Source organism: Bos taurus, chromosome 15, assembly GCF_002263795.3.
Source record: "Bos taurus isolate L1 Dominette 01449 registration number 42190680 breed Hereford chromosome 15, ARS-UCD2.0, whole genome shotgun sequence".
NCBI classification, from domain to species: Eukaryota; Metazoa; Chordata; class Mammalia; order Artiodactyla; family Bovidae; genus Bos; species Bos taurus.
The window spans coordinates 48617413-48680145 of NC_037342.1; the positions used below are offsets into that span (position 1 = coordinate 48617413).

Consider the following 62733-nt stretch of genomic DNA (forward strand, 5'->3'; position numbering starts at 1 on the left):
ACACCAACTCTTCTTAACATTTTTTATTATATATTCTGCAGTGCTTTCTATCTGGACCATCTGTAACAGCACCTGGCCAATGTCAAAATCCCACATCGATTTGGTGCTGGAACCATCCGCAATGGGTGGATATCTCAGGGACAGCCTTTCATGGTTTTCTCTTATCTCTGTAATACAGACCTTCTTCATCTTCTATACGTTTGTCCGAGATCATGTTTTTGTGTTCTTCCTCCAATAACACCATGATCTGTATTATTTGGAGGCATAACATCAATTTAATCAGTTTGAATTGAAGAAGAAAGCTGCTAGCTATCAATTTTAATATCGGTAATGAATGTGTGGAGAAAGACAATTTATAACCCTTAAGTGAGGGATTTGTTAGCCAGCAGTCAAACCACAGGAGACCCAGCAGATTTTAGTTTTGTCATCTTGGGTTCACCCACACCTATTATTCCTGAAAGCATTACCACAACTTGCAGACACCTCCTTACTCTTCTCTTTCCTAAAAGGCTAAATAAGAGACATTTATATACACCAGTTTTATTCATATAGAGTTCCTTTTATACTGTTTTCATTAACAAAAAAATGTCTAAAGTCTAATTAAATATAGACATGCTCCTTTGCCAATGAATTCAGTTTTTAAATGTTTTTAATTAAATGTAATCAAAACAAATGTTTTTAATTTTTCTTAAATAAATATTTTAAATATTTGACTCTTCCTTTCAATGAAGGAATTCTGGAAAGAAAAATATGAACCTATAATGTTCTTTTATTACATGTGTGCATGCATGTTAACAGTTGTATCCTACTCTTTGAGATATTATGGACTGTAACCCACCAATCCCCTCTGTATGTGAAGTTCTACAGGCAAGAATATGGGAGTGGGTTGCCATGCCCTCCTCCAGGAGATCTTACCCACCCAAGGAATAAACCCCCATCTCCTGCATTGCAGGCAGATGCTTTACTGCTGAACCAACAGGGAAGCCCAATCAATCTCTCTGTGCCTCTAAATCCATCAATAAATCTGTCTATCCATCTACATCCTATTGGCTCTGCTACTTTGGAGAATCTTCACTAATCCAATGGTTTAAAAGAACTCAATTAGAAATTAAAAGTTATGATAAGGTTCTGATAAATCGCTATAACTCTTATTTTATGAATTGATGTACTCAGTTGTTAAGTCATGTCCAACTGTTTGTGACCCCAAGGATCGTAACCCACCAGTCTTAGACTCTGTCCATGGGATTTCTCCAGCAAAAATACTGGAATGGGTTCATAACTCCCAGAAGAATAGAATATTGGATCAGAGAATGGTAATATTTTTATTTGTGTGCAAGGCTGACACACATGATGCCAAATTTATACTTTAGTTGTAATGGGCACAATTTTTAATTTGAAAAGTCTTAAAGAGTATATTAATAAAAGTAATGGCCTTTGTCATAAGTGATATTAACAAGGTTATAAGATATAAGTTTCATATGAAAAGTGTTTTGTATCATATAATTGTTATATAATACTGGATTATATTATATATTATTTATTATATATATATAATATATATATTATAAATATATAATATATTATATATATATAATATATATTATAAATATATAATATATTATATATTATTATATATATATATATAAATATATATAATATAATTCTTGTTACTGGAAAAAATAACTGGAAAGTAAAAAATAATAATTAGTAATAGAGAATAAAAACATGTTACATTAAGATCCAATTCTGTGTACGATAAAATAAAACACAAAATTCTGTCCTGAAAATTACAAACATTGTTGAGAGACAGTAGATAAGAACTAAAGCAACAGAGACCTATGTCACCTATATATATCTTGGAATATTGTTAAGATGTCAGTTCCTTTCAATTTATCCTATAAGAATCCTAACACATATTTTGCCAATAATTCAGAAACTGATTCTATATTTTATAAGGAAACTCAAGGTGATAGATCCAAAGTAATCTTTAAAAAAGTGTAAGTTTTGAGTTATTCCAATATCTTCAATTAGTACTCAATATAAAACCATAATAATCAAGACATTTTGGGATCATCATTGATATAAGGTTAGATTAGTGATTCAGAATGGAATTCTTGGAAGAATATCCACATCTATATGATCAGCTGATAGTCTACAAAGTTGATAAGAAAAGGCAAACATAAACTAAGCAGTAGAAAATGAATGTCTTCCTCTGCAGTGGTGGGGATAGTATTGGTATGTATTTAGCTAAACCTTTATCATTTGTCATTTTATGATCATTTATTATTTATCTAAACCTTTGTCACTTATCATTTTTAACAACTAAAGAATATAGAAACATGGGTAAACGTGTTACTTAATTGAAATAAAGCCTTGTTTTTACTTTATTCACAGCTACCATTACCATATGATCTGGCTAATTTAGCCTCTTCAACTCTTAATGAAATAGATAATCTGGAATCCTTGCATCATTTTTTTTGTGAACCCAGACATAAGAAATTAACAGTGAAGGAGTGAAAGACTGAAGGGGTGAATATGTTCCTTAAAAGGAGTTAAACATAGAATTAGAAATGGAAGGCAGAGGGGTGGTGTTGGGGCACCAGAGGTAACTCAGCAGAGGCTACAGAGAAACTGAGGAAATTTTCATTATTTCTCAATTCACTGAGAACTAATTTTTCTGAGAACCTGGGTTCATGCCTTATGTTAATGTTCTTTTCTAATTGAAAGCATCAGTTGTTAAATATTATGTAATTAGAGTCAGGAAATTCTCAAAACAACACATTAGAGGCATGTTCGTAATTCTGTAAATATAAACTCAGGTAATCTCTCAGAGATTCTCCTCTAAAGTTTCTGTAAATCAGTAATCTCCTGATAAAATAATCCTATATTGAAAGTCAACAGGTAGGATGGTAATGCAGGAAGAAGTTGTGATTCATGATGCTAAATCTCAAGTAAAAGAATGGAGAGATAAATTTAATGTAGAATCCCTGTATCTGTTTTCATATTTAGAATAGACTAGTCATTAAAGTAAGCTGTTGAATACCCATAGGTTTGCTCCCCAGTGACTAATTTTTTGATCAAGCTTTACATCACTGACTATAATAGCAGTCAAATTTTCTTTCTTAGATTATCAGACAAAAAGGATAATCAGAATTAGAATAGGAGTCCTTTGAGAACAAACACTGTGTCTGACTTTTTCAAGAGGAAGGAGCAACATTTGAGCATGATCAGACAAGTAGAGAGAGTTGGGTATCAGGTGGGAAGTACATGAGTGAGTAAAGGTTGATGAGATGGGGTGATTATTATTTTAAAAACTGGTATTGAAAAGTTATGGAGATAAACTTGAGAGCAGTGAGACTCACTTGACAATTGTTGGAGCTGGTTCTGCTCTTACCAGATGCCTGAAGCATGCAGTCAGCTTCACATCACTGTCACCTATGGTTTAGAATTCGTAATTCTTCCTATTATTTTCCATTATGAGTCCTGAAATGCCCCTTGTTTCTGTCTGCACCTTCTGTAACAGCACCCAGTCAGTGTCAGGAACTCTAAGTCATATGGTGCTGGGCCATCTGCAATGGATGGATATCAGTGAGATAAATCTTTCATGCCTTTCTGTTGTTTGTGCATTACAGACGTTCTTCATCTTTTATAAGTCTATGTGAGATCATGCTTTTGTGTTCATTCTCTAACAAAACTCAAAATAAGATCCGTATTATTCTGGAGCATAGCCTCAATTTATTCAGCTTAAATAGAAGAAAGTTGCCAGCCACCAATTTTAATGTTTCCTGATGGATTTGTGGAGGAGTTATGAACACAAAATGGGGATTTATTAGATACTAGCTAAACCACAAGGGGTCCTGCAAGTTTTGATGATTCCCACTTGGGTTCATCCATACTAATATCCCTGAAATCCTTAGTACAGTTTCCTTGTTCCTTTGTTTTGTTTTTCCACAGGCTAAATATGGAAATAATTATGTACACCAATTTTTTTTAAAGACCGAGTTCCCCTTCTTCTGTTCTCATTGACAAATAAGTCAAAAGTCTACTTAAATGTAAATATGCTCCTGTGCCAATAAATTCTATTAAATAAATATCCCATGATCCTTCCTTTCAATGAGGCAATTCTGATATGTTATATCTGCTATTAAAACTGGGGTATTGAACACCCCTACTATTTTTGTGTTGCTATTTATTTTTCCTTTAAGTAACATTAATGTTTGCTTCATATATTTGACACACTAATGTTTATAATAAATTTGCATATGAATTCAACCTTTAAATATTGCATGATATCTTTGCTTTCTGTGACAACTTTTTTTTTTTTTTTTTGCAACATCATGGGGCGTGCAGAATCCTAGCGTCCTGACCTGACCCACAGCAGTGAAAACACTGAGTCCTAAACCCTGACCTGCCAGGGAATTCCCAGTGACAGTTTAATTAAAAGCCTATTTGACTAAAAAAACTACATCCACTACTCCCTCTTTGGCTTACCATTGGCTTGAAATTTCTTCTTCTATTTCTTCACTTTCAGCCTCTACGTGTGTTTTAAGTCTTAAATCCTATGGCATTCTTATAGACAACATATACTTTAATTTTCATTTAGTTACTTATATTTTTTACATATGACTCATTATCCTTTAAAAGTTTTTATTATTACTATTATTCATTCTCTCACTGGATTTTTTCATGTCTTTTGCTGTTGTTGTTCAGTCGCTCAGTCGTGTCCTACTCTTTGCGACCACATGGGCTGCAGAACGCCAGGCTTCCCTGTCCTTCACCATCTTCCAGAGCTTGCTCAAACTCATGTCCATGGAGTCAGTGCTGCCATCCAACCATCTCATCCTCTGTTGTCTCCTACTCCTCTTGGCTTCAATCTTTCCCAGCATCAGGGTCTTTTCTAATGAACCGGCTCTTTGCATCTGGTGGCCAAAGTACTGGAGCTTCAGCTTCAGCATCAGTTCTTCCAATGAATATTCAGGACTGATTTCCTTTAGAATTTACTAGTTCGATCTTCTTGCTGTCCAAGGGATGCACTAGAGTCTTATCCAACTCCACAGTTCAAAAGTATCAATTGTACAAAAGTAAGTGCCAAAGCACTTAGTCTTCTTTATGGTCCAACTCTCACATGGCAATGGCAACCCACACCAGTACTCTTGCCTGGAAAATCCCATGGGTGGAAAAGCCTGGTAGGCTATAGTCCATGGGGTCGCTAAGAGTTGGACACAACTGAGTGACTTCACTTTCACTTTCTCACATCCATACATTACTCTTGGAAAAACCATAGCTTCGACTATACATATGTTTGTCAGCAGAGTAATGTCTCTGCTTTTTAACACACTGTTTAAGTTTGTCATAGCTTTTCTTCCAAGAAGCAAGCATCTTTTAATTTCATGGCTGCAGAAACATCTTCAGTGATTTTGGAGCCCAAGAAAATAAAGTCTGTCACTCAACATAATTCATGTTTGCAAAATTTTACTAAACTCAGATACATTGTGACTCAAATTTATTTCTGCATTATTTAACAAGATACCATTCCAATTTTTTTTTCTACCTCTGAATCTTTAATATTGTGCTCTCTTCATTTTATTGTAATGGGATGTTTTCTTGGGTAACTCCTTTCTTGAACTGTGCATCAGTCTAAAATTAGAGACCAGATTCTTTCCCTGTGTACTTGATTTTTCTTAGAAATTGTTATGAGTCCTCAGTGTTAAAGTTTGATTGAAGAAAATTTAAACCTGATCACTACTGGTACAGCATCCTGGGTGAAGATTAAAATGCATGGACAGAGGAATAGCAAAGAGTGAAGAAATATTTGAAGTATTTGTTTAGCAGTCAATTTCTCACATGGCAGGTTTGATTGAGGGGCATAGTTTATTTTAAGATGATATACTGATTCATTGAAAGCACCATCTTTGTTTACATTAATAATATTGGAATAAGCCCTCTAGTATGCTGATTTTGTGTAAGATAACATTACATGTTACTTTAAAGTCTCCAGATTAGTTACTCTTTAATACCATTGATAAACACCAGAGAAATGTTTAAACTGTTTGTCATACAATGCCATTTTTACTGAAGTTCTAATAAGTCTGATGCATTGTTAATAAAAGTGTAAATAAGACACAAATATTGTCCTCTAGATACTTGCAGTAGGTGATTTCTAAATGCAGTGGAATTTATTTGTCTATGTTTTCAATTCTATAACTTAAACGTTCAAATATGGGAAAAGCTCAAACTGGAAAAAGTATTAAAATGTGTGCCTTCTGAAGTGTGTGTTTTATTTAAGTACTGATGATAATTTTATTTCCTTAAAAATATTACTTCTGAATAAGCCTAATTTATTTTCATCAGTCCTATTTTGTGCTATATTTCTTCCTCAAAAAGTTCAATGTTTACAGACTTTAGTTTATATCATATAGTTTTTATGTTGATCATATGTGGTATTATTGATTTTATATATATATATATATATATATCTCAGTATTTCAGAAAAAGTACCTGGATGTTCATTGGAAGGACTGATGCTGAAGCTGAAGCTCCAATACTTTGGCTAGCTGATACAAAGAGCCAACTCATTGGAAAAGACCCTGATGCTGGGAAAGATTGAGGGCAAGAGGAGAAGGGTATAACAGAGGATGAGATGGTTGGATGGCATCACCGACTCAATGGACATGAATTAGAGCAAACTCCAGGAGACACTGAAGGACTGAGAAGCCTGGCATGCTGCAGTTCATGGGACTGCAAAAGGTCAGACATGACTTAGCAGCTGAACAACAGGAACAACAAAACAAAAGTAGATGCTATTAAAAATTGTCAAAATATAGATTCAGAAACAAATATTAGAAAACAAGATATGACCAAAAGACAACTATGGGTTGTATTAACAGTTTGAAAATATGAATATGTGACATGGTCCTTGGGAGTTACCTAGAATAAGTGTCTTCTGCAATTCACTTATTTATGTAGGTCTAGAGAAAAGCTCTAGATTTCAAGGGACAAGCCAAGAACAGAAGAATAAATAAAACAATTTGAAATCACAATTCAAGAGAATTTTATTCTTTGTAAGAATAATAAACCAAATTTCATAAGTATTTGATGATTTGTTAAATATCTCAATTATAAGCATCTGAGAATTAACATTTTTTCAAGTGTAGACATTTTATATTTGGCTTTTAGCACATGAATGTTGCTATTTAAACTAACACAAATTCTCTTTAGAAGGATCCACTAGTGATCAAGATGTTTGGCGAATACAAATATTGTTAGTACATGGTCACAGATGTGTTTGGTCTTCACTCTATAGATGATTGGGTTGAGAAAAGGTGGAACTAACAGGTAAAGGTTAGACAAAAGGATATGAATGTATGGTGGTTTATGAGAACCAAACCTATGTGTGAAGAAAGAGAAGAAGCCAAGGATCAGAACTGTAGGAAGACAGAAATGTGGGCAATGCATGCATTAAAGGCTTTGAATCTCGCCTCCTTCTGGGGCAGTTGAAAGACAGTGATAAAGATTTGAACATAGGACAGAATAATAAAAATTATGTCAAATCCTAAGATAGAGAAGGCAACAAATAGACCGTATATCTTGTTGATCCATATATCTTCAGTAGGCAGCTTCACAATGGCCATGTGTTCACCATAAGTGTGGAGATGACCGTGGTTTGGTAGAATTTAAGATGACATTTACTAAGTACCAGCCATGGTGCTACAAGTAAGGCCGCCCTGAGTGTCACCCCAACTCCAATGTGAGTCAGAAGTTGTCCTGAGAAGACAGGGACATGTCTCAAGTGGTTACAGATGGCGACATAGTGATCCAGGGCCATCGCCAGCAAGACACCTGATTCAACACCCTGAAAGGAGTGAATAAGCCACATTTGCAGAAGATATGCTTCAAAAGAAATCTCTGTCAAATGAAGCCAAAAGATGCCTAATATTTTGGGGAGAATACAGGTGCTAAGTGCAATGTCTGTGGCCCCCAACATGGCCAAAAATATGTACATAGGTTTACACAGGCTGTTTTTATGTTTGATTATCATTATGATTAGGGAATTCCCAATCACAGCTACAAGGTACATGACACACAATGGAATCCCAATCCAACACTGCACTGACTCCAAACCAGGAATCCCGATGAGTGTTAATATAGAAGGCATGAAGACTGAGCCATTGGATATGAGCATGTTGATTTGATTAGTAGAATCAAGGAGTGGTATGTTGTGTCATCTTCCGATTCCTGTCAAGAGTTTATAAGTCAAAGAAGAAATTCATTTATTTTAGCTAAATATACTTTAGATTTGGGTGATACCACTTTATCCTTTTTCTATTATTGAAATATACCTGACAGATAACATTTTGTAAGTTTAATGTGCATGATACAGTGACTTGATACACTCATATATTGGAATATGATTTCCACTGTAGTGTAGGTAGCATCTCTACCATGTCATATAATTATATTTTCTTTTTTATGGTGATAATAAATAAGAAATAGATTCTTAGCATGTGTGATGTTTATAGTATAATAATGTCTATAAAACTATACCATGCATTAGATCTTCAGATGTTATTTATCTACTTATTTATCTGCATGTTTGTAACCTGAAACAATATGCCCACGGTTCTCTGAGCACTCATTCCCAGGTAACCACCATTTTACTCTTTGAGTTCATTTGTTTAAAGACTTTGCATATAAATCTTATGATGTAGTATTTGTCTCTCTTTGTCTGACTTATCTGACTTAACATAATATCTCTAATGTCTATTATTATCGTAACAAATGGCAGGAGTTTCTTCTTCTTGATAGCTAGACAAATTAATTATCCAGGAAATGCAAATCAAAATTACCATGAGATATCACTTTGCTACAGATCTTCCATCAATAGACAACAGAGAACAAGTGTTGATGAAGATATGGAGAATAGGGAACATTTGCTCACTGTTAGTGGGAACATAAATTTTTCAACCTATAGAAAACAATTTTGAAGTTCATAAAAAATTCAGAAAGGGTATACTGTATGATCCAATATTTCCACATTTGTTTGTATGTCCAAAGGAAGTAAAAATATGATAGTGAAGAGACATATGTAGACCCAGCTCATCTATGTTTATTGTAGTATTACTTTCAATAGTCAAGAGGTGGAAACAACCTTAGTACCCATGAATGAATAAATGATAAAGAAGATAAACAAGATGAAATATGCAACTATTGTTTCCAGTCTAACTACGGCTCTCTAACCTATCTGCTGCTTAGAGACTGGGATTCAAATTTAGCATATACCATTTATTTATATATACACACACACACACATATATATATATATATATATTGCATGTTATATATGAATATATGAGATCTTTAAGAATTTTAAAATATTTTATCTTCCTTCAGTTCAGTTCAGTTCAGTCGCTCAGTCGTGTCTGACTCTTTGCAACCCCATGAATTGCAGCACGCCAGGCCTCCCTGTCCATCACCAACTCCCGGAGTTCACTCAGACTCATGTCCATAGAGTCAGTGATGCCATCCAGCCATTTCATCCTCTGTCGCCCCCTTCTCCTCCTGCCCCTAATCCCTCCCAGCATCAGAGTCTTTATCTTCCTTACCTTATCTAATTGATATTTTTCTAGAGCTAAGTCTCTGTCACAGCAAAATTGGCATTTTAAGTCAGATAGATTTTTGTGTTGTGGATTTCTGTTTTGTGGAAGTTTAAGCAGTATCCCTAGCTCCTACCCACAAGATGTTGATTGCTTTCTCTTGTCATAATGACCAGATATATACCATACATTCCCAAGTATCCCCTAGATATGGAAGGTGGGGCATACCACTCCTGGTTGCTAACCATTATTCTAGACTCTTACATTGGGGAAAATAGCCGTTAACTGAATAAGAATGAATATTTATGTACCTTTAATCAAAATGGGCAGAATAAATCTGGCTATTAAGGTAAATTATTTTTCAGTAAGTAGTAGCCAGATAAAGGAGATGAAGAAGGGCACTCCAAAAAAGAAAGAATTAGTACAAAATTACATAAATGAGACATACGGTGAAATTGTGAATCAATAGTTTTCACTGAAAAATTGTGTCCTAAGCAAAAATGATGACTGTGGAAGATATTGAAAAGGGAAGAATATAAAACATAAAGGTACTATTTTAAATCAAATAATTTCAAAATCTAAGGTGGCAAAACAGCCCTTCTGCCTTTTAAAAATTCAATAAGATAGCCAGTTGACAAATAGCTTCCTTTTTTGAATTCATAGGCTGTGGAAACCACATTACCTCATGTGCAGCATAAACCCTGAAACACTAGTGTTACTTATGACTCCAGTTCTACTTAGCCTGATTACAAGAACCTAAACTTTTAAAGTATTTGGGGGGTTCTCTAACATCAAACCAGTTAGACTTGTTTATTTTGCTTGTAAATTGTATTTTAATCAGAGTTTGATGAATCCCTCCATAGAGTATCCTTTAGTTACTGTTCAAGACTGTTAATTCTTCGTCGTGAAGTCAGCTCAGTCATGTCTGACTCTTCGTGACCCCATGGACTGTAGCCCACCAAGCTCCTCCATCCATGGAATTTTTTAGGCAAGAGTTTGTCTTTAAATCAGATACAATCAGTTTGGACCAGTAGGTTCTCAGACTCTGATGCATAATTTAATATAGGCACCCCATGAAAGAAAATAGAGAAAAAGATACATTTGTCATCAATGAGAATAATATACTTACATATTTATTCATGTTATTTCTTCTGTATAAGACTGGATGACTTTTCAAAAAAATGCAAAAAGAGCAAGAAAAGATCATTCAAATGCACATATTTTTGGCAAGCCTGGGTCAAAGTTTCTTGGTTTGCCTATATTTATTCACCTGAAATATTAAAAATGGTTGTATTCTCAAAATAGTTGCAATTCTGAAATACATATTAGTACATAAGGAGGAATCTCTAGGATTTAAGAAAATCAGCAGCAGAAATAATAGGGACAGGAGGACTCATTCTTGATAACTACTGAATATGGGGAAATGAGTATGTGGGTAACTTGGGCAAATTGAGGCTAATTTCTTGGTTTACAGTGGTCATAACCCCCATGATAATGAAATTAGTCCAATTTGGGCTCATTAATTCTTAATGAGGAGAAGGCAATGGCATCCCACTCCAGTACTCTTGCCTGGAAAATCCCACGGACGGAGGAGCCTGGTGGGCTGCAGTCCATGGGTTTGCTAAGAGTCGGACATGACTGAGCGACTTCACTTTCACTTTCATGCATTGGAGAAGGAAATGGCAACCCACTCCAGTGTTCTTGCCTGGAGAATCCCAGGGACAGGAGCCTGGTGGGCTGCTGTCTATGGGGTCCCACAGAGTCGGATATGACTGAAGTGACTTAGCAGCAGCAATTCTTAATGAAATATACATAATTTGGAAGATGAATCATTTTTTAAGCTCAAGGATAAGAGATTAGATTAGTAAGAAAATAAACAATGAAAGAACAGGTTTCTCAAAGGAGACAAATACAGACCTAGTTACTTTATATCAGCAAGTTCTATCAGTTAACAGGATACTGAACTATCAACAATATTGAATATTAGCAAACATACTAGAAATGCAGGGACAGCCATGATTTATGCTGATAAACATCAAGTGAAAAAATGAAGTCAGCTAGGCCATTTCATGACAGGAACCCTGTATCAGCTGACATTGTTAGAATAGACTCAGTCAGTGAATAGAATTAGCTAGTTTGATTTTGGCATGTTTGATCCCCAGTGCTTAGTTCAGTGACTCTCTGATCCATAGATGGCTGACTCCTTCTAATAAGGGCAAAGTTTTTTGTTTTTTTTTTTTTAGAAAAGATCAGAATGAGAATAGGACTCCTTTAAGTATGAACATATTATCTGACTTATTCAAAGATAAGAAGCTGGCATGTGAGCATCAGATGACAGCATAGACAATAGGATGGCAGGTGGATGTACATAAGTGAGTACAGGACTGATGGGATGGAGTGATTATTATTGAAAAAGTTGGCAATTAATATAGTGGTAAACTTAGGAATTCATTACTTGTAAGTAGGACTTACTTGTCAGTTGCTGTGGGGAGCCATGGCTGCTCTTGCCTGATATCTGAAAAGTAATACCAGTTCTTCATATAACTATTTCTCATTGCTAATCAACTCATTCCTTCTCCTGAACTTGCAGTCTCATTCCTTTACATTCTGGCCTACAATGCCTCTTCTTTTCATCTGCACCCTCTGTAAGAGCACCTAATCAATGTCAGGAACTCTAATCCATGTGGTGCTGGGGCCATCTGCAATGAGTTCACCTCTCTGGGACAATCTTTCATACTTTTCTGTTGTTTCTGCAATACAGATACTCTTCATCTTTTATCAGGTTGTCTGAGATCATATTTCTGTGTTCATTCTCCAACAAAACCCAAAACAAAGTTTGTGTTATTCTGGGGCATGGCATCAATTTATCAAGCTTGACCAGAAGAAGAAAGTTTTAGTCACCAATTTTAATGTTTCCTAAGTGTACATCATGAGAAACGCTGGGCTGGAAGAAGCACAATCTGGAATCAAGATTGCCAGGAGAAATATCAATAACCTCAGATATGCAGATGATACCACCCTTATGGCATAAAGTGAAGAGGAACTAAAGAGCCTCTTGATGAAAGTGAAAGATGAGAGTGAAAAACTTGGCTTACAGCTCAACATTCAGAAAACGAAATTCATGGCATCTGGTCCCATCACTTCATGGGAAATAGATGGGGAAACAGTGGAAACAGTGTCAGACTTTATTTTTGGGGGCTCCAAAATCACTGCAGATGGTGATTGCAGCCATGAAATTAAAAGACGCTTACTCCTTGGAAGGAAACTTATGAACAATCTAGATAGCATATTAAAAAGCAGAGACATTACTTTGCCAACAAAGGTCCGTCTAGTCAAGGCTATGGTTTTTCCAGTGGTCATGTATGGATGTGAGAGTTGGACTGTGAAAAAAGCTAAGCACCGAAGAATTGATGCTTTTGAACTGTAGCATTGGAGAAGACTCTTGAGAGTCCCTTGGACTGCAAGGAGATCCAATCAGTCCATTCTAAAGGAGATCAGTCCTGGGTGTTCAGTGGAAAGACTGATACTAAAGCTAAAACTCCAGTACTTTGGCCACCTCATGCGAAGAGTTGACTCATTGGAAAAGACCCTGAGGCTGGGAGGGATTGGGGGCAGGAAGAGAAGGGGAAGACAGAGCATGAGATGGCTGGATGGCATCACCGACTCGATGGACATGAGTTTGAGGGAACTCCGGGAGTTGGTGATGGACAGGGAGGCCTGGCGTGCTGCAATTCATGGGGTCGCAAAGAGTCGGACACGACTGAGTGACTGAACTGAACTGAACTGAATGGATTTGTGGAGAAGGAGGAGTTATGAACATGAAATAAGGGACTTACTAGCCACTAGCTAAACTACAAGAGGTCCAGGAGTTTTTAATTATACCCGCTTGGGTTATCTACATGTAATATCCCTGAAGTCTTTACTAAAACTTGCTTATACCTCCTTATTCTTCCTTTTCCTTTTTTGCACAGGCTAAGTACAGAGATTATACACAGCATTTTTTTTGAGGCTGAGTTCCATTTCTGTTGCCCTCATTTGCAAATAAGTCTAAAAGTCTATTTAAATATAAACATGTTCTACCCCAATGGATTCTACTTAAGTAAGTATTCTGTGACATTTCCTTTCAATGAGGCAAATTCTGATATGAATTGCAAGTCCCATCCACTACTTAAAATGGGGTATCAAAGTCTCCTACTATATTTGTACTGCTGTCTAAGTCTCCCTTTAGTTTGCTTCATATATTTGGGTTGTCTAGTACATGTAATGCATTTTCAAGATGAATTCAGTCTTCTAATATTATGTGATGTTTTGCTTCCCTGGTGGCTCAGGTGGTAAAGAATCTGCCTGCAATGCAGGAAGCCCAGATTCAATCCTTGGATTGGGAAGAGCCCCTGGAGAAGGGAATTGCAACCCGCTCCAGTATTCTTGCCTGCAGAATTCCCATGGACAGAGGAGCCTGAAGGGTTTCAAAGACTCAGACACAACCGAGCAACTAACACTAACTAACTTGCTTTTTGTGACTTTTTTTTTTTTTTTGGTCTTCCTGCAAGATTTTCAGAATCTTCATTCCTCTACCAGAATCAAACCCAGGTCCGTGGTAGTGAAAGTGCAGAGTCCTAAACATTGTACCACCAGGGAAATCTCAGTGATAGTTTTAATTAAAAGCCTGTTTTAACTAATAAAATTATGCCCACTCTTGCCTCCTTTTGTTTACCACTGGCATGAAATTTCTTCCTCTATGCCTTCACTTTCAGCTTATGTGTGTTCTTAAATCTTAAATCCTATGACAATACAGTAGAAAACATATAGTCAATTTTTGCTGTTTATTTAGTCATGTATCTGTTATGTATGTCTGATTATCCATTAATACATTTTTTATTCCTTCTTGCATGGTATATTTTCATGTCTTCCTTCATATAGTTCATGTTACAAAATTTTATTAAACCCAAATACATTATGGTTCATTTCCATTTATGTGTTAATTAATAAGAAGTCATTCCAAATTTTATTCTACCTACACATCTTTAATAATATGCTCTCTTCTTTTTATTAAAATGGACTTTTTTTTTGGATTATTTCTTTTGAGAATTAAACATCAGTCTAAAATTAGAGACCAGATATCTCTCCCTGTGTACTAGGTTTTTCTTAAAAACTCTTAGTCCTCAGTCTTAAAGGTTGATTGAAGAAAATTTAAACCAGATCTCTACAGGGACAAAATTCTGAGAATATGAAGTTGTGTGGGCAGAGGAATAGCACAGACTGAAAAAAACATCTGAAGGCAAAAACCACTACAATATTGTAAAGTAACTAGCCTCCAATTAAAATAAATTAAATTAAAAAAATCTGGTCTTTGTTTTAGAAGTCAGTTTATCACATGACAGCTTTGATTGATGGCCATACTTTATTTTAAGATGATATACTGATTCATTCAAGCACCATCATTGTTTGCCATGTTGTACCGTGCTAAATTGTTTCAGTCTTGTCTGACTCTTTGCAACCCCATGGACTGTAGCCCACAGGATTTCTCTGTCCATGGGATTCTTCAGGCAAGAATACTGGAGCAGGTTGTCATGCCCTTCTCCAAGGAATCTTCCCTACCCAAGGACTGAACCCTCAGCTCTAAGTCTCTTGCATTGGCAGGTGGATTCTTTACCACTAGTGCCATCAGGGAAGCCAACCATCATTGTTTACATTAATAATATTGGAATAAACTCTCTAGTACACTGATTCTCTGTAAGATGGTGCTACATGTTGCTTTAAAGCCTCCAGGTTAGTTGCTCTTGAATACCATTGATAAACACCAGAGAAATATTTAAATTTGTCATTATACAATTCCATTTTTACTGAAGTTCTAGAAAGTCTCAGGAATTATCCTATGTATTATCAGTGTTAGTTACTCAGTCATTTCCAATTCTTTGTGACCCCATGGACTAAAACCTGTTAATCTCCTCTGTCCCTGAAATTCTCCAGGCAAGAATACTAGAGTGAGCAATTCCATTCTCTAGCAGATCTTTTCAACCCAGGGATGGAATCTTGGTCTCCTGCATTGCAGATAGATTCTTCACCAGCTGAGCCACCAGGGAAGCCCATGTATCATTAATACAAGTGTAAATTAGACACAGTTACTTTCCTATAGACACTTGCAGTAGTTGATTTTTAAATGCAGTGGAATTTATTTGTTGATATTTTCAGTTCTATAGTAAACATTCAAATATAGGTAAAACTCAAACTGGGTAAGAGTATTAAAATATATTCCTCTGGAAGGGTGTGTTCTAATTAACTATGGATGCTGTTTTGTTCTTAATCTATACAGTTAGCAAAACAGACTGGGAGCTCAATGCAGCTCAGATCATGAACTCCTAATTGTAAAATTCAGACTTAAATTGAAGAAAGTAGGGAAAAAACAGTAGGCCATTCAGGTATGACCAAAATAAAATTCCTTCTGATTATAGAGTGGAAGTGAGAAAGCAATTCAAGAAATTAGATCTCATAGACAGAGTGCCTGAAGAACTATAGACGGAGGTTCATAACATTGTATGGGAGGCAGTGATCAAAACCATCTCCAAGAAAAAGAACTGCAAGGCAAATGGCTCTCTGAGGAGGACTTACTAATAGCTGAGAAAAGAAGAGAAGCCAAAGGCAAAGGAGAAAAGGAAAGATAAAGCTATCTGAATTCAGAGTTCCAAATAATACCAAAGAGGGATAAGAAAGCCTTCTTAAGTGATCAATGCAAAGAAATAGAGGAAAACAATAGAATGGGAAAGACTAGAAATCTCTTCAAGAAAATTAGAGATACCCAGCAAACATTCCATGCAAAGATGGGCAGAATAAACGACAGAAATGATATGGACCTAACAGAAGAAGAAGATATTAAGAAGAGGAGGCAGGAATACACAGAAGAACTATATAAATGAGATAATGACCCAAAAAACCATGACTCACCTACAGTCAGATATCCTAGAGTCTGAAGTCAAGTGGGCCTTAGAAAGGATCACTACAAACAAAGCTAGTGGAGGTGGTGGAATCCCAGTTGAGCTAGGATTCAAATCTTAAAAGATGATGCAGTTAAAGTGCTGCACTCAATATGCCAGCAAATTTGGAAAACTCAGCAGTGACCATGGGACTGGAAAAGATCAGTTTTCATTCCAATCCCAAAGAAAGGCAAAGCCAAAGAATGTTCAAACACAATTGCACTCATTTCACACGCTAGCAAAGCAATTCTCAAAGTTCTCTAAGCTAGGCTTCAACAGAACATGAACCAAGAATTTCCAGATGTTCAAGCTGGATTTAGAAAAGGCAGAGGAACCAAAGATCAACTTGCCAATATCCTCTGGATCATAGAAAAAGCAAGAAAATTCCAGAAAAACACCTACTTTTGCTTCATTGTCAATGTTAAAGCCATTGACTGTGTGGATCACAACAAACGGTACAAAATTGTTAAGGATACAGGAATACCAGACCACCTGACCTGCCTTCTGAAATTTCTGTATGCAGGTCAAGAAGCAACTATTAGAATCAGACATGGAACAATGGACTGGTTCCAACAAGGAAAGGAATACATCAAGGCTGTATGGTGTCACCCTGCTTATTTAACTTATATGCAGAGTACATCATGTGAAATTCCAGGCTGGGTGAAGCACAATCTGGAATTACGATTGCCTGGAGAAATATCAATAACCTCATATATACAGATGATACCACCTTTATGGCAGAAAGCAAAGAGGAACTAAAGAGCCTCTTGGTGAAAGTGAAAAAGGAGAGTGAAAATATTGGCTTAAAACTCAACATTCAAAAAATGAAGATCATGTCACCTGGTCCCATCATTTCATGGCAAATAGATGGGGAAACATTGGAAACAGTTTTATATTTTATTTTCTTGGACTCCAAAATCACTGCTGATGGTGACTGAAGCCGTGTAAAAGATACTTGCTCTTTGGAGGAAAAGCTATGACAAACTACACAATGTATTAAAAAGCAGAAACATTACTGTGCAAAGATCCATATAGTCAAAGCTATGGGTTTTCATTTGTCATGTATCGATGTGAGAGTTGGATCATAAAGAAGACTAAGCACTGAAGAATTGATGCTTTTGAACTGTGGTGTTGGAGAAGACTCTTGAGAGTCCCTTGGACTACAAGGAGATCCAATCAGTCCATTCTAAAGGAGATCAGCCCTGGGTGTTCATTGGAAGGACTGATGCTGAAGCTGAAACTCCAATACTTTGGCCAGCTCATGCGAAGTGTTGACTCATTAGAAAAGACTCTGATGCTGGGAAGGATTGGGGGCAGGAGAGAAGGGGAAGACAGAGGATGAGATGGCTGGATGGCATCACCAACTTGATGGACATGAGTTTGAGTGATCTCTGGGAGTTGGTGATGGAAAGGGAGGCCTGGCGTGCTGCAATTCATGGGGTAGCAAAGAGTTGGACATGACTGAGCGACTGAACTGAACTGAACCTATCCCTTCTCCAGAGGATCTTCCCGACCCAGGAATCTAACTAGGGTCTCCTGCATTGCAGGCAGATTCTTTACCAACTGAGTTAGGAGGGAAGCCCCAAGTGAAAGTGAAAGTCACTCAGTCATGTCCAATTCTTTGTGACCCCATGGACTATATAGTCCATGGAATTCTCCAGGGCAGAATACTGGAGTGGGTAGCCTTTCCCTTCTCCAGGGAATCTTACCAACCCAGGGACTGAACCCAGGTCTCCTGCATTGGCGGCAGATTCTTTACCAGCTGAGCCACAAGAGAAGCCCAGTCTAAAATCATAAGAATAATGGCAACCATTTAAAATATGAACCTAAATGAATTTTACTTCTTCTAAGAGTAGTAAGCTAATGTTTTCAGTATTTTAAGATTTGAAAATATCCCCTTCAATATGACCATCTGGGATTTAAAGTATTTTTTTGAACATAGAAGTTTGTACAATATCTATCTTTTATCATATTGAAATTTCTACTTAGAACTAACCTAAATTCTCTTTAGAAAGATCCACTGTGACCAAGATATTTGGGGTATACAAATATTGTTAATACATGGTCACAGATTTGTTTGTTCTTCACTCCATAGATGATTGGGTTGATAAAAGGTGGAACTACAGGTAAAGCTTAGATAAAAGGATATGAACATATGGCAGTATGTAAAAACCAAACCTGTGTGTGAAGAAAGAAAAGGCAAGGAGATAGAGCTGTAGGAAGACACAAACGCGGGTGGTGAATATATTAAAGGCTTTGAATCTTGCCTACTTCAGGAAAAATTGAAAGATAGTGATAAAGATTTGAGTAAAAAACAACATAAAGATTATGTTAAATCCTAAGACACAGAAGGCAACAAATAGACTATGCATCTTTTTGATCCTTACATCTTCTGTAACCAGCTTCACAATGGCCATGTGCTCACAATAAGCATGGGAGATGACTGCTGTTCAGTAGAATTTGTCAATATTTGATAAGCTCTGTGCATGGTGGTATAAGAATAGTAGCCCTGAGTGCCACCCCAACTCTAATGTGAGTCAAGGATTGTTGGGAGAAGACATTGGCATGTCTCAAGGAGTTACAGATAGCCACATAGTGATCTAGGGCCATCACCAGTAAGACACCTGATTTGGTTCCCTGGAATGAATGAAGAAGCCACATTTGTAGAAGACAGGCTTCAAAAGAAATTTCTGTCAACTAAAACCAGATGATGCCTAACACTGGGGAGAATAAAGTGCTAAGTGCATGCCTGTGGCTCCCCACATGGTTAATATATATATATATATATATATATATATATATAGAGAGAGAGAGAGAGAGAGAGAGAGAGAGTCTGTTTTTATATTTGTTTATCACTGTAATTAGGAAATTCCAATCACAGCCACAAGGTACATAACACAGAATGAATCCCGATCTAACAGTGCACTGACTCCAGACCAAGAATCCCAATGAGTGTTAGTACAGAGGGCATTCAGACTGAGCCATTGGATATGAAATATGAGCATAATAACTTGATTAGTAGATGTAAGAAGTGATATGGTACTTAGCAGCAGGAGCAGCATGGTGTGTCATCTTTTAATTCCTGTCAAAAAGTAATGAATTAAAGAGAAGAAGAAATTCATTTATTTTAGCTGAACATACTTTAGATTAGGGTTATACTTCCCTTGTAGCTCAGTCTTTAAAGAGTCTGCCTACAATGTGGGAGACCTGGGTTCGATCCCTGGTTCAGGAAGATCCCCTGGAGAAGGAAATGGCAACTCACTCCAATATTCTTGCCTGGAGAGTCCCATGGACAGAAGAGCCTGGTGGGCTGCAGTCCTCGGGGTCGCTAAGAGTCGGATACGACTGAGCGACTTCACTTTCACTTTTCACTTTCATGCATTGGAGAAGGAAATGGCAACCCACTCCAGTGTTCTTGCCTGGAGAATCCCAGGGATGGGGGAGCCTGGTGGGCTGCCGTCTATGGGGTCGCACAGAGTCGGACAGGACTGAAGTGACTTAGCAGCAGCAGCAAATCCAAACTACAAACACCTCACAAATATTCTCCCTCTATGAATTCTCTGACATTCCCTCACTGAGCTCAAGTCCTCCACTGATAGAGAACTCTGTTTTCTGAGATAGCCTGCCACGTGGCAAGAACTCCAAATATCACATAGGCTATCTTTACATTGAATACCAAAATGCCTCCTTCTTAATTTTTCATAAAAATCCAGAATCAATCTTCCAAAAAATACCATCAACCATGGATCATGATGATTTATTGAATGGAATCTGAAATTAGTCAAGAGAGTTTAAATCCTGGATGCCACTACTTACTTTGCACAATCTACAGCCAGTTATAGAACTTAACTTCAAATTGTCTCCATTTTTTTGTTGCTAAAACAATGCTCACAGATTGAAATACATTCTAATGTGATTAGAAGGAATCAATGACTTAGTTCATGTAAATAATTTGTAAAATATATAGGAGAATGTATTTTTCTGTCACTAAATGCCAAATGCTAATCCATAGAAGTTCATCCTCTCTTTCCCATAACTTTAGATACCTGATGAGCATGTCACATGAATGACTTCAAGGGCCTCATTCCCCGTGAATCTTTCCTGGCCTAAATGGGTATTATTTGCTAACCTGTTAACAAATAAGCTTTTCATCCATTTATCTGCCCAGAATATTCTCTAGAGGCCCTCCCAGTTGTCAACCTCATTAAAATGTAACACCCATTATGTCATTAACTGATTTAGAAACCTTCTGGAAATCAGGAGACTCAGTCTTCCTAGGTTTGAACACTCAACTGAACTGTAAGATTCTACAGATATTTTAAAATCATCTTGGCATTTTATTGGATCACATGGTATTTGTGTTCTCCATTTCCCAATACTCAGTGCAGAGTTTCAAGCCCAGAGACTTACCAATTATCACCTGTGGTAATACCCATAGAAGTAATAAAGTCGGAAACTTTTTGCTGCTTCAGCTAGTAAAGATGAATACTTCATAGTACATGGTGCACCTGGACAATTCATCTTCACAAATTCCTGGTGAGTTCTTAGGTTCACCTGTGAAAAGGGTGAAAAAAAGAAAAGCATCTTATGGTTCAGAATATACAAGATTCATTTTCAGTGTTTGTGTCTCTAAAAAAGAAATTCTTAAACTTTGCTTTCACTTTGGAACTGGGAACCAAAATGATCCCCCTTTTAAAATTTTCTAAAAGAAGACAGTGCCCCAGGAGAGGACAAAACAAGTCAATGGTACTTATTTATAAAAATAATATACCAATATAGGAACATAAAAACATCTTGAGATATACAGACTACTCAGTATAGACCTGCTGACTGAGAAAAAAGGAATATTTCTGTAATTTAATTCCAATCTGAGAAACACTCATTTTTAAGTTTTGGGCCCATGAAAAGGGATGACTTGGGAAATTCACCTCAGAACCCTCAATCATCTGTTATTTTCTGAGAATCTTCCATGTGAATTTGTTGAAACAAGTAGTTCCTGTATCCAAACCAGCCCTCATCCAATTGCCTCAGTTATGTTCAGAATTATCATGAAATGTTGATATACATTTTCAAGGATTTTAATATCATTTGCAATATCTATAGTAACTTCCCACTGGGATATATTGTTCATGGCAGGTATTTATTTAGTTGAGTTAAGGCACAAAGAGTGTGCCTTGGATAAAGGATTTTAAGACTTATTAGCTAGAAGATAAAGGGGGAAATCTCCCGTTCTCTATTTCATACAAGGAAAAGTCTCACAAGACTGTATTGTTTGTGTTTACCTGGAGGCCAGTGTGATTTTTCTTGAAGTCACACTGGATTTGTTCTGTGTAGTTGGGTCTGGCCCTGTTTCATAGTCCTGTTCTGTTTCCATTGACAAATGCTCTGACCCCATCTTATCCATAATCCGTCCTTGAAATAGTGTAGCATTGAGGACATTTACATGTGAGGCTAGCTCACCCTGCATTAGGAGAGCTGGTTGTGTGCATCTTTTCCCAGCTGGGCCCATGGTGATTCAGGTCAGCTGATTGATACCAGTGAACAGGAAAAAAACAATGTGTATCAGAGTGTCAACCACCCACCAAAGTAACAGAGTTGCCCTTAGAAATAACTACATTCAAAGGCTTTTGCCACTTTAACAAGAATTTAAAATTTTAATTTTTACTCAAATATTTTAAAATAAGATTTTACTTCTCATTACTTATTTTGGTGGAAATATGTCCCTTTGTCCTTAGTATTTTTACAAAAGTGGGTTAGAGGTGTAAACATTTAGACATGAGGCCTTTCTAAGTATTAAATTTGTTTTTATGTGAAAGTAAGTGATCTGAATCTTTGTGGTTTTCCCTCTTACCGCAGCACTGTATAGGGATATGCATTGAAAAAGCAGTTGGTCTCAGGGGTTGAACAAATAGACAAAGCAATTAATAAATGACAAATGTTACATGGGAATCTGACTTTAATAGAAAAGGATTAGTATACCAAAAATAACGTGAAGGTAGGAAAAACAGCAGTGGGAAGCACAGTGCATCAGTGAGAGAGGAGGCATGCAGAGGATGGGTAGTGTGTGCAGTAAACGGTCACGTTAATGTTAACAAGTCAGTCTGTCAAGTCTTTCCTTAAAAGTTTCCTCCTCCTACAGGTAAAGGCCCTAAAAGAATCCAGGAATTCTAATACTATCAGAAGATAATGCAGAAGTTAATGGCAACTGTTTAAGAACAATGCAAGCCCTGACTTAAACATCATTGTATATTACCCTCTAACAGCTCAGGAGACACTATCTCAGGAACGATTCCACAGAAGATCATAGTTTTGTGACTTACTTAAGTTTTCAGAGTTAATGGAGTCAAGATGGACTGGCTGAGTTCATCTCAAATAGTCTTGTCAAAGTCCATTTAGGCTCTTATTGTGAGAAATTGTTTGATTATAATGTTTCTGTATGCAGATGAATGATAGTTGTTCGCCTCTGGATTTGGCTGAAAACAGCAAATTTGAAACCATAAAATATCAAGCATCAAGAGTCAAATGATTTCACTTACTCTGACATAAAAACTGTTCTGGAACAGTTGCATTATGGTTCTTTGCTATGATAGGATGGACATTTTAAGGCTGATATTAGTGTTTATTTCATATACAAGAGAGTGTAGAATTAGTGCCTTCCTGATGTCTCCTGATGTCTCCTCATATTTTGTCTTTTGGAGAATTCTAATATAGTCTTTGGGCAATTTTAGAAATTATACATAGAAATGGAGATGGAAGACCAAATGTTATCTGAATTTTTATTGACGTATAACTCACATATAACACTACGGTGTACAATTTAGTGATTTGATATTTAAATGCATTGTGAAATGACCTCCATGATAAATCTAGTAATCATCTGTCCCTATATAAAATTATTAAAGTGCTATTGATTATATTCCTTACACTGTATGTTACATCCCATAACTTTATTCATTTATAACTGGATGTTTCTATTTCATAATTCCCTTTAGCTATTTCATCCAGCCCCCTAATCCATCTCCTCTGGCAACCACCAGTTTATTCTCTGTATCTATGAGTGAGTCTGTTGTTGTTTTTCTCTTTTTTTTTTTAATTTAATTTTATTTTTAAACTTTACATTATTGTATTAGTTTTGCCCAACATCGAAATGAATCCGCCACAGGTTGTTTTGTTATGTTTGTACATTTCTGATGCTTTTTTGATTCCACATATGAATGAAATTATACAGCAGATATCTTTCTCTCTTACTGCATTTCATCTAGCATAATATTCTCTGGGTCCAGCCATGTTGTCACAATTAGCAAGACTGCATTTGTTTTTCATCTGTATCTTTATACTGTTTAAGTGTAAGGATATAGCTTAGTATGAAAGCAAAATGGACCTGCTCACTAAATCCCAAAAGAGGCTGATTTTCCCATCAAACCAGGATGATATGAATGTCAGGACAACTTTCCCCTGGAGTACATACCATGCCAAGAGAGTCAACACAAAAGATCTGAAGCTTATGGATGGTTCTCTATCAAGAAGAAGAAGAGGGAGGAGATATGCCAAATATTATTATTCTCAAAGTGAACATTTAGCTGAGGAACTGCAAATAGCCAGAAGGGTCAATGTATTTTGCTACCTTACCTGAAAGCCTCTACCAAGTAACAGAAGAGGCAATTCTTGCCACTGATGGCTGAAAAATCAACATCATCAGATCTCTTCCTCTATCTGAAGTCAATCCTACTAGAAAATACCCAGGGCCTACTAGAAATGTTGTCTCTTGTGGAGTCCTGAGTAACAAAACCCATAAAAATATTAATACCAGTTACAAATTCACGAAACTGAAGCACAGTGTAAATTTACCATTATGCCACTCTTCTCTAGCATAATACTTATCATATGGTAGGTGTTGGATAATCCAGTGAATTAAAAGATAACCTTAGAGGGCTCAGAAAAATGATTAATATGCAAAATAGAACCCCTGAGTTTTCATGTTTTTCATCACTCCTGAGTAACCCTGAACATTCACTGAAATTTTAAACATCACTATCTCATCATATCCATAAAATTTGTTTTTATTTTGTGTTTGGTAAAGAACATGTTAAGATGCACTTTCTCTGATTTTTTATGACTGACATCTTCAAGAAACAAGAGTAGACAACTTGCTTTCACTGAGTACCTAGACACTACAGAACACTAATACTTGGGTGTATTTAAATTCTGTGAGAAATGCATAATTTTTGAATTATCTGGAGAAGACTTCTTAGAACAGGAACCTCAGCCAGATCTAAAAGGCAAAAAGGAAAAAAGAAAGGAAGTGAAATATTGTTCATTATTTTGCACTTTTTACACTTCTCATTCTCACTTCCCTGATAGGATCCATAATCCTATTCATTGATAGTTTTCATGGGCTGTGAGGATGTGAGAACTAGCTGTCACCCTGGCAGATTTCATAAGACAACGTTTGAGAAAACTTAAGCATCTCAAATTACATGCTTTTGCTTTATTTTTATTTGAAGTAACATAGATGGGGAAACAGTGGAAACTGTCAGGCTTTATTTTTGGGGGCTCCAAAATTACTGCAGATGTTAATTGTAGCCATGAGATTAAAAGATGCTTACTCCTTGGAAGGAAAGTTATGACCAACCTAGATAGCACATTAAAAAGCAGAGACATTACTTTGCCAACAAAGGTCTGTCTAGGCAAGGTTATGGTTTTTCCAGTAATCATGTATGGATGTCAGAGTTGGACTGTGAGGAAAGCTGAGTGCTGAAGAATTGATGCTTTTGAGCTGTGGTGTTGGAGAAGACTCTTGAGAGTCCCTTGGACTGCAAGGAGATCCAACCAGTCCATCCTAAAGGAGATCAGTCCTGGGTGTTCTTTGGAAGGACTGCTGCTAAAGCTGAAATTCCAATACTTTGGCCACCTCATGCGAAGAGTTGACTCATTGGAAAAGACTCTGATGCTGGGAGGGATTAGGGGCAGGAGGAGAAGGGGACAACAGAGGATGAGATGGCTGGATGGCATCACCGACTCGATGGATGTAAGTTTGAGTGAACTCCGGGAGTTGGTGATGGACAGGGTGGCCTGGCGTGTTGCAATTCATGGGGTCGCAAAGAGTCGAACATGACTGAGTGACTGAACTGAACTGAACTGATGGTACAAAGAAGAAACAACAAAACTATAAATCATGGTGGATTTTAAAAAGAGAATATTTTTACCACATGAATGCAAATCTGCTTGGTTTTTGCACCATAGACAAGTGGATTGAGAAATGGAGGGACCAGCAAGTAAATGCTAGAAAAGAGGATGTGGATGTAAGGGGGGATGTGAGAACGAAACCTATGTGTAAAGAAAGAGAAGAAGGCAAGGAGGTAGAACTGGAGGAAGACACAGATGTGAGCGATGCAAGTATTGAATGCTTTCAACCTAGCCTCCTTCTAGGGCAAACGAAAAACTGTGATAAATATCTGTACATAGGACAATGAGATGCATATGAGGTCAAACCCAGCAACAGTGAAAGCCACAAACAAACCATAGATTTTGTTGACCCTGGCATCTTCTGCAGCCAGTTTCACAATGGCCATATGCTCACAGTAGCAGTGGGAGATAACTTTTGTATGAAAAAAGTGCAGCTGGTATTTTATCAGTACTAGGCTGGGGGTCACAAAAATGGTAGCCCTGAGTGTTACCATAGCTGCTATTTGGGTGACTAGCTGGGGGGTGAAGATGGAAGCATGTCTCAGTGGATAACAGATGGCCACACAGCGGTCCAGGGCCATGGCCAGGAGGAAGCCTGACTCAAAGGCTTCAAATGTGTGAATGAGCCACATTTGAAGCAGGCAAGAGTCAAAATATATCTCTGGTATATGAAACCAGAAGATTCCAAGCATTTTGGGCACAATGCTGGTGCTAAGAGCAATATCTGTGACTCCTAGCATACCCAGGAAAATGTACATGGGTTCATGGAGGCTGGGCTCCGATTTGATGATGATCAGAAGCAAGGCATTTCCAATTACAGCAGTGAGATACATGGCACAGAATGGAATCCCAATCCAGCACTGCACAGACTCCAGGCCTGGGATCCCTATTAGCATGAACACAGAAGGCATGAAGACTGTGATGTTGGAAATGGACATAGTGTCTTTGCATTTCCAGATGCAAACAAATTAGTCTGTGCTATTGTACTATCTATTTTTATGCCAAGTCTTCAGATTTTCTGATTTTAACTGAACTCTGAGATCATATCATCCATCTCCTTCATATAACTGAAGGGAAAATACAGATTCACAAGCCACATAACTGTTTAGGAAGTCCATCCACAAACACTATACCACAATAAGACATTATGTTCATGGCCAGCCAACCTCAGTAGCACCAACCAAATCACATGAGTAATGGAATAAATTGCTGACTTGTTTTTTTCTTTCCAGACCTGCGGACAAAGAAAAAATAATAGATTTGTTCATTTTGTTTGTAGATTGCATTTTAATCAGTTTGATGAATCCCTCCATACTGTACATTCTAGCTACTGCTCAATCACTCTATTATTCTCAATTGTCTTTAAGTCAGGAACAGTTTGCATGAACAGATTCTCAGACTCTGATTAGTATTTTATTTTAAATGGCTCCTTATGAAAGAAAAATAAAGATAAAAACAGTTGACATCAATGAGCATAATGTACTTAGTTATTTATATTATCTGTTCTGTATAAGACTGAATGATTTTTCAAAAGAATGTCGAGTTAGAAAAGACCATTCAGATTCACATATTTGTGGCAATCCTGGTCAAAGTTCTTTGCTACTTTCTACATTTCTCATAAAGCTGTGTTATATTTTGCTTATATTTCTTCGGCTGAAATCATTAAAATTAGTTGTGTGCTCAAAATAGTTGAAGTTCTGTAATACACATTAGTGCAGAAGGAGGAATCTCTGGGACTCAAGAAAATCAGCAGCAGAAATGATTGGGACAGGAGGGCTCATTCTTGACTACAACATATGAGAAAATGAGTAAATGTGTAACACAGCCAAATTGAGGCTAATGTCTTGGGTTTACACTGGTCAGAGCTCCCATAAGCATGAGATTTGTCCACTTTAGGTTCATTAACTCTTAATGCAGTATGGATAACTTGGAAGAGGAGTCTTTTTTTTTTTTTTTTTTAGTTCAAGCAAAATATATTAATTAGAAAATAAAGGATGAAGGAACAGGATTTTTAAAAAGAGTCAAATGTAAAGCTAGTTATTTTATGTCAGCAAGCTCATAAGGTATCATCTAACCATATGCTTAACGTAAATAAACATACCAGTAAATGCTATGACAGCTATGATTTATGTTGCTAGACATCAAGTGAAAGAATGATGTCAGTTGGGCCATTTTATGGCAGACACCATGTATTTGCTGACAAATAGCTGGAATAGACTTAATGAATTAACTACTTTGATTTTGGCAAATTTTATCCCCAATGCTTCAGAGAAAGCAATGGCACCCCACTCCAGTACTTTGCCTGGAAAATCCCATGGATGGAGGAGCCTGGTAGGCTGCAGTCCGTGGGGTCGCTAAGAGTCGGACACGACTGAGGTGACTTAGCAGCAGCAGCAGCAGCATCCCCAATGCTTAGTTCAGTGACTCTCCAACCCATAGATGGCTGACTCCTTTCTAATAAGGGTAAGGTTTTTCTTCAGAAATGATCAAAATGAGAATAGGACTCCTTTAAGTATAAACATAGTATCTGGCTTTTTCAAAGGTAAAAAACTGTCATGTGAGCATCACATGATAGTATAGACAGTGGGATGACAGGCAGGTGTACATAAGTGAGTTCAGGACTGATGGGATGGAGTGATTATTGTGAAAAAGCTGATAATGGAATATTATGGAAGTTAACTTAGGAAAAGGAGGACTTACTTGTCAATAACTATTGGAAGCTGTTGCTGCTCTTGCCTGATACCTGAGAAGTACTGTTTGTTCTTCACCCACGATTTCTCATTGCCCAATTCTTTCTTCCACCTGAGATTGCAGTCTCATGCCCTCGTGTTCTGTTCTGCAGTGCCTCTTATATCTGTCCCCTCTACATCAGCACAGAGTCAGTGTCATGCGTTCTAATCCATTTGGTGCTGGGGCCATATGTAACATGTGAAAAACTGGAATATTTCTTCATATTTTATTTTCACTCTGGATACAGACACTCTTCTTCTCCATTTCTGCCTGAGATGATGTTTGTGTGCTCATTGCCCAACCAAACTCTGAGCAAAGTCTGAGTTATTCTTGGCTACAGCATAAATTTATTGGTTCAAATTGGGGAGGAAAATTGCTAGCCACCAATTTTAACACCCCCTAATGCATGTTTGGAGAAAGCAGAGTTGGGAACTTTGAATCAGGGATTTATTAGCCACTAGAGTACCACAAGGGACCCAAGAGATTTCAATTAATTCCTCTTGGGTTCATTCACATGTAATATTCCCTGAAATCATTTCTATAACTTGCAGATAAGATACCTTCTCGCTCCCCTCTTTTCTCTCACAGGCTAAATACAAAAAAATTTATATATACAAGTTTTCTTTCAGCTAGTTGACTTTCTTTCTGATGTTCTCATCTGTAAATTAACCTCAAGTCCACTTAAATGTAGACATGTTGATATTCTTATAGATTATACACCAAAGGTTTTATAAAATATTAATGATATTTCCTGTGCTGTAATTTATGTCCTTGTGCTTTTTCACTTTATATCTGGTACTTGGTGACTCTTCATCTCCTTCACTTATTCCGCTCTTATCCATTTTATACTCCCTACAGTTTTATCCTGGATCCTTTTCAGCCTCAAACTATGCAAACATGTTTGCAATCCTATCTACTTGAGATAATTTATTTAGCACCTTCATTATGCCAACTCATATAACAATTTCTCCAGCTGAGATGTTCTCACTCAGTCCAGGTTCATAGGGCCAAAATTTCATATTGAAATTTTAGTTCATACTATGCTAAACTGTTCCTGGGCATGTCATTTAACTCCAAGATGGGTTAAAAAAAAAAAAAAAAAAGATTTATTTCCAACTTTACTGTAATATTTGCAAATATCTTCATGCGTAGGTCTATACCTATCTAGATTTTGGGGGTGGTTAAGGGGTGGTTAGGCTACCGGATTTTTTTTAAAGGATCATAAATTCTAATTTGTTTACCAAAAGTACAGATATGCATTCATTATGAAGCATATACCAATCTAGCAGTCTTGGTCTTCAGCAGAGTAAAACCAATTAGACTTACTTTCTGGTCAGATAGACTGGTGTTAAGCAGAGACTCATTTTATAATGATCCTCTTAAACAATCATTTAGATATGATCATTACATGACCATAATTAGAGGAAACAGAGGTCAATAAATGGTGTTCTTATGAATATCAAAGGAGAAAATGGTCTATATAATTTCCTGATATTCTCCATATTTCATTATTTAAACTGGACTTGAATTTAATGATATTTAACTATTTTATGATATTCCTCATTATACGATTGGTTAAAGAATGTGTTTTTGAGTTGCCTAGTTCTTAATCTGGATTCTGCCACTTACTATTTCTGTGGTATGAGGGATATTTGTTGTCTATGTTTCCATTTTTGTAGCTGCACCATGTAAGAAAACTAGCAATGGCTTCATATCTTTTTCTATAGATTAAATTATCTTAATCTATGTAAATCACATAGTATAGTATACTGTATGGAGCTTTTTTCAAATTTATGACTTCTAGAAGGAAATGGCAACCCACTCCAGTGTTCTTGCCTGGCAAATTCCAGGGACGGGGGAGCCTGGTGGGCTGCCGTCTATGGGGTCACACAGAGTCAGACACGACTGAAGCAACTTAGCAGCAGCAGCAGCAGCATTGTGATACTACTGAACCTAAAAATCAGAATATATAGACATTTTGAATTTTGGCTGTGTGATTCACAGACTTTTATCAGATTTGGTGGGAAAGTACTTTTTGAGCAAATTCTACCAGAAATTATGCTTACTGCTTTATATGAATCATTTAATCTTTAAACCATCAAAGCTAAACTGTTTTAAATTCTGTTTACAAATGAAAAAAACTAAATTCAAACAGGTCAAGTCACTAGCAACATTCCATAGATATTAATAGTGAAAAAACTAGATTTTGGACTTAAGTCTGATTCAACTGTTTAACACAAAATTGCAGACTTGGTTTTGGCAAGAACAATTTTTCATTGTGTGGCTTTGAAAAATTTACATAAATTCTCTTAGACTCTTAATTTGTATACTGAGATTAATAATAGTATCTAATTTATGCGATTATCATGGGGATTACCAGTATTTACTACTGTGGAATGTCATTTCAACTACGTTGAAAATTTAAGGACTAAGCTATTAAAAATATCCTATTCCATTTTTATGATTTCACTGAATTGAGTACTTTTAAAGCCAGATATTTGAAAAATGGGAAAAAATACATTGAGTAAAGTATACAAAAGCAGAAAATATACATATATAAATGATGCCACATGTCACCTTTTACACTTAACTTTTGTTATAAGGACTTCCCTGGTGGCTCAGATGGTAAAGCATCTGCCTACAATACGGGAGACCCAGGTTCGATCCCTGGGTTGGGAAGATCCTCTGGAGAAGGAAATGGCAACCCACTCCAGTACTCTTTCTTGGATAAACCCATGGATGGAGGAGCATTGTAGGCTACAGTCCATGGGGTCGCAAAGAGTCAGACACGACTGAGCGACTTCACTTCACTTTGTTCTAAGACAGTAACCCCTCTTAACTGACTGGTTATCATTCAAGACTGAATGATATATGTGGGTATTCACTGTAGTTTGTGGAAAGTCAAAATCATCTAGAGGGAAAAATATAAAAGCTGAGTCATACAGGCCCTGCCTGAGGGGACTGCATCAGCTTGTTTCTTCTCTATGTACCTTCCTGTTGATAAGGAGCCAGTCTACTACTAAATTGGAGAAGGAAATGGCAACCCACATCAGTATTCTGGCCTGGAAAACTCCATGGACTGGGGAGCCTGGTGGCCTGCAGCCCATGGGGTGCTGAAGAGTCAGAGGTGGCTGAAGACACACACCCTACTACTACGTAATTCAGGTGAACAAATCCACTCTCTCTGCCATTCTTCAGGAGTAAGCAAGCATGTGTGCACTTGCTCCTCAAGAGCAGAGTCCAGGCTTCCCACAGCCATCCTGTTAGTCCTACCAGCCCTCCAGCCAGCCAAAGGGACTTGTCTTTCTCCTGGTGTCAGACTTCAGGGCTGCAGTTGGCAGTGCCCAATATATGACTCAAACCACTCACTCCCCAGGGAGGGCTTCTGCCCATTTAATCCCCCTCCATGTCCCTTACAGTGGCACAGGTTCTGACTTGATCTCATGTGTCCTCTCTTATTACCCACTTCCATGTTTCCATGCAATTTTTCTTAAAGCCTCAGTAGCTACAAGAGTCTTTCTACCAGTCTGCAGTTAATTTTCAGCAAGAATTGCTCTACATGTAGATATATATATATATATATATATTTTTTTTTTTTTTAAGAAAGCTATGGTACATATACACAATGGAGTATTACTCAGCCATTAAAAATAATACATTTGAATCAGTTCTAATGAGGTGGATGAAACTGGAGCCTATTATACAGAGTGAAGTAAGCCAGAAAGAAAAACACCAATACAGTATACTAACGCATATATATGGAATTTAGAAAGATGGTAACAATAACCCTGTATACGAGACAGCAGAAGAGTCACTGATGTATAGAACAGTCACATGTAGATATATCTTTGATTTCTTTGTGGGAGAGAGGTGAATTTTATTTTCTCCCACTCCACCATCTTGATAGGAATCCTCCATTAGTATATTAAAAAAAAATTATAAAAATTGCAACATAGAGAGTGAACAGACTATTATAATGAACTTTCATCTACCCATCAACCAGATTCAACAAGTTTTCATTGTTATATTAACAATATACCATTCTCATACCTTTCCATAATTTCACCCACTGTGCAACCCAATTATTATTGTTATTATCTTTTTATCATTATTGACTAGAGGTTTGCAGGTAATTTTGACATACACTAAAGTGCAGAAGGCTTAGTTTAGCTTCACCATTTTGACAAATGGGTACATGCATGTAACTTATATAAAATAGAACATGTATATCTTCCCAGAGATTTCATCATATGTTTCCCCAGTCATTTTCTCACCTCTACATCCATCAGAAGTAACCACTGTTCTGATTTTCTTTACATTAAGTGTTATACTTATTCTAAAGCTTTATATAAATGAAATAATACAATTCATACTCTTGTGTCTTGATTCTTTTCACTCACAAAACATGTAACTAAATTACATGTACCAGGAAACAAACAAACAAAATTCCTAGTACTTATCTACCTACTTCCAGGGAGAAAAACAAATGAATAAAATATTGAAGGATTCAACAGTAAAATGATGTCCTCACAGAAAAAAAAAGACATACCCAGATGCCATACTTCTTTCTGTAGTATACTTCAGGGTAATGTATTCTCTATTATCAGGAGGAAGGAGTTGAGCTATTTCTCTTCATCTACTAAAGTTTATAGTTCACTCACAAGAAATCATGCACTATATAATTTTCCCATTTGAAAGTCTAATATCCAGGCAATAGCTCTGATCCAAGTTCCTGTGTTTTCAGAGTATCCTCTGAGATACCACACCCCTCTTTTTAGACAGTGTCGAACAATGCTCCTGAGAACTTCCTTGGTTTTGATGCTATAAACAATGCGGTTGGCCACAGGTGGGAAGAAAAGGTAGACACTGGCCATGACAGTCTGGAAGAATAGAGGTAAATGGTGCCCAAAGCGATGTATCAGGGAAAGAATGATTATGGGCACATAGTACACAGGCACAGCTGAGGTGTGTGACACACAGGTGTTCAGAGCCCTCCACCGTCCTGCCCCAGAAGCAATACCCAGTACTGTATGAAGAATCAGCATGCAAGAAATCACTATCAGCAATGAGTCTAGCCCAAATGTAAAGGAAATGACAAAGAGACCCAAGATGCTATTGGGGTGGGTATCTCCACAGGGCAACTTGATCAGATCTGAGTGGAGGCAGTAAGAGTGTGTGAGGGTATTGTGGCTGCAGAAGAGCAGACGCTTCGGGAGAAGAAGCAGTGGGAACACGAACACCACACTGTGAAAGGCAATGGTGACACCCATCCTGCTGATGTGGAGAATTGTCAGAATGATGGTATATCGCAGTGGGCTGTATATGGCCACAAAGTGGTCTACAGACATGGCCAGTAGGATGCCTGATTCCATTATACAGAGTGAAGTAAGCCAGAAAGAAAAACACCAATACAGTATACTAACACATATATATGGAATTTAGAAAGATGGTAACAATAACCCTGTATACGAGACAGCAAAAGAGATACTGATGTATAGAACAGTCTTTTGGACTCTGTGGGAGAGGGAGAGGGTGGGATGATTTGGGAGAATGGCATTGAAATATGTATAATATCATATATGGAACGAGTCATCAGTCCAGGTTCGATGCACAATACTGGATGCTTGGGGCTGGTGCACTGGGACAACGCAGAGGGATGGTATGGGGAGGGAGGAGGGAGGAGGGTTCAGGATGGGGAACACATGTATACCTGTGGCGGATTCATTTTGATATTTGGCAAAACCAATATAATATTGCAAAGTTTAAAAATAAAATTAAAAAATAAAAGAATGCATGGAAAACATCTGTAGCAGACAACCACCAAAACTTATATTATTAATGCCAAAGAGGAAAATGCCCAACAACAGTGGGCCCGGAAACAGAGACACCAAGTTCCACAAAGACCAACATGGCCAGAAAGAAGTACACGGGTTGGTGCAAAGCAGAATCAAACCGGACGATGTGAAGAATGATGCCATTTCCTAGGAAAATGATAGTGTACATCAGGCAGAATGGTATAGATACCCAGATGTGCTCTGCTTCAAGCCCTGGGATCCAACAGGAGTGAATGTTGCAGGTGTGAACTCAATGGAACTATTGTAAATGTCATGATGGGACTTCATCCGAGGATACTGAGAAGCACAGGGACACTGGAAAATAAGTTGTTACTTATTATACATCAAATCCTGAGCTCCTGACAGTCATACTGAGGGTATTTTCTTACAAAAGAGATGGAAAGCTTATTTCTAAAACAAGAGCGTATGCAAACCACAGTATATGGAAGATAAATCTGACTAGATGTGTGGAAGTGTGATCCTACATGAACTACAAGCTAAACATTTCTTTGTTTAATAGAAATCTGTGCATTAATAGAAATATCAAGCAGGATTATTTATAGCGGTGAAAGGCAATGGTAATAAGCATAGAGATGACAGCTTCACATGGAAATTGATAACTGAAGGATCTGTTAGGTTTCTGTAGTTTGAGCAAGGTTGAATTAGTAGCAAAATTAATGCAAGAAAATAATAAAGATAATTCATAGTTCTTTTAATAGACTTATAGCCTTGGGAAAGTCACTTAAGTTATCTGAGATCCAACATTGTGATATAAACACTGTAATAATAATAATACAACATAATATATGCTGTTTACTATTATATTTGGATTATATTTGGAACATAGTCAAGAAGATCCCCTGGAGAAGGGAATGGTTACCCACCCCAATATTCTTGCCTGGAGAATTCCATGGACAGTCCATGGGGTCGCAAAGAGTTGGACACAACTGAGTGAGTAACACTTTCAGTTTTCAAATATTCAACACATGAAATAAAAACAATTTAACATATTAGAAAAGAGGGACAGTTTCATCCAGTTCTTAATATTTTCCAATGTCTTTTTTTAAACTTACCAGTTCACTCTTTCTCCACCTGCTATCCACGGACAATGGGGAACCATTCTCTGTATTTTGCAGGAGGGTCAGTGTCTCTTGTTGAAATCTGGGATCCAAGTTGAGAATATCACCAAAGCTATCAGGATATCACAAGCTGAGTGTGATGGTGGTACTAGGGCTCAGGACCAGTTTATAACACACTAAAATTCTACTCACTTGTAACAGAGCCTTGTGTATTAAGATAGCGGTCAAAGATAGATTTCAGGATTGGCTCAAGGATGGGTGTGGTGAGTGAGGATGAAGTCTTCCTCTCCTATTGAGCTAGCACTTTTTGTAAAGTATAACCACTCGATTGATGGTAAATGTTTACCAATCAGTTCTCTGAATAAAAATGCCTTGACCTGTACCCATTGCCAACTTCTTTGAATACTCCCATGCTGAGCAATTTCAAGCAACCAACATGATACTGCAGAGCTGATATGTGATATGTTTGTAACCAGCTTCCTCAAACTGGTACAAACCAGAACCAGAACAACATTGGGCTTAACTACAGCTGGTCCTACATATCAGGAACTTACTCAGGTGGAACTGAGAGCAGGCACATCAATTCACGCATGTCTCTCCTGCTGTTTCCTTCCCACTGGGCTGTGGATATAATTGCTGCTGCTGCTGCTAAGTCACTTCAGACTCTGTGCGACCCCATGGACTGCAGCCCATCAGGCTCCTCCGTCCATGGGATTTTTCCAGGCAAGAGTACTGGAGTGGTCTCCTTTTGCCTTCTCCATGGGTATAGTTGCTACCTCTCCTTATATGTGCTTAATTGATTGGCAGGGGAGGCAAGATGAATCAGGACTCTTCCAGGAGCAATTAGCCAAACATGACTATTCTCAGAAACATCAGATATGTATTTCAATATGTATTTAATTAGGCTTACATTACATTGAATTTACAGGTTATACATTATAATTTCAAGAATTATTAACCTAATAATGAACAATATACAATGAGCACAGGCCCCTTCAAAAATTCCAAGACAACAGTTCAGAGATGAATTTAGGAGAGAAGTACAGACAACAATATCCTAATTCCTTTCTGCTGCTGCTACTGCTGCTGCTAAGTCACTTCAGTCGTGTTCGACTCTGTGTGACCCCATAGATGGCAGCCCATGAGGCTCCCCCATCCCTGGGATTCTCCAGGAAAGAACACTGGAGTGGGTTGCCATTTCCTTCTCCAATGCATGAAAGTGAAAAGTGAAAGTGAAGTCACTCAGTCATGTGTGACCCCATGGATTGCAGCCTACCAGGCTCCTCCATCCATGGGATTTTCCAGGCAGGGGTACTGGAGTGGGGTGCCATTGCCAATTCCTTTCTAGCATCTACAAACACCCTAACCCTCAAGCTGAAAGTTTCTTTAACATTGAAATGTTGATTCAAGTGTTTTTTTTTTTTTTTAATTCTTATCATATTTCATACATTCTAGATGTGAAATTGACATTTTCTTATTTCTCCACTGCTGTAATCAAGTATAAAGAAACCTTGTGTTTTAAGATTTATGCCACTTAAACAAATATTTTGTCATCATGCTCAAATCTGTTTATTCTCTTCCTGCCCTTCATTCCTTGAAGAGCTTTCCACTGAACCAGAAGTGTCTTTGTTGCAACTCTTGTCAAGATTTTATTTAATGTCATTTTCTGTGAAGTCATTTTTCTATAGATTATTGGCAGTAGGGCTAGATTCAGTTTGGTGACTTGGGTTTTTAGTGTCTATATTCATAACAGTTATTATCATGCTCCAAATTAAAATTTAAATGTTAAATCCCTTATATGATGTATTTATTTAATTATCAAACCAATAAGAAAGATACTAAAATATCATCTCTAAAATGTACTCCCTTGCTGAAATTAAAGTGAATATAATATATGTCAAATCATAATTCAGGACTTCAAAGGTCAAGGAAACATCCTTTCATTTCTTATGTTGACTACTATATATAGGTGTGTTATAGAAAAAGAGGAAAACAACTGGAAATTTTGCAAATATTCAAAAGAATGCCTCAAAGCTCTTATTTAGTTATTTAAGTGTAAAACTGAAAAAAGTGTGAAAGTGTTAGTTGGTTAGCCATCTCTGACTCTTTTTGACCCCATGGACTGTAGCCTACCAGGCTCCTCTGTCCATGGGCTTCTCCAGGCAAGAATACTGGAGTGAGTAGCCATTCCCTTCTCCAGGGGATCTTCCCTATCCAGGGAAGGAACCCAGGTATCCTGCATTGCAGGCAGATTCTTTACTGTGTGAGCCACAAGCTAAGCCCCAAGTAATGTCAAATTTCATATTCTCATGACAGGATATTAGGTCTTGAAAAAGCAGAGACTATAAAAATGTTTAATAAAAAAGAAAGAATTAGGTGAAATCTAGACACAAGTGTCTGCCTCCAATGTGGGAGACCTGGGTTCAATCCCTGGGTTGGGAAGATCCCCTGGAGAAGGAAATGGTAACCCACTCCAGTATTCTTGCCTGGAGAATCCCATGGACGGAGAAGCCTGGTAGACTACAGTCCACAGGGTCACAAAGAGTCAGACACAACTGAGTGACTTCACTCACTCACTCAGACACAATTTATAGATAATTACATTTGGTGTGTTTAAAGCCTTTTTTATACAAGATTCTGGGTAAATATTTTGATCTTTAATTGCCTTTGTGTTTTGTTTTTTTTTTTTGTCCTGGGTATAAATCTTTCCAATCTTCTAGTCCCTCCATGAAATCTTCATTGATGATTTGGGCCTAAATCCCCAATATGTAGAAAAATTGAATCAAAATATACCATGTACCTACTTTTTATAATGGACTTTATAGGATATTAGTGAATTAGAAAATATCTGATTTCAGAACTCATGTTTTAGCTTAAGAAATGGGTACAGACAAAAATAACTATAATATGGTGGCTTCATGCTACTCATCCAAGTATTTGCTGACTTTAGCAGGAATGTTTTGTATTTCAGCTGAATTTATTTTATCAGAATTTCAGCAGAATGTTTATAAAAAGTTTACAGCCTCTCACCACTCCTACTCCCCCGATCTATACAGGAAAATCCTGTCTGGGTTGAGTCCTAAAATATGTTTCTCTTGTTCACTGTTATCTTTATGTGTCCTTAAGAATAAGTTAAAAGACATGATAATAGAATGTTTAGCTTGGAGAATTGAAAATGACATTAATTTAAAATATTGTTTTTTAAACTCTTTAAGAACTTTAGGAAAAATGCACTGGCATTGCCATTTTTGGGCAGATCCTAACAGTTTTTGATGTGTTTTAATGTTTTTGTGAATTTCGTTTATTCCCATTCCTCACTGAAACAGACTTTTAGGCAGTGAGTGTTTTATTCAGAAATACCCAATATTTAACCTTTTTTTTTTTTTTTTTTAACGACATATGCTGATGGGGGAGAAAAATAAAATCACTCGGTCCTGAATCTGGTCCTTACTCCATAGATAATGGGGTTGAGCATTGGGGGCACCACCACGTAGAGGTTTGCTACTAAGATATGGATGTGATGAGGAATGGTTTTACCCCCAAAGCGATGGGCAGTAAATGAAAAGAATGCTGGAGCATAGAACATAAGTATGACACAGATGTGGGAACCACATGTGCTAAGGGCCTTAAATCTCGCAGTCCAGGAGTGGGAACCACATGTGCTAAGGGCCTTAAATCTCGCAGTCCAGGAAGGTATCTGAAACACTGTGCAAAGGATCATTGTGTAGGACATAATGATGAGCATTATATCCAGTCCTGTAGACAGCAGGGCCACAGTCAAGCCATAAATGACGTTGATATTGATATTGTCACAAGCCAATCTGGCAATGCCCATGTGCTCACAGTAGGAATGGGGAATGATGTTTCTCCCACAGTATAAAAGTCGATGTACCAGAAAGACGAATGGAAAACATACAATAAAGCTCCTGACCACAGCTGCTATGCCAATCTTCCCAATGGCTGAGGAGGTTAAGATCGCAGTGTATCTCAGTGGATAACAGATGGCCACATAGCGGTCAAATGCCATGGCCAGGAGAATAGCAGATTCTGCCACAAAGATGAAATGTATGAAGAACATCTGGGATACACAGCTACCAAAGGATATACTCGTGGAGTGGAACCAGAAGATGGCCAGCATCTTGGGGGCTGTGGATGTGGCGAGCAGGACATCTGCTAAAGCCAACATGGAAAGGAAGAGATACATGGGCTCATGGAGATGCTGCTCGGTCACAATTAGGAAGATTAAGAAGAGGTTACCTGCAAGAGCAACAATGTACATAACACAGATGGGGATGGAGATCCAGGTATGCACATCTTCTAGTCCTGGGATTCCAATCAGGAAGTACCACATATCCTGAGGACTGGTGTAATTGTAAGAGGAAGGAGCCATCTGTGACTGCTTATTCCAGACCCAGGACCTTCAGGGAAAGACCATAGGGCTGAGCTCAGGTTCAGGTGCACCACCTTAGTCCCTGTGATGTCTGATCAGATTTCTTTTCTCATCTGTTATTATGAAAGATAATTAACTAGCCTAAAATTGCACTCTTGATTCCCTCCATGGAATAATTGAATCTTGTATCTTGAAAAAGATATCAGCTAATATTTAGTAAAAGTGTAATATGTGTCATAATACTTTACATATATTAACTTATTAAGTTTTCACCTTAACCTGTTGAAAATACCTTTATGATAATCCATAACATGGCTGTTGTTATGCCTATAAGATGGAAAAAAAAAATTTCCAAAGCTTTTAGACTCTTGCTCTAGGTCCCACTGGATTCAAAATCACCCAAAGCGAATTTGAAAGCTTTGAACTAAACCACCATCTAACACAATCTATCAAAATAAAATTAGTTACAAAAACATGTTATCAAAATGTTCACTGATCATGTCCCTGAGTAAAATAGACAGATGTTAAATTGAAGTATACAGCTTATGGAAGAGGGAAGGGACTAGAGTTTGACAAAATAGGTTTCAAGGTATATGCCCTCTTCAACATTAATGAACCACCAGCTTGATGCTAAGCCCTATGCCAGGCACTGAGGATACACAAGTGAATCAGAGTGATCCTGATCCTTCAATACATTTCTTAAAATTGTAGGATGCACATTGAAAACTCAAACTATGTACAATGCCAGACTGAGTTGGCTTCTTAGACAGACTTACCCAGCATTTGGTAAAGGAAAAAATATATTCTATCTCACTTCTATCACTGATTGAAAATTAGACTATATATTTTGTATTTCTAAATATCACCACAGCAGCAAACCACAATGATTTCACATTATAAAGCAAGGGTCCACAGTTCTTCAGAAAAAGAGAAGGATGTTATTTGTTCATCAAAATTTTCTTTAGTTCCAAAGGAGGGTGGATAGAAACAAGGAAGATGCTGAGTCAAAAGGCAGGCTGGGAGACACAGTATGTGTGTGTGTTTGTGTGTGTATACACATAAACCTATAGCTGCAAGTACAGTTATAGACACATGTATAAAACAAGTGGATTACTTTCTTCCCTAGTCCCTATTCTCAAATCAAAGTTAGTTAAATTTCTTATTTTCCGAGAAGGCATGTGAGCTTTAGAAACAGATTCCTCTTCACTCCTTGATTCTACTGCAGTTCAGTATATTAATCATTGAACAGTATACTTTACTATGTTTATTTTTCATTAAGTGTTGCATATCCTGACCTATTGCTTTATACTATTGGAATGTTCCAATTTAAACTATTGGACTTCCCTGGTGGCTCAGATAGTAAAGAATCCACCTGCAATGTGGGAGACCTCGGTTCAGTCCCTGGGTTGGGAAGATCCCCTGGAGAAGGGAATGGCTACCCACTCCAGTATTTTTGCCTGGAGAATCCCATGGACAGAGGAGCCTAGCCGGCTACAATCCACAGGGTCACAAAGAGTCGGACATGACTGAGCAACTTTGTGACTGACTGATTAGAATGTTCAGACCCCTGTTTCTTGAGTTACAATTTAGGATATAAAATACTCAAATAGTCATCCCATTAGGCCTTTTCTTAACTGATATGTGATTCTTTAAAAATGCTGGAATAAAATTGAGATTCTTATGTCTATTGATCTACTTTTTAATTTAATAAACCAATTATTCAACCATTTAACATATAGCCCAAATTAACTGCTTGAAATATCTTTTAAGATAGATTTTTATATTTCAGAGAATGAGAGTAAAGGTTAATTTTGAAGTGTGTCTGGCACATATCTATGCCAGAGCCCTGTATATGAGTGAAGTATAGTTATAGGGTGGGGACTTAGAGTTGGGCCTCATCAGGACATTAGAGATGGGGGAGAGAAGAGGAATGTGATTGAAGGAAACACAGAAATGAAGATGGGAAGGAAGGAAAACAAATTTTCCTATCTTTCTTCTAACTGCCCTGGTGATCTTTGGGGACATCCATGACCTGCTTTAACTGTAGTCTTATAACCTGCAGTTATTAATTTGTAGGTCTGGGGATCTCGGTATTACTCTGTAATATTACTGATGGCATAATCTGAGTGGGCCTGAACATGTGCACACAGACAGCATGTGGTTAATAGAAACAGTGTAGTTCTAGGGCCACATAGAATTGTATTCAAGTACTGGTGAAGTCATATTCTAACTACATGACTATTAAACAAGTTACTTAATTTGAAATTTAGTAAGATGTCTACAAATAAACATCAATTAAAATATGAGTCAATCACAGACAGAAAATTTATGATTACCTAAGGGGATTGAAGGGCAGGGGTGGGGGGAGGGGGAGTGGGGAGAGATAAATTAGTTGTTTGGGAATAACATATACAGAATACTATATATAAAATAGATAAACCAAAAAGACCTACTGTGTAGGACAGGGAACTATACTGAACATCTTGTAATAACCTATGATGGAAAAGAATATGAAATATATATGTATATGTATATGTATATAAAACTCAATCACTTCACAGTCCATTTGAAAAGAATACATCATTGTAAGTCAACTATACTTCAATTTTAAAAATGTGAATAAATTCTGTAGTTAGTATTTTATGGTGGTTGATATATAACTCAGATATATTTTTATCCTCAAAATATGAAACTAGGGCACATGCAAAATGATCATCATTAAGACCAAGACAATTGTTACTTTGAAGAAGCTTAATTTTCTAGACTTCAGTCTTATGATCTACTAAACAGCTACTGAACTGGTTTAAGGTACCCAGAAAGACCAAGACTTATTGGACATATGGTCTCAATTGATAATTTTAATTCCAAATCTGGCATTTTACTTTTGTAAGGTGAAGGTGGTTCAGCATAGTCATGAACACTTGGGCTTAGAAATGGAGTCTTATTCTTGTTGCATCGCTGATGCAACATCTTTGTTACATACAGAAGGCAGTTACAATCTCTCTTTCAGTTTATTAATCTGCCTAGTCCAGAACCTGACATATATTACATATTTACTAAATTCTATGGAAAAATCCATGCATATATTTACAAGCATGTGCATATACACATTATATTTAATTACTAAGCTTGTTTAACTAGTGAACCTTGTTTTTAACTTTTGGAATATAAGCTTAATCTTCTAAACACAACATTCAAATCTTCATATCAAAGAAAAATGACATCAACAGATTTTAAAAGAAAAAAAAATATATTTCTGCTCTTTGCAGAGTGCCCATTTAATAAAACACACACACACACACACACACACACACACACACAAAGAAACTGCAATTGCAGGTCACATACAATTAATGTCTAATATTTCATAGGTCAGAGTTGAAAGAAATGCAAGATATTTAAGTTCTGGAAAGAATGAGCTGTTTTTGCAGTTTGCTGGCTTTTTTTTTCCTGCTATCTTTTTCTACATGTTTTAACTAAACATTACTCAGTTTACTTACCTATACTTTCTAAGCTCCTGAAGATATTTAACTAGTTGAGTTGCCCCAAATCTAAATAGGAAATCTGGAACTGTCTATTTATATCTCCTTCTAAGCATATCTCAGACCCAAGATCATCACCCCCGGGGGACTGAATTTAACTCCTCTCACAGAGATAATTTGGAGCTGGCTCTGGTACATAACCCTCAGGGAGAAGCCCTCTTATTTTCTCTTGCTTTACAATTTGTGTGGCTTTTGCTCTGGCAAGAACTCCTGGACACCCTAGTTAATACATACTGTTAAATATCCAAGTTTTCTTTATGTATCAGAGACTCAGACCACAGCAATGATATCTTGTCTCCATGGAGGCATCTGAAAATTTGAGTTGTCAATGCCACATATTGAAGAACTACACACTTTCGAGAAGGCATTTAAAATTGGATTTTGTCATCTTGTTTACCTTGAAAATTGAAGGCTCTTTGGCTTCATCCCTCTTTCATTGGTCGCATGGTAGGACTTGTCAGCATCACAGAGAATCTGCCAGCATCACAGGTCCAGAAATACTATTCAGCTACTGCAGAGATCCCTTTCACCCTTTGAGGGATCCAGATGGAGGAAAGAAGAGGTGAAAACAATTCCTTGATAGATGGGACTCAAAACTGACTCCATGCAGATAAAAGATATTTGTGGAGGAAGATGTTTTCTCATTACCTTCTTCAAGTGGATCTTTCCAAATACCATTATATGCTGATACTTAGCAAGGACTTCCGGGAAAATTTTTTTACCTATATAAGTATAAATTTCCTATAGATATGATGCCTGACCATTAGCTGACTTTAATTGGACAATCAATGCTAAGCTAGCACCTGAATCATCTAATAAGTTACCTAGACATTTTGTACTCACTGGCTAAGAGAGGCTATATCTTATTCAGTCATTCAGTTCAGTCACTCAGTTGTGTCCAGCTCTTTAAGAACCAATGGACTGCAGCAAGACAGGCTTCCCTGTCCATCACTAACTCCCAGAGCTTACTCAAACTCGTCCTTTGAGTTGGAAATGCCATCCAACCATCTCATCCTCTGTCATCCCTTTCTCCTCCTGCCTCCAATCTTTCCCAGCATCAGGGTCTTTTCTAATGAGTCAGTTCTTTGCATTAGGTGGCAACAGTATTGGAGTTTTAACTTCAGCGTCTGTCCTTCCAATGAAAATTCAGGACTCATTTCCTTTAGGATTGACTAGTTTGAGCTCCTTTCAGTCCAAGGGTCTCTCAAGAGTCTTCCCCAACACCACAGTTTAAAAGCATCAGTTCTTCGGTGCTCAGCTTTCTTTATAGTCCAACTCTCACACCCATACATGACTATTGGAAAAACCATAGCTTTGACTAGATGGACCTTTGTAGGCAAAGTAATGTCTCTGCTTTTTAGTATGCTGTCTGGGTTGGTAATAGCTTTTCTTCCAAAGTGCAAGCGTCTTTTAATTTCATGACTGCAGTCACCATCTGCAGTGATTTTGAGCTGCCCAAAAATAAAATTTCTCACTGTTTGCATTGTTTCCCCATCTATTTGCCATGGAATGATGGGACCAGATGCCATGATCTTAGTTTTCTGAATGTTGAGCTTTAAGCCAGCTTTTTCATGCTCTTCTCTCACTTTCATCAAGAGGCACTTTAGTTCTTCACTTTCTGGCATAAGTGTGGTGCCATCTGCATATGTGAGATTATTGATATTTTTCCTGGCAATCTTGATTCCAGTTTGTGCTTGAAAATAATATCTTATTACACAAGTGTAAATGCTGTTTGGAAGGACAGACACTCAATGTTCCCAGTATTTCAAATATTTTCCATAAAAAGGTTTTGAAACCATAAATGATGGTTAACGGAATGGTTTCCCCTTGACGGTTTGGATGTAAAAAAAGAACAGTACTTATCTGCCCACTTGCCCTTGGAAAACCAATTAAGGGAACCAAAGCATGTTAAAGGAAAAGATATTGAGGAAGAACAGTGAGGAATTAGGTGACCATAAGAATTGGCCTCTGCATCTGAGTATCTGGTGGTGATCAGAAGAATAAAGAATATAATCCAGAGGAGGAGGCTATAGGCTCTACTGATAATTTATTTTAATATTTCCAAATTTTGGAAATATATAGATCTAGTTGTCCCATTTACTTGAAAAATCATGCATTTTTTGACCAAAAGCTTTTGTTAAGTAATGATTTCAGAGATATATAATCTCAAAATAGCAGTGAGCCTTTACTAGTTTAAAATCCAGCTCTACTAATATCCTACACAGATGAATTAATCATTATTCATGGCCTTCAGTTGTTCAATCTCTCATAGATTTCTATGGGGCTTCCCTGATGGTTCAGTGGTAAAGTATTCGCCTGCAATGCAGGAGAGGTGAAGAAGCAGATTTGATCCCTGGGTCAGGAAGATCCTCTGAAGAAGGAAATGGCAATGCATTCCATATTCTTGCCTAGAAAATCCCATGGACAGAGGAGGCTGGTGGGCTCAAGTCCATGGAGTCACAAAGAGTCGGACACGATGAGCGACTGAGCACTCACACGCAGGTATCTATAGTCTGTTACCTGAACTCTTGGGGCCGTGGGTTTTAGGAAAATAATTTTCCAGAGTTTAGAAAAGTTACAAGATCATATTCTTGATGTTACATAATCATATCACTGGGATCTTGATGATTTCTTCATAATTCAATAGATTGACATTATTTCAAAGAGCCTATGAATATTTAGCTATGCAGAATAAATAAAGATGATAAATATCCTTACATCAGTTCACGTCAGATTTTGCCATCACTTTAGATCAAGTCGTGCAGCCAAAAGCTTCAAGTATCAAAATTCTGTGGATTTCAAGAGACAGATAAGGGTTCATGGTTTTGTAACTAAGGTAGTGATAGAAATTCGTTGGGCTTAAGCTTTTATGTTGATATTGAACTGATGGGGATTTTAGCTCTAAATCTGTTTTAGCATTTAAGATTATCAAAACTGACTCTGGGGAGCTGTTTGATAAGCAAAATAGAGTCCTGAATGCTAGTTCCTCAGTTAGAAAGTGAGAGAATTCTCATTAAGCTTTCAATTTCCTATAGGACCTAAAAAAGGGAACGGTTAGAAAGGAACCCCAGATAGTCCTTACTTGGGACAGCTAATTTGGACATAACTGGATACCTCCCTTCTTTTCATTCTTAAGACAATGCTGCTGGGAGTTTGTATTAGACAAAAAAGCATAACTATTTCCTTTTCCTTAGTAGGATGTATCATTTCTCAGTGATTGGGAGCAGTAATTCAGAAGTCTTGAACTTTTCTCAAAGTAATTTGTTCTGACACATTGAAGAATACGTTTACTGACAGCAACTATTCTGTCGGCTTGTTCTTTGTAAATCACTTTCCTGAGGATATTCATCTGGGAAGAATCACTAATGTAGTATCTCTTAGATTTGCTACGATAAGGAACTTAAGGTTATTAGGTAACTTGTTCTGAGGAAAAATATACAAGGACTATCTGTAAGGCTTAAGGAGGTTTGTGCTTTTTCAAATACATTGTAAAATGTAGGCTTTACATAGACAAACTAGCATAGGGGCCAGTGCAATTGCCTATATTATAAAGAACAAATTTCAATCCTTTATTTTGTCTTTTTTTAATTTAGTATGTTTTGTTAGATTTTGTTTAATTAAAAGAGTGATGCATGCTCATTATAACAAATCAAAAAGCAAATGTTAGTCATCTGTTTTTCCTCCTTCCGATGATATCCAATGTGATCAGGATGGAGACATTTTACCCCTTTGTCTGTGCTTAGAGACATGAAAACTTTATCCAAGCATGTTATCCCAGTTGGGAGATACTACATGTCTTATTTAGCATCTTATTTTTTCACAGAAGAAATCATAGATTTAAATTAAGAAATCATTTAGGGATTTAAGAATCCCTAAATCAATGAATATTGATCTATATCCTTGTTTGTAACAGTTACATAATAATAAGCAGATGTATGTATGGATAATTTATTGTCAAACATAAATTATGCACTATTTCTCTTTCCTTGAACGCAGGTTTTCCTGACACTGCTCCTAGATGTTAACTAACTGTGTCCTGTCCCAAGCAACGCAGGGCTCTGAGACACTTGGGCTTGCTTGTATTTCCAAGTGGCCTCACATCGAGAATGGTGGGGTTCACTCTGGTGACATCCACCTCTGTATGAGAATGTTCCTTTCCCTTTTTTCTTTTTTGCTTAAGCAAAGGAAGCTGCTAGAGGAGAGTCTGAGCCTTTGATCCTCCATAACTGCTCACATATAAGCAATATGAGGGCTTCCTTGGTGGCTCAGCTGGTAAAGAATCTGCCTGCAATGCAGAACTGGGTTCAATCCCTGGGCTGGGAAGGTCCCCTGGAAAGGGAACAGCTACCCACTCCGGTATTCTAGCCTGGAGATTTCCATGGACTACATAGTCCATGGGGTCACAAGGAGTCAGACACGACTGAGTGAGTTTCACTTCACTTGTCTTTCCTTGAGTACTCAGATTTGAATGAGGGAAAGTTATCAGGGGAGAAAAATGTAATGAAATACATTGGTGGCTGTTTTTCAGTAGCAAGATAAGATAGACTGACATGGTAATAGGTGGAGAATGAAGATCACAGCTAAAGAAAAATGCATTTATTAAGTAATGCACATATAAAATATATTTGATTAATAGTTTTTCAAATTTATAGTAGTGTGTTCATACAACATGGGGAATAATTGGTATGTTATTTGGTAGAAATAAATACATAAAACTTAAAGATTGAACAAAACATGGCTTGATATGATATATGAAAATGTAAAAAACACCAGAAACAAACTGTAATCTGACATAATGAGGTTTATCGACCCACTGAAAAGAGGAAGACAGCATACCAGAAGAACCAGAGGACATTTCCCAAAGAAATTAATAAAGTCATTATAGGATTCTGGGGGAAGTTGGGACAGCTAAAATTTAAATAAATCCATTTTTTCACAGTTTTATTGAGGTATAATTGCTGTACAAAAACTGCACATATTTAATGTTTGCAGTTTTACAACATGCTGTTTTATGCCTAAGAAGGTAAATCTCATATTGTGTTCTTATAACAAAATGAACAAATAAACACACAAAAGATACAAAGAAACTTTTGGAGGTGACAGACATGTCTATTACCTTGACTGTGGTGATAGTGTCATTGGTGTCTGATATATATCCAAACTCATCAAATAAAGCCATATTTTAATAGACAAAAGCAAGCACTCATAGAGATTCTGATTCAGTAGGAAGACTGCTACTGCTATTGCTGCTGCTAAGTCACTTCAGTCGTGTCCGACTCTGTGTGACCCCACGGACTGCAGCCCACCAGGCTCCTCTGTCCATGGGGTTTTCCAGGCAAGAGTACTGGAGTGGGGTGCCATTGCCTTCTCTGAGTAGGAAGACTAGAGCCCAAGATTCCACATTTTTTACAAGCTCCCAGATGGTGCTGAAGCTACAGGATTAGAAACCACACTTTTGGTAGAAAAGTTTTAAGATATAAATTCCCACTGTAAAAGAGCTCTTGGCTGAGTTGGTATTATTTTTTAAGTTTTAATCAGAAACATTCTAGAAAATGATGCATTTTCATTTTCCTCCTCTGGAAGTCTCTATGTATTACTCTATCAGATTTTTTCCTTTTTCAAGTAATGGTCACAAAGATCCCAGGGAACAGAAACATAGCCTCCTGTAGAAAATCCTTTGTATATTTAACAATAAGATCATTTTAGGAAAATTAGGAGGTATAGTGTACAGTGAGTATCTGATTATGGATTTATTATAGCATATTATTTTTTACTAAAATCACATTTTGAATCCTTGGCCATGCTCTGTCACTTGTAAGAATCACTGATCTCTCCCATTCTGGACCTTAACTTTTTGATAGGAGAGCTAAATGAATACCAGCTGAGCTGAGACTTTCTAATTTCCTGCACCCTACTTCTGTCACCACACTCCAGCTCTTTTAGCTTTCTCATGATTTGTTATGATTTCACTTTAGGGAGCAGTGCAATGACATGGCAGGCTACCTATAACAAAAGGAAAAAAGAAGAGAACCTATTTTTTTTTTTAACTCACTGTTTTAGAAGTATTTCTTACCCAAGCTGGATTATATCTTTTAGGCTTTATAATAAAGTCATGTCAACTCCTAAAAGGTCATTGTTTCTCATTGGCTCTTCAGGCCACGAGACTTAAACCAGCCCCAGGGAGGTAGATAACAGGTTTTTTAGTCCTTGGAAGCTAGGTTTCTAGATTCTATGGAATAATAGCTCTGATCCCTCCTAAGGGATTATAGAATTATTGAACTAATTGTCCTCTTTGTCTCTGCACAGATATCTAAGTGATTCTTGTGTTCCTTCTTTTGAAAACAGAACTAAATTATTTAGAAGGGAACCTGTGTTAATTTACATTTGAACTCAGAATCAGTGGTAAACAGACAGTTTCACATTCACCTCTTTAGATTTAAAGATTCAAAGCAAAATCAGTTTCTAGCCCAAAGGCAGTGAAGTCTGCATATAAAATGTAACAAGTAAGTCTGCATATAAAAATAACAAGCGAGCCAGAAAGAAAAACACCAATACAGTATACTAACACATATATGCTTGGAATTTAGAAAGATGGTAACAATAACTCTGTATACGAGACAGCAAAAGAGACACTGATGTATATTGAACAGTCTTTTGGACTCTGTGGGAGAGGGAGAGGGTGGGATGATTTGGGAGAATGGCATTGAAACATGTATAGTATCATATATGAAACGAGTCGCCAGTCCAGGTTCAATGCATGATGCTAGATATTTGGGGCTGGTGCACTGGGACGACCCAGAGGGGTGGTATGGGGACGGAGGAGGGAGGAGGGTTCAGGATGGGGAACACGTGTATACCTGTGGCGGATTCATGTTAATATTTGGCAAAACCAATACAATATTGTAAAGTTAAAAAATAAAATAAAATAATAAAAATATATATATAACAATTTAAATTAGATATGGTACAAGTTAAATCCAAAGTCATATTTTGTTATATGCCCTCTTTACATCCTAGATCTACACTGTTTAATGCAGTAGCCACTGCATTGTGCAATGTAATGGCCTTTTAACATTTAAATATATATAAAACACAATAAAATGGGGCTTTCCCAATGGCTCAGCAGGTAAAGAGCCACCTGCAATCCAGGAGACACAAGAAACATGGGTTCAATCCCTGGGTCAAGAAGATCTCCTGGAGGAGGGACTAGCAACCCATTCCAGTATTCTTGCCTGGAGAATTCCATGGACTGAGGAGCCTGGTGGGCTACAGTCCTAAGGGCTGAACAATCAGACACAACTAAGTGATTAAGCACATTAACCACAATAAAACAGAGTTGAAAATGTAGTTGCCCAGTTGTACTACCTACATTTCAAGTGTTCAGTAGACATATGCAGCTAGCAGTCTAGGTTTGTATTTATTACTCTATTTTAGAGAACATCTTTATCATTTTAGAAAAATTATTGTTGCTGTTCAGTTACTAAGTCATGTCTGACTCTTCACTGCCGCATAAACTGTAGCATGCCCGACTTCCCTGTCCTTCAGTATCTCCCAGATTTGGCCTACGTTTATGTCCATTGCATCGGTGATGTTATCCAATCATTTCATCCTCTGTTGCCCTCTTCTCCTCCTGCCTTCAATCTTTCCCGGCATCAGGGTCTTTTCCAATGAGTCAACAGTTCGAAGCAGGTGGTCAAATTATTGGAACTTCAGCTTCAGCATCAGTCCTTCCAAAGAGTATTCAGAGTTGATTTCCTTTTAGGTTGACTGGTTTCATCCCCTTACATTCCAAGGGTGTCTCAAGAGTCTTCTCCAGCACCACAGTTTGAAAGCATCGATTCTTTGGTACTCTGCCTTCTTTATGGTCCAGCTCTCACAGCCGTACATGGCTACCGGAAAGACCATAGCCTTGACTACGCAGACCTTTGTTGGCAAAGTGATGTCCTTGCTTTTTAACACACTGTCTACATTTTGTTTTAGTTTTCCTGCCAAGAAGCAACTGTTTTCTAATTTCATGGCTGCCATCACCATCTGCAGTAATTTTAGGGCCCAAGAAGAGAAAATCTGTCACTGCTTCCATCTCCTCCCCCTCTATTCACTATGAAAAATACTAGTGGACAATTCTGGTCCAGACAATCTTTACAAAATTTCTGTCAGTTGGTATTTTCCCCATTTTAAAGATTAAGTAACTGAATCTCAGATAATTGAAAATGTTTCAAGTTGCCCACTTTTGAAACTAAAAGACCAAGTATTTGAATCTTACTTTGTTTCCGTGCAAAAAAGTGCTCAAAAAGCCATTCTGGGCATGTTAAATAGGTTTATACATTTTTGAATATGGTCACAATTATGGCATTACCTATGTCTGTCTTGTTTACACAAATTTAGAAGGAAACCATGGAATGCTTGAGATACAATCTCCCACCTCCATCCCTAAAAACAGCTGACTTCCAAGACATAGGCTAGGATGGAACTTGTTTGAGGTGATTCTCTACATTTAAAGTGTGTTTTAAAATCAAGGATCATGGGTTCAAGGCTAAAGTCTTAATTCCAACAAAGTGTATTTTTGTATTGATATTTGCTTGTTTATTTTTATTGTTGCTATTTTGGTTTTTGAACACTGTAATATCTCAACATATTTTTAGAGAAAAGAGTCTGAGCATTCTGCTATGAATCTGCTGGATCTTGACACTGTAGATGATAGGGTTCATCAAAGGTGGAAAAAGGATGTAGATGTTGCCCATAAGGACATGGACCACTGGGGAGAGATGCTTGCCAAATCGGTGCACCATTGTAAGGCTAATGATAGGAATGTAGAACACGAGGACAGCACAAACGTGGGAGATGCACGTCTGAAATGACTTATGCCATTCCTCCGGAGAGGCAATTGCCAGAACTGACTTAAGAATCAGGACATAGGAGAAGAGGATAAGTACAGCATCCAACAATAGTGTGCAAATAACCAGCATCAGGGCGTAGTAGCTATTGAATTGAATGTCTGAGCAGGCTAGGCGGAGAAGGTCTTGGTGCAGGCAGAATGAGTGAGAGAGGATGTGGGGACGGCAGTAGTGGAAGTATTTCAAACAGATAATAGGGGGTGTAATAAAGAAGAAACTCCTACCTGAAATGGTGAGTCCGATTTTGATAATTCTGGAATTAGTCAGGTTAGAGGAATAACGCAGTGGATTGCAAATTGCAATGTACCGGTCAAAGGCCATAGTTAAGAGAACAGAGGATTCCATGAAGGACAGACCATGGATGAAATAGGCCTGGGTAATGCAGGAATCCAGGCTGATCTCTTGAATCAACCCCAACAGGATCCCTAGCACTGTGTTCACTGTGGACAGTCCCATGCACAAATCAGTGATAGCCAGCATGGCCAGGAAGTAGAACATGGGTTGATGCAGGCTAGGTTCAGTCCAGATTACATACAGCACCAGGCAGTTACCCAAAAGAACAATAGCATAAATGGTGGAGAAGGGAACAGAAATCCAGGGATATTGCTGCTCCAGACCAGAAAATCCAGTGAGAAGGAAGAAGGAGGAATTAGTGCTGGGGCTTACTAAAGCTATCATTCTGGATCTGAGATAATTTTTCGAGGCAGCCAGAAAGTATTTTTCAAAGAGAATGCTCCGATTTCAGATGAGGTAGAATTTCTAAGTAAACAAAATTATGCTAAAAGTTAACTAACTTTACATAATGTGGTCAAGCAACTCTGTCCTTTAGAGGCATATGTATCTGTCGGCTGGAAGAGAATGGTGCTCTCCTGATGTCACGTAAGTGTCGTTATTCATCCACTGGCGGACCTTAGAAGACACCTGTAATGATGAACAGACTGGAGCAGGAAACTAATTTTCAGAAAGGATATGTTTTCTGGGACATTTTCCCAGGGATGCTGGTGTGATGGTATACCTATAAAATTGAGAGAGAAGATTCTCAAAAGAATTCTTAGTTTTCTCCTTCCAACTCATAAAGCATTTAGAATGAAGAGTACTATAAAGTAGTCACTCTGCACCCATACTTCTCCATTTGTGTTGTTTCCAAGCATATTTTCCTCCAAATAGTGGAAATGTTTCTGTTTTCTCCCACTCTAAATGACATAGCCAGAAAGTTTTTCAACCTTAGTGATAAGCCAAGAGGAATATTTATGCATGAAACCTGTGGCAAGTGATTTCCCATGGGAGCTCTTACCCTCTGGGATGTTCAATCCATGTGTGCTCCTGTGACTTGGAGACTCAGGTTGAAGACACTTTGCCTCTGACATCAACCCAGAGTTCTCCACCCACGATTTATTCATGTCATTAGTTGGCTAAGTATTTATTTAATAGACACTTATTGAAAGGATGAGCAATTATTTTCTCTTCCTTAGAAACTGCTGTTCTAAAGATCAGAAGGCCAATGTTGAATAACTAAATCTAAAGGCTTCTTTGCAGCAGAATTGATTGGCTTGTTTTTTACATTATTATCCTAATTTGAATTCTGGCCCTGGAAGTCATTACAAAGATTTAATGGCTCGTATCATGTAGGCAGGTGCTTAAAACTTTATATTGACTTTCATATTTGATTATGAAACACGTTGATTATTCCAACATGTTAAAGTAGCTTCGGATTCCATTTATAGCCTATCCTTCATCTTTATCATACCAGTCTCATCAGGCAGCTTCTTTTAGGAGCCTATCCATTTTTATTTCTTGTTCTGAGCTTCCCTCACAGCTCAATGGGTAAAGAATCCACCTGCAGTTCAGGAAACACAGGAGATGTGGGTTCAGTCTCTGGATTGGGAAGATCCACTGGAGAAGGAAATGGCAACCCACTCCAGTATTCTTGCCTGAAAAATCCCATGGACCCAGGAGCCTGGTGGGCTACAGTCCAAAAGGTTGTAAAGAGTTGTACAAGACTGAGCAACTAGGCATAAGCACAAGCAAGCCCCTCTCAACATTAGATAACTTAGTTCACTATTTTTAGTACATTTTCTTCATTGAGTGCCTGGACTTTCTTTGAACACATTTATTTTTCAAAACCACCACTGCTTTTTTTTCACAAGATTTTTCTCTTGATGTTCTCTCTGCCAGGATGTGTTTCTCCATCTTCTCCCCAACCTCTTTATTCTCTTTTTCAAACAATCTTGCATTTTTCCTCTTCATCTGAAACATCACTTTTCAGGAAGCCCCTTAACTTGGACAGATTTTCTCCACATACCTATTATTTTGGTAATATACATTAATCTTTATATAACTCATTCAATTTATAATTTGATATTCATTAGATAACTTATTTCACTAAGGTTTCTGTTAAACAGTAAACTGTAAGTTTCCTGAAAGTGAAGAGAGTGTCAGTTTTTACTCACTATAGTAGCCTGAAATTTACAAGGCTAAGTTTTCACCCCTTCTGTGATTTTAGACTCATGGATATAATTGTCTCCTTGATGTCTCCACTTCGGTATTTAATCTAAAAATTATAATTATGGCAATTAAGTACTTCATCCTCCCCCTAAGTAATTATCTCCCTATTTCCTCCGAATATCACAAAATGACTCCACCAACCACACAACTGCTTACAAAAATTCTAGAACCATTCTTGCTATTCCTCCCCTCTCCATCAAATCCTTTATTAGTTTCTATCATTTCTACTCTAAAACATACCCTGAACCTGCTCACTTTTCACGAGTAGACCTGTATATTCCCAGTATCTTGGTTTATAACATCTTTTCCATGGTTATTGTAATAATTTGCTAGCCAGCTTAATTGTTTTTGCACTTGTCTCTAAAAAAGCAGAGGATCCTGACTGCTTTTCTACAAAACTCTACTAGATAGCATAAGCCTTTGTTTAAAAAATATTCTGGTTGATTTTTATGCTCTTAAAATAAAATGCAAGTTATTTATCATGGTATCATGATCAGAAAACTTTACATGACCTGGCCCATCCACATCTACTTCTACATCAAGGACCATTGTTGGCTTCACTCCCTAATCTCTAGGCATCTTTCTCTTCCTCAAAGCAAATTAAGAGTATTCCTTCCTCATCTTTGACCTTGATCTTTTATCTGCTTAGAATTATTTAATTCAAGTTTTTTGTGCAAAATCTCGTTTAATAATTCAGGCTTCAGTTCAATGTTGCTTCTTTAGGGTGATTTTTGTAACCTTGTCATTATTGGTTCCATTTTCTCAAAGAAGTCACTCTCATTGCAAAATCCTGCTTGATATTTATACTATTTGCTATATGCTGATTGTCCTTTAGATCTACTGGAAGTTCTAGAAGACCAGGAGTTATGTGGTTTTTTTTTCCTCCTGCTCACTGCTATATAAAATGAGATTTAGAATAGAGTGAGCATTTATCAAATAAATATTTTATTAATGAATTTTGTCTATGAAATAAGAGCTGTACCTTCCAGAGGTATTAAAAACAAGACAAGTTTGCAAATAGTTGCCATGAGACCTAACCACTCATATCTTAAGGTACTCATATCTGATCCCTGTTGGCTACACATTTTCAATCTTGGGTCATCATATGTAAGACTTATATGATATATAAAACAGATGCCATCCTAGAAATTCTTGTTGATCTTGGTCATAAAATACAAAATTTGAATATGATTCCTATCGTGCCCAGCGTGATCCAGACATATAGGCTCGACCCTGGGATTGATGCCAAAAGTTGCAACTATTCTGTGAATGTAAGCCTACACTGAAAGAACATACTCTCTGTCAAGCTTCTTCAGACAAGCCATGAATGTTAATGCTACTGCCAAAAAGAATATCAACATTATAGCAACAGAAGAGTAATAAATGTTGGAATTTTTTTTTTAATTCTATTTCAGATGTAGGATGGGAGCCAAGAAAGTACAGTGTTGATGAGAATGATAAATGAAGATTCCACAGGGAAAGTATTCAGAGATGTCAGATGCTTCACCTGTACCAAGAAGAAAAAAAGAGACCCAATATTTCCCCAAACATCATGCTGTGTTATGTGACCACCACAAAGTCAGGGTGCAGAATACTTCTTTCTGAATTTTGGGCAACCAGAATACTGTCTGACATAAACAACTGGAGAGGACAAGCATAGGTTAGTTTCCATCCAATGTAACGATAGGATCATGGTCTTCCTCTGTGCACTTGGTCTGGAATGCTGATTTGGAAGCATATTTGGGACTGATTAAACAGAAACCTTTTTTCAGGGCAGTCTTTTTTTTATATTCTACAGTTTAAACTGACTTATGTGTTCAGACACCTATGGTACTTTTTTTCTGTCCTTTGGAAATGATTCCCTATGTGATTACTTCATGACTTTTTTTGGAATAGGTAATGACCAACAATCCTTGCTTAACCTAAAGGCATAAGAAGTGTTAGTCACTCAGTTGTATCTGACTTTTTGTGACCCCGTGGAAGAAAGCAAAGAGGAGCTAAAGAGCCTCTTGATGAAAGTGAAAGAGGAGAGTGAAAGAGCTGGCTTAAAAGTCAGCATTCAGAAAACTAATACCATGGTATCTGGTCTCATCATCTGATGGCAAATATATGGGGAAACAATGGAAACAGTGAGGACTTTATTTTGGGGGGCTCCAAAGGCACTGAAGATGGTGACTGCAGCCATGAAATTCAAAGATGCTTGCTTCTTGGAAGAAAAGCTATGACAAATCTAGACAGCATATTAAAAAGCAGAGACACTACTTTACCAACAAATGTCCATCTAGTCAAGGCTATGGTTTTTCCAGTAGTCATGTGTGGATGTGAGAGTTGGACAATGAAGAAAGGTGACCGCTGAAGAATTGATGCTTTTGAACTGTGATGTTGGAGAAGACTCATGAGAGTCCCTTGGACTGCAAGGAGATCAAACCAATCAAACCTGAAGGATATCAGTCCTGAATATTCACTGGAAGGACTGATACTGAAGCTGAAGCTTCAACACTTTGGCCACCTGATATGAAGAACTGATTCATTGTAAAAGACCCTGATGCTGGGAAAAACTGAAGGCAAGAGAAGGGGATGACAGAGGATGAAATGGTTGAATGGCATCACCAACTCAATGGGCATGAATTTGAGCAAGCTCCAGGAGTTGGTAATGGACAGGGAAGCCTGGCATGCTGCAGTCCATGGGGTTGCAAAGAATTGTACACAACTAAGCCACTGGACTGAACTGAACAGAGATTCAGAATTAGGATGCAAGAGAAAACAAGGATTACTAAAAATTCATACATCATTTCCAGAATCAAGTATCCGGATAAAGTGGTTATTGAAGGAGAGGATTAAATTGGCATATGTTGCTTCTGGTAACACTATGCTAATGACTACAAAGGCAGAGAAGCCATCAGAGACCAGATAAAGAGGGCAGACCTCTAGTCACTTCCGTGTGTAGATGCTAAAGCATCCTGGGGAGAATGGAATTCTGTTTAGTGGAATCCCATGAAAGGATTGCAAGACAGGAGTGACTATCAAGCCACAAAAGTCCCTTTTTACATTCTCATCAATCCAATATTTATCACAATATTATAGTACAAGCAAAGTGAGAGCAAAACTACCTCCCCCTGAAGTCCCGGGATCACAAAGAATCATACACAACTGAGCCACTGAAGTGAACTGAACTGAGATTCAGAATTAGGATGCAAGAGGGAACAAGGATTACTCAAAATTCATATGTCATTTCCAGAATCCAGGACAGAAGGTTCTGCCCTTCAGGTAGATCTTTGTAAGATGGCAGAGAAAACAAGGATAATAAGAAGTCAGGGGAGAAAGAGCAATGGGACAGTAAAGTGCCTAAAGAAAGTTTTAAACAGTGGTGTCCTTAGGCAGAAGAACCTAATGGATTTAGGTGAGGTTCTGGACAATTAAAGAGAGAGAAGACATTTACAAAAAAAAAAAAAAAAGCTAAGTAACATAATTTATTTTAATAAAACTTAGCAATGATCTAACTCACAAATTAAGCTGCAACTTGAATTCTTTAAAGGAAAGTAAGAGTAAGGAACAGAGCCTGTTTTCCAATAACATCAGCTGTTTACAACCACTCCTGTCATGGGGTCCAAGATACTGATATATTTTCTCAAAGTCTCAACTTAGCCCTTCATTTCTTTATGTCTTCAGTGCTTTGCCCTCCCGTGTGCCCATCTGAGTAAGAGACAGTGAAATAATTTAAATACACCAGTGCAATGAAAATAAATGTCTTTATTAGGCAGATGCACACAATGCTTCATAATTTTTCCATATTCAGTTTTTGGGCTCTGAGGATGAAAAGGCCTTTCCTGGAAATCAGGAAGGGGAGCTTAGTGATATCTGTGGGCCAGGGCATTGGCCACACCAGTCACCACCTTCTGAAAGCTAGCCTGCAGCTCCGGGGAGAATTCACTGCCAAAGCAGCGAGCCAGCACAACCACTAGCACGTTGCCCAGGAGCTGTGTGGAAAAGACATTAAGCAAGGGCAGGGTTAGTGCAGGTGCCCAGGTTAGATTCATCCCAAGCTGTGCCCCTAGGATATTAGCACAAAGATGACTGAAGTATAGATGCTACTGCTGATGTGAAGCTACCCATAGCAGGCTGAATTTATATTTAGAAATGTTTCTCTCTTTCTATCTTAATCCAGAACTTGTTATCATTTTTATTATTTTGAATCACTTTGAAAAGCAATACAACATTTTATCCCTTGAAAGGAACAGATAAGGGGAAAATATTAGATATTATTTTTAAAGTAGATGAAGAAATCTTTTTTTCAAACTGAACACTCAAAGAGTATAATTAAAAAGAGAAGACATTGCAGACAACAGAGAACAAGAATGAATCAGAAGAAATGATTATTGTGAGCAAAGAGGTTAAAAGAATCTAAACGGTTCTGAGGAGTCCTTAGCACTTTAACCAGAATACATCTTCTCCATTCTAAACTACGTCCTGCCAGTCAGCCCTCTCCCCATGACACAAGCTTGACCATAAAAAGAGAATATTGAGGATTCCACAAACTCACCCTGAAGTTCTCAGGATCCACGTGCAGCTTATCACAGTGCAGCTCACTCAGCGAAGCAAAGGCACCCTTGAGGTCATCAAGTTGCTTCAGGCCCTCACAGAAGGAGTCCAGCACCTTCTTGCCATGGGCCTTCACCTTAGGGTTTCCCAAAATGGCATCGGCAGAGGACAAGTCCCCAAAGGACTCAAAGAACCTCTGAGTCCAGGGGTAGACAACCAGCAGCCTAGGGGGAGAAAACAGCACAAGGTCAGAGGAAGTCAGCAGCTTTCAGAATCTCAGGGATGGCTTTGTCCTCACACGCCCAGGTGCATTTCACTCTCCTTAAACCTGTCTTGTCGGAGAAGGCAATGGCACCCCACTCTGGTACTCTTGCCTGGAAAATCCCATGGACGGAGGAGCCTGGAAGGCTGCAGTCCATGGGGTCGCTGCAGTCCATGGGGACATGACTGAGCGACTTCACTTTCACTTTTCACTTTCATGCATTGGAGAAGGAAATGGCAACCCACTCCAAAGTTCTTGCCTGGAGAATCCCAGGGACGGTGAAGCCTGGTGGGCTGCCATCTATGGGGTCGCACAGAGTCAGACACGACTGAAGCAACTTAGCAGCAGCAGCAGCAGCAAACCTGTCTTGTAAGCAGGATACCTACCTGCCCAGGGCCTCACCACCAACTTCATCCACTTTCACCTTGGCAAATAGGGAGGTGACGGCAGCCTTCTCCTCAGCACTCAGCATGGTGTCTGTTTGTGTAGTTGCTGGTGAACACGGTTGTGTCAGATGCAAGTGTAAGCAGCAGCTGGCCCAGCTCTTCCTTTTATGCTTAGCCCTGCCTCCTGACCTCCCTGCTTCTGTGAGCAGTTTGGCTCAGGCCAAGGTGTGGTTCCACAGGGTGAGGCTTGAATGATGACAGTCATACCTCTCCTTAGTCTTCCTGGCACTGACTTTAGACCTTCAGCCCTCTTTCTGGGCATTTCTAGGTCTCAGTCATTCCAGCAATACAAACTGCTACTAAAATCATCTTCCTTAGCAAGTTTGCCTGTAGAGATTTTAGAATCACAACGAAGTAACCTCTTGGAAACCACCTCCTCAATTTTCTTATTATACAAATGAAGAATCCGGGCTCCAGAAAGTGGAAAGGATTTGTCCACTATGATTCAGCTTAAGACGATGTGGATGGATCATCTCCTGTGCCTTCAGAATATGCCAAATAATTACAAGGACAGCATGGATACAACCTCTGCCCCTGTTCTAAATATGCATCTCCTTTGTTTGCTTGTTTGGGATTAAGTCGTTCTGGTATGAAAACAAATATTCATTTGCTTATCTACTCATTCAATGTTTTCTTAATTTAATTTATGACCAAATAAATAATGATAGAAAAATAGAATAAGTATGGATCAAGAATTCCTATGAAATAGCTACTCCATTAATCCATAGATGAAAACATAGAGACCTCTCCATGTAGTAAGAAATACAAAGTAAAAAATCAATCAAACCCCCAAAGTTTCAATAACCCTGAGAGAGGCAATGTGTTCAACGACTAAATCAAGGCATATAAATTGTTTCCTCATAAACTGACCTGGGAAAGTGTCTTCAAGAACAGAGAAGCTTCTCTGTGATTTAAGAGGGATAAAATTGTGGAAAGACATTCCAGTTTGAATCAGATTATCTGGTTTTCTTCTCTAAACCTCTAAGAGTACTGTGTGCATAAAAATTTCTTCTATTTCAGTTCATCTTTAATTCTGTTTTCTCTATATACTTTGTTTATACCTTCTTTTACTAAAATTTATCCTTCTTTATCTACAGCTTTTCAAATATTTCTTCTCTCTTTGCACCTCCTCCAACCCATGTAATAAATCCTCTTAACCTTCTTACGGAAGAAGAACTTCTGAAGTGTAGAGGTCTGCTTCTTACTACTAGAAGATTTAATGAAAACGCAAAAGCAGAAAGCATTTCTGAGCTCAGCATTAGATCTCAGAGTTCCCTGAGGTTCCCCTACTTTCTATGATCTCTACTTTCTGCATCTTCCCTTCTTCTTGAATTTCCACTTCCTTTCAGTAAGGATAGCAGCATATATATTTACTTCCCTTCTCTCACCTTAGAACCTTCTCCTGATTCAGACAACTTGATGTCTAGAATCACCTTTCTCTCACCTTTGCCATCACCGGCAAAACATGTTTTTAAAAAATCTCTCATTCTTTCAGCTCTATGTCTCTGTAACTCCAACTAATATATTTTTAGGGGAACTAGAAGGAAAGGACGTCTGCATTTCTAGTTGTTACAAAGAAATTCATAAATGTCCAGTTTTAATTACTCCAGCCTCCAAAATATTTTTTTCCATCATTGCTAGGTAAATGAAGATTCCTCACCCCTTTGATCTGGCCCATTCCCATTCAAGTACTTGTGAACAAATTCATTCTGATATTTTCAGACATGTAGAAAAGTGTTGGCTCTTGCCTGGCTGTCTGGAAGTTAGGGTAGGATTATATGCCCACAAGATTATAGGGGAAAAAATATAGAGTTTAAACATTTTCAATTTATATCACTCTTTTCTGCAACCTTCAGAGAAAGAAGCTCTAACTATTGGTCTACACTTAGAAAAAAATTTCCACATGTTGACTTCTGGGAAAAGAAATCTTTCAAATATTTTAAATGTTAAAAACAAAAAACAAACAAAAAACTACATTTGATTTGACCTTGAGTTTTGAGTTTCAATTGATTAAACTGAAATCTCCATTAGCTTTATCATTGTTTTATATTTGTACTCTTTAAAAGACCTATTTTATATCTCTGATATCAGAGGTCAGGCATACGTGAGTTAAAGGACTTCTTCTGGAAAACTTTGGACATATCTTTTCAGGAACTCTGTGTTATGGAAAACTCACAGAACTTACTAACTAATAGTATAGTCCATTTCTATATTTTCTTGTAAAGGAGCCAAATTGTCAGGGCTACAATTTTGCTGTCTTGACTGACAGAAATTAGCATGTACTTAAAGACTTCCCCTATCCTTTTCTGTTTTCAAAAATGATTTCCCTAATTCATTTGATTTGAATTAATTATTTTAAAATATTTGATCTATAATATTATATTAGTTTCAGATATACAACATAGTGATTCAGTATTTTTAAGGACTATGCACCATTTAAAGTTGCAATAAATTATTGACTGTATTTTCTGTTCTGTACAATATATCCTTGTTGCTAATCTATTTTGTACACGGTAATTTGTATCTTTTAATCCCCTACCCCTATCCTGACCCTCCCCTCCCCTCTCTCCCCATGGGTAACAAGTAGTTTGTTCTCTATATCTCTGAGTTTATTTCTGCTTTGTTATATTAGTTTGTTTTGCTTTTTATGTTCCACATATAAGTCACAATAAACAGGATTTTGTCTTTCTTTGTCTGAGATTTCACCAAGCATAATATACTATAGGTTCATCCAAGTTGTTGCAACTGGCAAAATTTCATTC

The 62733-nt window shown here is 37.6% G+C and overlaps 3 protein-coding genes and 4 pseudogenes across 3 annotated transcripts; all 7 read right to left on the reverse strand.

The window, feature by feature from the left end:
• Positions 7282 to 8182, reverse strand: OR52A25P (olfactory receptor family 52 subfamily A member 25, pseudogene; annotated as a pseudogene).
• On the reverse strand, positions 18572 to 22073 carry LOC100140314 (olfactory receptor 52A5-like; annotated as a pseudogene).
• On the reverse strand, positions 25750 to 26688 carry OR52A1DP (olfactory receptor family 52 subfamily A member 1D, pseudogene; annotated as a pseudogene).
• Positions 33230 to 33852, reverse strand: OR51A1P (olfactory receptor family 51 subfamily A member 1, pseudogene; annotated as a pseudogene).
• OR52Z17 (olfactory receptor family 52 subfamily Z member 17) lies at positions 38818 to 39783 on the reverse strand. The gene is made up of 2 exons (XM_003586978.4): positions 39064 to 39783; positions 38818 to 39018 (listed from the first exon to the last, which is right to left on the reverse strand). Exons 1-2 carry the CDS (start codon positions 39781 to 39783, stop codon positions 38818 to 38820), a joined length of 921 nt encoding a protein of 306 aa, XP_003587026.4.
• Positions 39784 to 51952: 12169 nt separating this feature from the next.
• Positions 51953 to 52897, reverse strand: OR51V1D (olfactory receptor family 51 subfamily V member 1D). Its single transcript, NM_001390296.1, has one exon. It carries the CDS (start codon positions 52895 to 52897, stop codon positions 51953 to 51955), a length of 945 nt encoding a protein of 314 aa, NP_001377225.1.
• A 5614-nt stretch (positions 52898 to 58511) lies between these two features.
• On the reverse strand, positions 58512 to 60049 carry LOC107131172 (hemoglobin fetal subunit beta-like). The gene is made up of 3 exons (XM_024975648.2): positions 59912 to 60049; positions 59265 to 59487; positions 58512 to 58701 (listed from the first exon to the last, which is right to left on the reverse strand). The coding sequence occupies exons 1-3, from the start codon at positions 59995 to 59997 to the stop codon at positions 58573 to 58575; spliced, it is 438 nt and encodes a 145-aa protein (XP_024831416.1). The 5' UTR covers positions 59998 to 60049; the 3' UTR covers positions 58512 to 58572.
• Positions 60050 to 62733: the final 2684 nt, after the last annotated feature.

What these genes read in the sequence shown, in the direction of transcription:
- OR52Z17 (XM_003586978.4), bottom strand. Translation starts at nt 39,783, where the DNA reads ATGGCTCCTTCCTCTTACAATTACACCAGTCCTCAGGATATGTGGTAC. An exon ending in CCTGGACTGCGAGATTTAAG is followed by an intron (nt 39,019 to 39,063) that starts GCCCTTAGCACA and finishes GCGAGATTTAAG; the next exon opens with GCCCTTAGCACATGTGGTTC.
- LOC107131172 (XM_024975648.2), bottom strand. Translation starts at nt 59,997, where the DNA reads ATGCTGAGTGCTGAGGAGAAGGCTGCCGTCACCTCCCTATTTGCCAAG. An exon ending in GGTGGTGAGGCCCTGGGCAG is followed by an intron (nt 59,488 to 59,911) that starts GTAGGTATCCTG and finishes TTCTCCCCCTAG; the next exon opens with GCTGCTGGTTGTCTACCCCT. An exon ending in TGGATCCTGAGAACTTCAGG is followed by an intron (nt 58,702 to 59,264) that starts GTGAGTTTGTGG and finishes TTTTCCACACAG; the next exon opens with CTCCTGGGCAACGTGCTAGT.
- OR51V1D (NM_001390296.1), bottom strand. Translation starts at nt 52,897, where the DNA reads ATGATAGCTTTAGTAAGCCCCAGCACTAATTCCTCCTTCTTCCTTCTC.